Source organism: Salmo trutta, chromosome 36 (assembly GCF_901001165.1).
Source record: "Salmo trutta chromosome 36, fSalTru1.1, whole genome shotgun sequence".
Taxonomy (NCBI): Eukaryota; Metazoa; Chordata; class Actinopteri; order Salmoniformes; family Salmonidae; genus Salmo; species Salmo trutta.
The window spans coordinates 33,647,229-33,708,176 of NC_042992.1; the positions used below are offsets into that span (position 1 = coordinate 33,647,229).

Sequence of the window (60,948 nt, forward strand, 5' to 3'; positions counted from 1 at the left end):
GAAATAAGTAGTATAAACAATAACATCTCTATCTTCCTCCTTCCATCTCAGGCTACCTTTCCCATAGCCGCTTCCTGAGCGACAGTGAGATCCTCACTGCATCCGGTGACACCACTTGTTGCCTGTGGGATCTGGAGACTGGCAAGCAGAAGGTGGTCTACAAGAGCCACGTGGGTGACTGTATGTGCCTGGCCGTGTCTCCAGACCAGAACATTTTCATCTCAGGGGCGTGTGACTCCACCGCCAAGCTGTGGGACATAAGAGATGGTGGCTGCAAGCAGACCTTCATCGGCCACACGAGTGACATTAACGCCATTGCGGTGAGCACATGAGACACGCTCCAGGGTTTTTCCTGGTCAGAATGACTCTGAATGATCTATATATTGTAGTGACCTTAACCCAACAACTAGCGACCTCGTCAAGATGTTGGGTTGTAGGCACAAGATTCTGGGTTCGAGCTCCGGTTGAGACCTCCCCGTGACTTCAGTAGTCAGGGGGTAGTGTCGATCCAAAATCAAAACATAATTTAGCTTCGTAACACCAAATCTTTCCAAGGAGTCTGTACTCTGCTAACTCAGTCAACTCACCGGGCAAACTAACCTTCAAGCTCAATACATGTCAAAACAAAACAATACATACTGAAATGGCTTTCTTTTCTTTATGCCCCAGTTCTACCCTAGTGGCACTGCAGTTATCACAGGTTCCGATGACTGCACCCTCAAGATGTACGACCTCCGTGCCGACCAAGAGGTCAATGGCTACCAGGACGCTGCGTTGAATGCTGGCGTCACGTCAGTCTCCCTCTCCAGCTCAGGACGCCTCATCTTCGCCGGCTACGACAACTTCAACTGCAACATCTGGGATTCTCTGAAAGCTGAGAAAGTTGGTGAGTAAAAGTGTGAGGGAAACCAGTGAGAGAGAGGGGAGAGGACTGAGGGGGTGGGTGAAAAGGAGTGAGTATAGACAGAGACAAACAAAGAGAGGACAGTCAATGTAAAGAGAGGGAGGCAGAAGAGGAGATAGATGGCATGAGTGAAAAATCTGCCGATGTGCCCTTGAGCAAGGCATGTAACCCTAATTGCTCCTGTAAGTTGCTCTGGATAGGAGCATCTGCTAAATGACTCAAATGTAAATGTAAATAAGTGGGTGGTTTAAACAGAGGTAATGAAGGGGAGAAAGCGTATAGTCAAAGAAGTCGATGAGAGGCAGTCAATCAAAGAAACACGGGTAAAAAGGGAATAGAAACTAGAACTGCATCATTTGCATTAGTGTGGATGACTATCTTCTTCTTCTTCTTCTCTCATCCCTCTCTCTCTCTCTCTCTCTCTCTCTCTCTCTCTCTCTCTCTCTCTCTCTCGATCTCTCTCTCAGGTGTTCTGTCTGGCCATGACAACAGAGTGAGCTGCATTGGGGTGCCAGATGATGGATTGGGTATCTGCACAGGATCCTGGGATAGCTTCCTAAAGATTTGGAACTGAGCTGGTCCTCCAGAGGTGACATTGGGAAAGAGAGAGGGGGAGACAGGGAGAGGGGGGGGAGCTAGAGGAGGAGAGGAGAAGGGGTTAAACACAAGCCTGAGAAATAAGGAAGCTCATTTTGGGATTGGGGAGATATCAGGCGGAGGATGTTTGTCATACCAGTTCACATCATTTCTTCCCTTCTCTCTCTCCCTCCTTTTCATCTATGTATGCAATGTGAGAGGTGGTGAATGGGACTTCATAAAACATACTGTATAAATGACATCGGCAACAGAACAAGATGCAGCCACATTACATGTACACATGAGAGTTTGAAAGTTATTGTTAAGACTATGAATATCGAGACAATGACAAACATAAAAAAATGGGATTATTTGAAATAATAAATTAATTAATGAAGAAAATATGCTCTACTTGTATCTAAGGTGAGAGTGACAATTGCACATATAGATTTTTGACAATAAAACGTGAAATAAATACAGAAATATAATGAACATAAATAAGGATTTAGTATTACAGGTCTATTTTTATTGTTTTGACATCTTTGATGTATAAAGCCCACACTTATTAGCTGAAAGTTGATATGTACATTTATTTACATTTTGGTCATGTATTATTTATTGGAGTGCAGAGTTGATGTACAGTGCTGTTTGGTCACACAAATCCAATGTATGTGTGCCACAGGATTTGGCTGTTGCCATTTTGGCATTTTGGGCCTACGATGACTTTGGGCCTCTGACTTTGCCCCAAAATGGCTGCGGTCACGTATCAGCAACAAAATGAAACCATGTTCAATCACATACATCCGAGTTTGTCTATCCCTCTACTTTGAGTGTCCAGCATTCCTGAATCCTACTTCAGGAAAAAGGTTATTGAGGTGTTACATATCAGATACCAATATATTCCCTCCCAACTGCATTTTGTAGCACTTTTAAACATCTGCAGTATCTCTGTAAACATGCTATGTTTGTTGAAAAACCTTTCTAATAAACCTAGAATTCTGCATTAACATCATGTCTGTGTATGTGTGCTTTGACAGTCAACCACCAGTTTGACTAGGCTAATGTATACAGTTGTATTTCATATACAGACCTCTTTCTGGAGGACATTATTAAATGTTTTAGTTGTGTGTCTTTACTTCAGTTTTTTCTTTTCCCTTTTGTGAGGTTTTTGTTTCGCTTATTCATCTTGTGTTTGTCGTCTTACGTTAAAAAGAAGCTCACATGCTGTACTCCAATGCTTCATAATAAAACAGAATTCAAACAGAACATAAACATAACTACTCAACCTGTGGAAACATTGATAAGCGCCCACACGTTTTGGTTTAGTGGGGCTGTGAAAATGTAACCACCTTTCTAGATATAAGGACTGACAACTCATGACAACCACAAGATAATGTTAAACATATTTTGAAGCTATTACCAGATTTGATCCCAGTCCAATATTTTGTAGATTAAGACCACATTGTGGCGGGGGGGTTCGATTAATCTCGCCTGGGCGCCTGTGTAGGCGTGTTTTGCACTGGCTGAATGTTGAATTGGAACCAGGTTGCCTACGCGGTGTGAGCCAGATGCCCCCGCTCTGGCCGATGTTGAAGTCGGCTCAAAAGATATAAGGACTGAGAACTCATGACATCCACAAGATAGTTTTGTTTGACGTAGGTTAAGCACGTTGAGTAATGAGTAGGATTCTGTGTTTTGACATGCAAAAGTGATCGCTTTTGATAAAAACGCTTTATCTGAGTTCCCAATGAAAACTAGTTTAAAAATTCGAACATACACAACCGTTCAAAAGTTTGGGGTCACTTAGAAATGTCCTTGTTTTTGAAAGAAAAGCACATTTTTTGTCCATTAAAATAACATAAAATTGATCAGAAATACAGTGGAGACATTGTTAATGTTGTAAATGACTATTGTAGCTGGAAACGGCTGATTTTTTTAATGGAATATCTACCTAGGCGTACAGAGGCCCATTATCAGCAACCATCACTCCTGTGTTCCAATGGCACGTTGTGTTAGCTAATCCAAGTTTATAATTTTAAAAGGCTAATTGATCATTAGACAACCCTTTTGCAATTATGTTAGCACAGCTGAAAACTGTTGTTCTGAATAAAGAAGCAATAAAACTGGCCTTTAGACTAGTTAAGTATCTGGAGCATCAGCATTTGTGGGTTCGATTACAGGCTGAAAATGGCCAGAAACAAAGACCTTTCTTCTGAAACTCATCAGTCTATTCTTGTTCTGAGAAATGAAGGCTATTCCATGCGAGAAATTGCCAAGAAACTGAAGATCTCGTACAACGCTGTGTCCTACTCCCTTTACAGAACAGCGCAAACTGGCTCTATCCAGAATAGAAAGAGGAGTGGGAGGCCCGGGTGCACAACTGATCAAGAGGACAAGTACATTACAGTGTCTAGTTTGAGAAACAGATGCCTCACAAGTTCTCAACTGGCAGCTTCATTAAAAAGTACCTGCAAAACACAAGTCTCAACGTCAACAGTGAAGAGGTGACTCCGGGATGCTGGCCTTCTAGGCAGAGTTGCAAAGAAAAAGCCATATCTCAGACTGGCCAATAAAAAGTAAAGATTAAGATGGGCAAAAGAACATACACTGGACAGAGGAACTTTCTGTTTCTGAATGATTCACACCATGCTGCATTGCTGACAATATGACCAGGGGATGCAGATTACCGGTTGATTTGAGCATGGCACACCTCCCTCACTGGCTTCGCCCGGTCACGTAATGGGCCATAGTCCAGTTCAACCTGGGGCAGCTTGTATCCCCTCACTATTATTGTGTGGGAAATGGGAAAGGGAAAGTTGTACAACTGAATGCCTTCAACTGAAATGTGTCTTCTGCATTTAACCCAACCCCTCTGAATCAGAGAGGTGCAGGGGGCTGCCTTAATCGACATCCAGTGGATTAACTGCCTTGCTCAGGGACAGAACAACAGAGTTTTACCTTCGCAGCTCTGGGATTCGTTCCAGCAACCTTTCGATTACTGGCCCAATGCTCTAACCACTAGGCTACCTGCAATGGGGTGGTATATTAGACGTGTGTGTGTGTGAGTGTGTGAGTGTGTGTGTGTGTGTGTGTGTGTGTGTGTGTGTGTGTGTGTGTGTGTGTGTGTGTGTGTGTGTGTGTGTGTGTGTGTGTGTGTGTGTGTGTGTGTGTAAACTGCAGGGATGCCCATGTTGCTGGGGATCAGAAGTGTCTGGTGCGAGAGAGGCAGGTTGAGGTCGCCAGGGTCAAAGTTGTGGGGAAAAGGTGTCATATGCTGCGGCAGCGAAAAAATAGAGGAAGATGGGTCAATGGTGAGGGATCCTAAGAGGCTCCCGGTGAGTTGCAGGATTTTGCCTGTACAGAGTAATAGGCCTACAAATGAAATGTGCTTCAGTAAGGTTGTCTTTTTAGTGTTCATTGCTATGGTTATCAACTGTACAGCAGGTATGGAACGTAACAGGTGTTGTGGTGGCAGCTGCAGAGAAGTACTTGGGATTAGGAGATTTTAATGCAGAAGAGTTACAGGGGGTGTTGAATGGTCATTGGCCTGGTAAAGGATTATATAGGGTTAAATTAGTGGAACGGGGAGTGTCTTTTTATGAGTGTAGGGTTAATACAGTGGTTGGCAGTGTAATTATTATTTTTTTCTATCACAAAGTAGAACGGATTTGTTCTCCGGTCCAGTTGGTGGCGGTAATGTAACATTATATTGGTTGCCAACTTCCGTTAAACCCCACCGAAGAAGAAGAAGCTTAAAGAAAAACGGGGAGAAAACTGCTTCTGCTTATCCACTGTTTGTTGCGAGCGCATCATCTCCTATACCAGTGTCGTCGGTTTTCCGGTATCGTCTAACGCCCAGCCATCATGTCTTCTAGAACATTTTTCGTAGGAGGAAACTGGAAGATGAACGGTGACAAGAAGAGCCTGGGCGACCTTATAACGACCCTGAACACTGCAAGCCTCAACGATGAAACTGGTAACCGGCATTCGGTTTTTGTCTCAATCTCTTCAGTCTAGAATGTGCCCTATTACGTTGACATTCCATTCTTATTGATACCAATATAAATATATACATGTTAACATGAAACTAGTAAATGTGAATGTATTTTATTTTTTTAGCACTAAACAGAGGAATGATGCTGATCGCGTCAAACGACAGGAAAACAGCACGTGACATTGAAGTCACGTGACGTCTATCTTCTTACCGCTATGTGGAATCCTTGGGATGTCCTTTAAAACCTATACCTAACCTTACATTTTAATCCTTACCTCAACCATTTTAAATTTGAACTTCAATGGGGTAGGGACGTCCCAAGGATCCTATATATAGCACGGACCAGGGCTGTTAATGAGAGCTATGCTCATTGGACTCAGCATCGTTTCCCATAACATCTGCGTGCATTGATGAGACCTGGGCTTTAAATTCCCAATAATAAGCCTGCTTGTCCGTATTGCCTTGGGAGGGACTGGCTGAACACCGGTCCCAACTCGGCTTTCACACAGTCTTAATTCACTATCACTTACAAACAAACCTTATGGTGGGCCAGTGTGCTTATGGTGGGCCAGTGTGCTTATGGTGGGCCAGTGTGCTTATGGTGGGCCAGTGTGCTTATGGTGGGCCAGTGTGCTTATGGGATAGGCTATCACCACAGATAAAAGGGGAAGCCTTCCAATGCATGTCTACAAATAACATGTTGAGGGAGATGAAACCATGGCGCCACCTTAATTTCTAATGGCGGCAAGTGGACGGGAGGACAGTTAGACAATGCAAGCATGGGCGAGGGAGCATGGGGAAAGCTGAACTTTATCAGTGGTGTAAAAATACTTTAAAGTGCTAAAGTATTTTGGGGGGGGGGTATCTGTACTTTACTTATTTATATTTTTGGCAACTTCTACTTAACTACATTCCCAAAGAAAATGTACTTTTTACTCCATACATTTTCCCTGATGCTCAAAAGTACTTGTTACATTTTGACAGGAAAATGGTCAATTTCACACACTTATCAAGAGAACAACCCTGGTCATCTCTACTGCATCTTATCTGGCAGACTCACTAAACACATGCTTTGTTTGTAAATTATGTCTGAGTGTTGGAGTGTGCCTTTGACAGTTCCTCGGCTACGTTGAGGAACTGTCATTCTCAATGGATGTAAAAACAGACTTCGCTTACTTTTGGAGGCGAAGAAAAAAAAAAGAAGTTGAGAAGCTCCAGTGATGGTGAATTAAGACAATCTGAAATACTAGCTGATCCCCAAAATGGGCACATTTATAAGCCCATTTTGAGTGCAGGCCAGGTAGTCGAGGCTTAGTTATATGCGTAATCAGGTGTGTCCTTACTCAAGATTGACAATAGTGCTCCAAACAAAAGACTGATTATATTGACAACTCGTCTATTGAATGACATAAACAAACTTTTTCCTTGCAAGTTTAGCCTAGGTTGTGGACTCTGCAAACAACGCGTCCACTCCTACAATGGTAACAGTAATACTGCAGTAATATATTGAATGCATTAACAGAAATGACTGTAAACAAACATTGTAGATTAGAAATGATGGTCAATGAGCTACTAGTGTGACTTCTCAATGGATTAGTCCACTCAGATAGGTGTGAATCAGACAGGTCTCTTGTGCCATATCTATATTTGTTTTATATATTTGCCACTGCTCGACTAAAGTCTCGGTCTACCAACAGCCTATCCACCAGTCGACGGGGTGTAAACTTCCGACTTCGGCTTGCCTGGAGAAAAAATGTAGTGTGCACGAACAACTGAGAAAACCCTTGCCGAAGACCTAAATGTCCACCTAATATATACACAAACGGTTCTGAACTGTTTCAGATGGGAAGCATGAGGACGCTTTAAACTCCTCCCTCGTCTCCCCTCTCTCTCTCTCTACCTCCCTCTCTTACACTCACACAGAGGTGGTGTGTGGTGCTCCCACCGTCTACCTTGACTTTGCCCGCTCCAACCTGGATGCCAGGATCGGCGTCGCCGCACAGAACTGCTACAAAGTTGCCAAGGGGGCCTTCACTGGCGAGATCAGGTAAGGCTCCATATGACGACACGTCTTCCACCTTGAGACGGGATCTGTGAACTTGTTTAAGATGGCCTCCTTATTGGGTGATTTAGGAACTTTGGAGGATGGATGTTTAACATGCTTTTTTACATTTGTATCACAAACCATTTTGGGGGAAAAAACATGATGAAATTGGTCATTTTAGGCCCTTTTTAGACCTATGCCTCCTGTAAGTCCCTATGGTCTGTGAACTGTACATAATACAGACCTCTTGGTGTCATTATACTCTTTATAGTGTTCTCAAATATGTAGCATATCTAGATTCTGAAATAAATTGTGACTATCTCAAAACGACCCTTTTTACTTGGCTTATTTGTAGACATTGTTTAACAATATACCATTCAAACACGTCAAATGTCAATAGTGGGCTCTGATTTGACACATTTCATTCGTAGAAATGTAATATTAAAGGTCATAAACCATTCACAGCCCAGTGTTTTCCACTAGCGTCGGCTGAATTACACCAGATTGTTCAGGTTTTTGGTTGAGTTTGCTCAACTGCTACTAGCAAAGGAACGTCGGAGAATATCATCTCTCAGACATGTGAATCCCACCGTTGTTGAACGTGGTGTTCCTGAATGTGTGTATTCCTACATCTACAGGAACCCCTCTTTTATACTTCTATTGGTACATTTTTAAGTTGGCGGGGGCGCTCTAGTACAGTAGGTGGCGTTAATGCACAATAACGGTGGATGACAGCCGCCAATAAACCCCACAGAAGAGGGTGTGAACGGTAACTAGCTAGCCGTACACCGGTAGACAGCCCCTGCCTGTCGGACACTGTTTTCCCCAGTTCTGTTAACGACGGCAGGTGTTTGGCAGGCAGGAGCGAAGGACACTGTACTAGCTCAGCCAGCTAGTCCGGTACACGGGAGCGACCAGTAGACGTGTCCTAGCGCAGGAGGGGGCGACACTGTTCTAGCTGGAGAACTAGCTTGCTAGCACACTGTCGCTAACTAGCTTGCTAGCACACTGTCGCTAACTAGCTTGCTAGCACACTGTCGCTAACTAGCTTGCTAGCACACTGTCGCCCCCAGCCTCCTGCCTGCTGTTCCAGCGTTAGGCGGGGGCGACCGGTAGACCGTCCTTCGCCCAGCGGTCAGGCACTGTTTTATCCAGTACACAGCAGGCTTGAAGGAACCAGTGGGTTGCTCGAGGGGGATCATTCCTGACCCGAATTGCGGGCTGCGGGTGTACACTTGCACCCATGTGACTAAAATATTTGCGTGTAGATTTGTACTTTATTGAGCATTGAACATACTCCTACTGTTTTGTGTGCTGCTTATTGTGCTCCTTGTAAAAAATGTCAGCGTAGAGCCCTGAATTCGCATGTCCCATGTTTTAACTTAAGTTGTAACGATGAGTCAAAATCCACTTAGACTTTTGTTTTCTGGCACATTCATTAATTTTCTTTTGACTTTCATATAGTAGTCAACTTCGATTTATTTTTCCAAGCTGTGGGCGGGCTATTTTTTTCTGATTTAATAAAATGCGCAATTTGAACAAACGTTGTGGCAGTTCATATCTTGCAGTAAAACTGAATTACTTTAATCTCTAAAGAAGACGGGTTTAATTAATGTTCTTTCACTTAGAACATAGTCCTGATCTTAGTGTACAAAACATTAAGAACACCTTACTAATGTTGTCCCTCTTTTTGCCCTCAGAACAGCATCAATTTGTCCGGCATGAACTCTACAAGGTGTTGAAAGCGTTCCACAGGGATGCTGACCCGTGTTGACTCCAATGCTTCCCACAGTTGTCAAGTTGGCTGGATGTCCTTTGGTTGTTACACACGGGGAAACTGTTGTGTGGAAAAACCCAGCAACGTTGCAGTTCTTGACACAAACTGGTGCACCTGACCCTACCATATTCTGTTCAAAAGCACTTAAATCTTTTGTCTTGCCTATTCACCCTCTGAATGGCACAGAGTCTCAATTTTATCAAGGCTTAAAAATTCCTTATTTAACCGGTCTCCTCCCGTTGATCTACACTGATTTGAAGTGGATTTGACATTTGTTCATAATGTTTTATACACTCAGTGTAGGCCTAGAACTAGACGATATCCAAAACGACTAACAATACACTGAATTCTTCAAACATTTTCAGTCATTTAAATTGTAAAGTCATAATACCAAAAAACTCATTTTTACAATTTGGGAGGTAAATTTAATAAGTATTCAAATTGAATTATTCACCTGTGCTGAATACAACAGGTGTAGCCCTTACAGTGAAATGCTTACTTACGTGCCCCTAACCAACAATGCAGTTTCAAAAAATACAGGTAAGAATAAGCGATAAAAGTAACAAGTATTAAAGAGCAGCAGTAAAATAACAGCGAGACAATACGGGGGGTACTGATACAGAATCAATGTGCTGGGGCACCTGTTTGGGGTAGTATGTACATGTAGGTAGAGCTATTAAGGTGACTATGCATAGATAACAGAGAGTAGCAGTGGTGTAAAGAGAGGGTGAGGGGGCACTGCAAATAGTCTGGGTAGCCATTTGACTAGATGTTCAGGAGTCTTATGGCTTGGGGGTAGAAGCCTCTTGGACCTAGACTTGGCGCTCCGGTACTGCTTGCCATGCGGTAGCAGAGAGAACAGTCTATGGCTAGGGTGGCTGGAGTCTGACAATTTTTAGGGCCTTCCTCTGACACCGCCTGGTATAGAGGTCCTGGCAGGAAGCTTGGCCCCAGTGATGTACTGGGCCATTCGTGCTACTCTCTGTAGTGCCTTGTGGTCGGAGGCCGAGCACTTGCCATACCAGGCAGTGACGCAACCAGTCAGGATGCTGTTGATGGTGCAGCTGTAGAACCTTTTGAGGATCTGAGGACCCATGCCAAATATTTTCTATCTCCTGAGGGGGAATAGGTTTTGTCGTGCCCTCTTCATGACTGTCTTGGTGTGCTTGGACCATGTTAGTTTGTTGGTGATGTGGACACCAAGGAACTTCATGCTCTCAGCCTGCTCCACTGCAGGGGGTGAGCTAGGTCCTCTTTTTCCTGTAGTCAACAATCATCTCCTTTGTCTTGATCACGTTGAGGGAGAAGTTGTTGTCCTGGCACCACACGGCCAGGTCTCTGACTTCCTCCCTATAGGCTGTATCATCATTGTCGGTGATCAGGCCTACCACTGTTGTCATCTGCAAATGTAATGATGGTGTTGGAGTTGTGCCTGGCCGTGCAGTCATGGGTGAACGGGGAGTATAGGAGGGGACTGAGCACGCACTCCTGAGGGGCCCCTGTGTTGAGAATCAGCGTGGCGGATGTGTTGTTACCTACCTTACCACCTGGGGCGGCCCGTCAGGAAGTCCAGGATCCAGTTGCAGAGGGAGGTGTTTAGTCCCAGGGTCCTTAGCTTATTTATGAGCTTTGAGGGCACTATGGCATTGAATGCTGAGCTGTAGTCAATGAATAGCATTCTCACATAGGTGTTCCTTTTTGTCCAGGTGCGAAAGCGAAGTGTGGAGTGAAATGGAGAGTGCATTATCTGTGGATCTGTTGGTGTGGTATGCAAATTGGAGTGGGTCTAGGGTTTCTGGGATGATGGTGTGATGTGAGCCATGACCAGCCTTTCAAGGCACTTCATAGCTACGGGTTGGTAGTCGTTTAGGCAGGTTACCTTTAGTGTTCTTGGGCACAGGGACTATGGTGGTCTGCTTAAAACATGTTGGAATTACAGACTCGGAGAGGTTGAAAATGTCAGCGGAGACACTTGCCAGTTGGTCAGTGCATGCTCGCAGTACACGTCCTGATAATCGGTCTGGCCCTGCGTCCTTGTGACTGTTGACCTGTTTTAAAGGGCTTACTAACATCGGCTGCGGAGAGCGTGATCAGTCTTCCGTAACAGCTGGTGCTCTCATGCATGTTTTAGTGTTATTTGCCTTGACGCGAGCATAAAGTAGTTTAGCTTGTCTGGTAGGCTCGTGTCACTGGGCAGCTCTCGGCTGTGCTTCCCCTTGTAGTCTAATGGTTTGCAAGCCCTGCCACATCCGATGAGCGTCAGCCGGTGTAGTACTATTCAGTCTTAGTCCTGTGACGCTTTGCCCGTTTGATGGTTCATCAGAGGGCATAGCGGGATTTCTTATAAGCTTCCGGGTTAGAGTCCCGTTCCTTGAAAGCGGCAGCTCTAGCCTTTAGCTCAGTGCGGATGCTGCCTGTAATCCATAGCTTCTGGTTGGGGTATGTACGTACGGTCATAATTTTGCTGTGTATTTCAGGTGGAATCAAGACATTAGACTGTACCAGAGGCCACCGAAATATAGGTTGTGGCCGGGGAGGCCTGGCTGGCTACTTTCCTATTTGGCTGGTTATCCAGGTACTTGTGGGAAAACACTGATCACAGCCCTCCTTTAGGATTGTACATTCAGCAAGTCAGGAGTTCCCTTTGAATCCATTTTCCCATTCACTGAGTTGGTGGTGCTCATGAAATGTATCATACCTTCAGAATTAGCAGAGCCCACTCTGGAAGTTTGATACAAATGTAAAAAGGATTTTAAACATCTTTCCTCCCAATGAAGTTTCTATGTGAGAAATGACAGAATCTGAAATACAAAAAATATTTCAATTTTCAATTAAATCTATTATTTAGTGGATGTATTGCTAATCCCTTTCCCTCTTTCTCTCTCCCTCAGCCCTGTGATGATCAAGGACTGTGGCGTGGAGTGGGTGATTCTGGGCCACTCGGAGAGGCGCCACGTGTTCGGGGAGAGCGACGAGCTGATTGGTCAGAAGGTGGCCCACGCCCTGGAGAGTGGCCTGGGGGTGATCGCCTGCATCGGAGAGAAGCTGGAGGAGAGAGAGGCTGGAACCACAGAGGAGGTGGTGTACGCCCAGACCCAGGCCATCGCAGGTAACCGCTGGGTTTAACCCCCATGTTCGCTGTGTGTCACAGGAATGTATTAGTCAGCTTTTAGATGAGCATTCTCATCATGCAAGCGTTGAACCCTTGCGACACCAGGGTTGTGGGTTCGATTCCCACAGGGGACCAGTAGGGAAATGTATGCACCCACTACTGTAAGTTGCTTTGGATGAGAGTGTCTGCTAAATGACCAGTGTAAATGTTTAGATCCATTATTTTCTCTACTGAATAACTCTTTGGGAAATTTGACAAAATGTCCATGAAGTCTTAATTTTATATATTCTACCCGCTCTGTTGCACTCCTTCTAAAAATATATATTAGCCATTATTTTGGTTTAAGTTGAAAATGTTACTTTTCTTGTATTTTTTTTGTTGACAAAAACAATAGACAACTTAAGATTTACATACATTTCAACAAACAATAACATCACACTTTCTCTGAACCTTGCCTGAGACCTAAAACTAACTGTGGGGTCCTTTCCATTAGTCTACCTGCCACATGTTGTATTAGACATCTTAAGGCAGTTAGTGGTAGGCCAAACATAACTTCGCATGATCTACATACAGTGCTGTTCATTATATTGATAGAAAGTTGTTGTTGTTGTAGACAACGTGAAGGACTGGAGCAAAGTGGTGCTGGCTTACGAGCCGGTGTGGGCCATCGGTACTGGCAAGACAGCCTCACCCGAACAGGTACGACTCATCGCCATTTCATAACAATATTTACTTAGTTACCTACAACATGCATGTTTTACTATATTTTTGTAAGTTACACGCAGATCTGTGGGAAAAGGATATTGGTTTTCTTAATCACATGCATTTAAGTTAGCAAGAGTTGTCTGTACATGACTGCAGTGAGCAGGCTTCTGTTACGTGAAAGGCACCAGTTGGCTTCTCGGAATGGCCCACTTCCATCAATCTTTATAGACCACCTCATGTTTAGGCCTGCAGTACACTCACTAGAAACAAGCACTGTGCATGCTGGGCTAACAGTCCACTGCATTCACACATACGGTTATCATTGTTGTTAGGGAGATGATACAATGACTGAGGTTAAAGTGCAGACTGTCAGCTTTCGTTTGAGGGTATTTTCATCCATATCATGTGACCCGTTTAGAAATTATGGCACTTTTTGAGCTCCCCAGTTTTAGGGGAGCAAAACTACTGGGACAAATTCACTTGTGTATTATGAGTAAAAAAAATTTTTTTTTATTTAGTCCCATATTCCTAGCACACAATGATTTGCATCAAGCTTGTGACTCTAAACTTGTTGGATGTACACAAGTATGTGGACACCAGTGGAGGCTGTTGAGAGGACGGCTCATAATAATGTCTGGAACGGAGTCAAGGGCGTGGTATCAGATACATAAAACACGTGGTTTCCATGTGGTTGATACCACTCCATTCTAGCCATATATAATGAGCTGTCCTCCCCTCAGCAGCCTCCACTGGTGGACACGCCTTCAAATCAGTGGATTTGGCTATTTCCAGCCAGATGTTGCTGACAGGTGTATAAAATCGAGCACACAGCCAGCCATGCAATCTCACCATGCGTAATGCCAAGCATCGGCTGGAGCGGTGTAAAGCTCGCCGCCATTTGACTATGGAGCAGTGGGGGGGAATTCTATGTGAGAAAGTTAAACGCACAAATATCATATCCCCAAAATATGCTAACCTCTCACCATTCTAATAACAGGGGAGGTTAACATTTGTGCGTCTAACTTTCTCACTCATCATTCAAGATTTATTCAGGACTATACGTAGTCATGGTAGAATCCACATTAATGTACAAGTGTTTAGTAACATTCTATTCTTATTTACAATGAAAGTGACTCCAAAATGACACACTACATTATTTACCATTCATATCTATTGGGAACAAAATAATCTGAAACAGCAAATGCATCCAACAAATTTGTTGAGTCACAAGCTTGATGTAGTCAATGCATTCTATGAATATGGAACTAAATACTTAACTTCTGACTACTTTAATACACTTAAGTGAATTTGTCCCAATACTTTTGGTCCCCTAAAATGGGGCACCATGTACAAAAAGTGCTGTAATTTCTTAACGGTTTACCTGATATGGTTGAAATCACCCTCAAATTAAAGCTGACAGTCTGCACTAACTTCATAGCCATTGTTTGATTTCAAGTCCAAAGTCCTGGCGTACAGAGCCAAAACAACATGTCTGTGACAATAGTTTTGTAGCTCACTGTATGTTTTAAGTAAATCTTCAATGTTAGTTCCAATGTCTTAGTTTTTTTGTATTGTTAGAAACAGCTTAGTGGTTTATGCTAAATGTGGTTATATTAAGCACTAGTTTGTTTCTGCTGCAGGAGTGTATTTTCTGTTATTTATTTGAAGGCCCAGTGCAGTCAAATGTGATTATTTTTTTAAATTTGTTTATTTAAAAAAAAAAAAAAATCCTGTGTTTTTATATATTTCCAGATGGAGGTTGGAATAATACTGTGAAAATGATAATGCCCTTTTAGTGTAAGAATGGTTTGAAATTTCAGCCTGTTAAGATGGGATGGAGTTTTGGCCTGCCTGGTGATGTCACCAGGTGGTAAATTAGGTGATTTCCAAACCTCCCTGCCAATAACAGCTAGTTTTTGTCTCCCAGACAGTCCTAGCAAAATTATTGCTTGAGAAATTGCTCTTGCTAAGAAGCTATTTTTTTTAATTCAAATCAAACACATTTGACTAACTGGGGACATTTCTTTGGTCAAGTGTGATTTCTAGGGGGTTTAGGGTTAAGGTTAGAATTGGGGTGAGAATATGGGTTAGTGGAACTGAATTGTGTGTCCCCACAAAGTTGGCTGTACAAGACACTGTGTGAACTTGTCTCGCCCCAGGCCCAGGAGGTGCATGAGAAGCTGAGGGAGTGGATGAAGGCCAACGTCTCTGAGGCCGTGGCCGACTCTGTCCGCATTATCTATGGAGGTCAGTAGGGACCACACTGAACTCAGGCTGCTCATAGCAATGAGACAATCCCCAGAGCCACTGTTTCTAATGGAAATTGTAACATTATGTATTGGGCTGAATGGAGTTGGGGGGGGGGGGGGGTCAAAGACACATGTTACTGACAACAAATGGAGCTTACAGCATGAATAACATTACTTTGGTGTCTGTTTGAAGAATATGAATGTGTTCCTAAACCTTTAAAATTCTTGTATGTATTACATACGCACTTGAGTGTTTTTACCAAAGTCCCTCCCTTCTCCAGGCTCCGTGACGGGGGCCAACTGCAAAGAGCTGGGCTCCCAAAACGACGTGGATGGCTTCCTGGTGGGCGGAGCCTCCCTCAAGCCCGAGTTTGTTGACATCATCAATGCACGTGCCTAGAGTGCACAAGCAACCTAACCTGCTGCTAGTAGTGTCCTGTGACTGCATCTCTTCCCTGAGTTTCTGTGTGTCAACAAGGGACAATTTGACTCATTTTGAAATGCCCTGCCCTATAGTTTAGGGGCCGGCCACAGTAAAAGTCCCACATTGATAATACATGTCAGTCTCCATTGGTTGACATATTCTGTGTGAGGGTGGGACTTTTATTATGGAATGTCTCTTTGGATGTAAGTTCTTAACTACTATATACATTCTAAAATGTACATTCCTGATTATATTAATAAGCACTGCACTTAACGATGTCCCATATAGGATATGTGCTCACTCATTACTGTAAGGGGACCAGTACTTTGTGTATTGCTAGTGACTGCAAGTTCCATTGTCACTAGAAGCAGTCATGCACACGCTTGGTTTAGTCTTTTCTCTCCTATTGGTTGAATCACGTCTAACTGAAGACCACTTGAATAAATGGTTTAGTCTGCTGTGAACTTGCGTCTGTCTTCCCATTCTATTGCTTTCTGTTGTTGGTTCTAAAAGTCGGCAAGTCTCCAGTTACTGCATGACTCTAGCAGAAATATGTCTCCTTCCATCCACCCAAAGCAGGCTGGATAAAACTTTTCAAAATGATTGAAAAGGCTCAATGATTTAAAGACCTGTTTAAACTATTAACTTGATGTTGCAACCTTCATCAATGGCCTTCATCAGAACCTTTTCAAGTATCACTTATTGTATGCACCCTCCACTTCTTTCCATTATAAACATAATGGTTTCAGTGTTTTCCCTATTCATTTAGCAGCGACGCACAGTTTTTAAAATCAGTTACATAGTCAAGTTTGGACACACCTCCAAGGGTTTTCTTTATTACTATTTTCTATATTATAGAAGACATCAAAACTATATAACACATGGCATCATGTAGTAACATGTCATTCTCTCAACCAGCTTCATGAGGTAGTCACCTGAAATCCATTGCAATTGACAGGTGTGCCTTAAGTTCATTTGTGGAATTTCTTTCCTCAATCCATTTGAGCTTATCACGTGTGCTGTGACAAGGTAGAGGTGGTATACAGAAGATAGCCCTATTTGGTAAAAGACCAAGTCCATATTATGGCAAAAACAGCTCAAATAAGCAAAGAACAGTCCATTACTTTGACAAGAAGGGCAGTCAATCTGGAAGATTTAAGAACTTTGAAAATGTCTTCAAGGGCAGGTGCAAAAACCATTAAGTGCTATGATGAAACTGGCTCTCATGAGGACTGCCACAGGAAAGGAAGACCCTGCTGCAAAGGATAAGTTAATTAGAGTTACCAGCCTCAAATTGCAGACCAAATAAATGCTTCACAGAATTCAAGTAACAGACACATTTCAACATTTGTTCAGAGGAGACTGTGAATCAGGCCTTAATGGTTGAATTGCTGCAAAGAAACCACTACTAAAGGACACCAATAAGAAGAGACTTTATTGGGCCAAGAAACATGAGCGATGGACATTAGACCGAAGGAAATCTGTCCTTTGGTCTGATCAGTCCAAATTTGAGATCTTTGATTCCAACCACCGTGTCTTTGTGAGACGCAGAGTAGGTGAATGGATGATCTCCACATTTGTGGTTCCCATCGTGAAGCATAGAGGTGCTTTGTTGGTGACACTGATTTATTTAGAATTCAAGGCACACTTAACCAGCATGGCTACCATAGCATTCTGCAGAGATACACCATCCCATCTGGTTTGTACTTAGTGGGAGTATCATTTGTTTTTCAACAGGACAATGACCCAACACACCACCTCACACCTGTGTAAGGGCTATTTGACCAAGAAGGAGAGTGATGGAAAGATGCATCAGATGACCTGGCCTCCACAATCACCCGACCTCAACCCAATTGAGATGGTTTGGGATGAGTTGGATCGCAGAGTGAAGTAAAAGCAGCCAACAAGTGCTCAGCATATGTGGAAACTCCTTCAAGACTGTTGGAAAAGCATTAATTCCCATCTACCTACCTCTTCCCCATACTGTATTTATTTATCTTGCTCCTTTGCACCCCAGTATCTCTACTTGCACATTCATCTTCTGCACATCTACCATTCCAGTGTTTAATTGCTATATTGTAATTACTTCGCCACCATGGCCTATTTATTGCCTTAACTTACCTCATTTGCACTCACTGTATATAGACTTTTTGTTTTGTTCTACTGTATTATTGACTGTATGTTCTGTTTATTTCATGTGTAACTCTGTGTCGAATTGCTACGCTTTATCTTGGCCAGGTCGCAGTTGCAAATGAGAACTTGTTCTCAACTAGCCTACCTGGTTAAATAAAGGTGAAATAAAAAATGTAATTCCAGGTGAAGCTGGTTGAGAGAATGCAAAGAGTGCAAGTCTGATATTTTTTAACTAATTGATCTTTTGACCAATCAGATCAGCTCTGAAAAGGATATGGTGTGAAAAGATTTGATGGGGTTGCTCAAAAGACCAATTAGTGGAAAAATATAAAAATTGGGTTGCCTGTGTAAACACAGCTTAACTTCCTTCATACTGGACAGAGACATAACAATTGTATCCAGGAGTGTATCTGACTCTAGGGGAGTAGTCAGATACACTCATTGCCAAAATCCTGAAGTATACCTTCAATAGATACACTGACTGAACAAAACATTAAGAGCACCTTCCTAATATTGCATTGCACCCACCTTTTGCCCTCAGAACAGCCTCAATTCGTATGGACATGGACTGTACAAGGTGTCGAAAGCATTCCACAGGGATGCTGGACCATGTTGACTTGTCAAGTTGGCTGGATGTTCTTTAGGTGGTGGACCATTCTTAATACACATGGGAAAGCCCAGCAGCATTTGCAGTTGTTGACACAAACCGGTGCGCCTGGCAACTTTTACACTAACCCGTTTAAAGGCCCTTATCTTTTTTCTTCCCCATTCTCCCTCGGGAATTGCACACATACACAATCCATATCTCAAGGCGTAAAAATCCTTCTTTAACCTGTCTCCTCCCCTTTGTCTACACTGATTGAAGGGATCATAGCTTTTACTTGGATTCACCTTGTCAGTCTGTCATGGAAAGAGCAGGTATTCATAATGTTTTGACAGTCAGTGTATAATAATTGTTAACTAAGATACACTAGCTAAATCCTTTTTTTAGGTTAGTATAGAATTGTCTGGTGATCCCATTGAGATCAATGCCATTGAGATCAACAATTATACCTTTCCTCGAGTTTCAAAAGAGTAGAACGTATTAAAATATTCATGCATTTTGGAATCGAATGTCCTTAAAGAAAAAGTTACCTCAGTCTTTTTCGGGTTTTTTTGGTGTAGAAGTGACCTCACGGTCGTTAAACCACAAAAAATATCCCGGACTCTGCCACCGTCCGCTGCTGAAACTAAACATTGGATTTACAAGCAGTTAACAAAAATGTGATTTAATCAATTCACTTGCCAAACATAAAATAGTGTTACATAAGGTGTTTGTAATCTGCTGTGTATTTATTTGACTACTACATGGAAAGTTGTGTGTGACAGTGGGAGCATTCTGTTGCCCTCCAGTGCCTTACACTGAGAAATGCAAGTAGACAACAGCGATCATTGGATGTAGTACCAGAAAAGGTTTTATTGTTTCAGTCATTTACTTTAATTTTCTCACTATTCAAACCTTTCCATTTACATGATGTAGGAAGAAATTGCCCCCATATGCTGATCTAGGGTCATTTTTGTGTAACATTAAGATTAGGGGAGGGTAAACTGATCTAGATTTGTACAAGACTGATATTAATAAAATTTAAAAAAAGACACCAATATGGTTGAAACTGTAAATTACAATAATTTTATTTCACATATATATTTTTTTCATGACAGTAGTATTGTCTTTCAACAGCAATTATTTTGACAGAGGAATCAATGGAAAGTAGGGAAAGGGGAAATTGGGACTTCAAGCATGGAGGAACAGGCCCATTTCTGCAATCATAGCAACACCAGGAGAGGGAGTGTGGAGGTAACCAAGAAACAACAACAAGAACGAGGGACGACTGCAGAGCCAGAAAAGAGAGGGGGATGAAGGAGGGAGAGTTCAGTTTTGTGTCATCATGGGTGAAAAAGCAAACAACTGCAATACAATATGTATTCTTTTTTTTCCTCAGTCAGCCTAGTTAGCCTGTCCTTGTCGGCCATCGGTCAGTGTTTTTTGTTGTTGTATACAGCGGTGTGTATTTCATTTTTTCTTTACAAATTATTTGTGTGTATTTCATTTTCTCTTTTTTTTATCCTTTGACACTCATCTTAGTCTTGCTTAGGTGTGCTTCAGCTTAATTTCTACACTTGTGTGTCTCTATTTGCATGTTTGTGTCTGTCCGTCAGTCTCTTTAAATCTTTGTCTATCAGTCTATGTGTCTCAAAATCAGAGTAACTGTGCATATTTAATGTTACCCTGTAGTTCTTCTGTGCATGTAGTTTAGAGGCTCTGAGTATAGTTGGTGGTGATGTGTCGGTCTGTCTGTCTGTCTGTCTGTCTGGTCTCACAGGGCAGTGGGGTTTCTGAAGTTATAGCCTGCAAAGCGAGCTTGATCCCCCAACTCCTCCTCGATCCTAAAGAGACCAACAGAATGGACAAAGAGAGAACGAGAAAACAGTGATACAACAGGTAAATGCATCCGACATCCATATGCTCTAGGTAAAAGCCCAGGCAATCTGAATTTAGATCTGTGGTTAGGCTAGGGGGCGACTTCTACCTGCAGCTATTAACCCAGTGATCAGGGAAATATAGTAGCCATTATTGGTTAATGCAGCTGTAATTGGGCAATCAGATCCTAGATCTGGCGTTACATACAGTGCATTTGGAAAGCATTCAGACCCCTTGACTTTCCACATTTTGTTACATTACAGCCTTATAAAAAAAAATGGTTTTTAAACAATCCTCAATCTACACACAAGCCCAGGAAACAGAAATACCTTATTTACAGACCCTTTTCTATGAGACTCAAAATTGAGCTCAGGTGCATCCTGTTTCCATTGATCATCCTTGAGATGTTTCTACAACTTGACTGGAGTCCACCTGTGGTAAATTCAAATGATTGGACATGATTTGGAAAGGCACACACCTGTCTATATAAGGTCCCACAGTTGACAGTGCATGTCAGAGCAAAAACCAAGCCATGAGGTCGAAAGAATTGTCTGTGGAGCTTCGATACAGGATTGTGTCGGCACAGATCTGGGGAAGGATACCAAAAAATGTCTACAGCATTGGAGGTCCCCAAGAACACAATGGCTTCCCTCATTCTTAAATGGAAGAAGTTTGGAACCACCAAGACTCTTCCTAGAGCTGGCCGCCCGGCCAAACTGAGCAATTGGGGGAGAAGGGCTTTGGTCAGGGAGAACCTTCAAGAAGGACAACCATCTCTGCAGCACTCCACCAATCAGGCCTTTATGGTAGAGTGGCCAGACGGAAGCCACTCCTCAGTTAAAGACACATGACAGCCCACTTGGAGTTTGCCTAAAGGACTCTCAGACCATGAGAAACTAAATTATCTGGTCTGATGAAACCAAGATTGAACTCTTTGGCCTGAATGCCAAGCGCCACGTCTGGAGGAAACCTGGCACCATCCCTACGAAGCATGGTGATGCAGCATCATGCTGTGGGGATGTTTTTCAGCGGCAGGAACTGGGAGACTTGTCAGGATCGAGGGAAAGATGAACGGAGCAAAGTACAGAGAGATCCTTGATGAAAACCTGCTCCAGAGTACTCAGGACCTCAGACTGGGGCGAAGGTTCACCTTCCAACAGGACAATGACACTAAGCACACAGCCAAGACAACGCAGGAGTGGCTTCGGGACAAGTCTCTGAATGTCCTTGAATGGCCCAGCCAGAGCCCAGACTTGAACCCGATCGAACATCTCTGGAGAGACCTGAAAATAGCTCTGCAGCGACGCTCCCCATCCAACCTGACAGAGCTTGAGAGGATCTGCAGAGAAACATGGGAGAAACTCCCCAAATACAGGTGTGCCAAGCTTGTAGCGTCATATCCTAAGACTCGAGGCAGTTATCACTGCCAAAGGTGCTTCAACAAAATACTGAGTAAAGGGTCTGAATACTTATGTAAATGTGATATTTCAGTTAAAAAAAAAAAAAAAATTGCAAACATTTCTCAAAACCAGTTTTTGCTTTGTCATTATGGGATATTGTGTGTAGATTAAGTGAGGGGGAAAAAAACTATTTAATAAATGTTCTAATAAGGCTGTAGTGTAACAACGTGGAAAAAGTCAAGGGGTCTGAATGCACTGTACACCTCCACCTGCAACTATTAACCCAGTGATCATCAGGGAGCTGTTATTAGGAGTCATGCAATCGGATTCTAGATCTGTGCAACCTGTAACTTCTACCTGGACCATTAACCCAGTGATCAGGGTGTTATAGTGGCTGTTATCGGTTAATGCTGCTGTGATTGGGTAAGAGGCCCTCCCTGCCCTGCGAAGAGCCAATGGGATTACCCTGAGCTGATCCCAGGTGCTGTCCGCCCTCTGACTGGCTCTCAGGGGCAACGTGGTCCTACTCCTACTCTTACTTTTAGGGATGGTTGACCTGTAACAGCAGCTTGTTGGTCTCTACACAGTATATGTTAGTATATGCTTACATGCAATAATAGAAGCGTATTATTATTCCTTTGAGATGCAGTGTTTATTATGGAACTACACTGGAGTGTATAAAACATTAGGGACACCTTCCTAATATTGCGTTTCGCCCTCAGAACAGCCTCAATTCACTGGGGCATGAACTCTACAAGGTGTCGAACGCGTTCCACAGGGATGCTGGCCCATGTTGACTCCAACGCTTCCCACAGTTGTGTCAAGTTGGTTGGGGGTGGATCTCTACTCCGAATAGCTTGTTCTGTCTCATCCCACAGATGCTCAATTGGATTGAGATCTGGTGACTGGCAGGCCACTGCAGTAAGCTGAATTTACTGTCATGTTCTTGGAACCATTCCTAGACAATCCTAGCCTTGTGGCATGAAGCATTATCCTGCAGATTTTTTTTTTTTGCAGATGGATACACCATGAAGGGATGCACCTTATTGGCAATGATGTTCAGATATCCTGTGGCATTCAAACGTTGCTCTGCTTTTATCAAGGATGAAAACGCTTCACACCACCACCACCAGCATGCAATGTTGACACGTGGCATGATGGATGCATGTACTTATGTGGTTTTCGCCATACCCTAGTCCTGCCAGCAGGAACCGAGATTCATCAGACCAAGCAATGTTTTTCCCAGTTCCCCAACTGCAACCACAGTTTTCTTGTTTTTTGAGGAAAGAAGTTGAACTCTGTACATCGTTGGCTGCCATACCTCATTCGTGTCAAGGTACGACGAGTTGTGCATTATTTGATGGGTCTTTGGGCACCAACGTTGTACTGGACTGTCAGTTGACTAACTGTAGCCCGTCTGATATGCTGCACAATTCGTGTGTGTCCTTTGTCCTCTTTCATCAATGACCCGTTTTCGACCAGTCCTGCCGTTGGCCCGGATGTCCATTGGATGGTGGACCATTCTTGATACACACAGGAAACTGTTGAGCGTGAAAAAACCCAGCAGCTTGGCAGTTCTTGACACAGGAATACCGGTGCGCCTGGTACCTACTACCATACCCCGTTCAAAAGCACTTAAATATACTTAACTAAAATATAAACGCAACAATTTCAGTGATTTTACTGAGTTACAGTTCATATAAGGAAATCAGTCAATTTAAATAAATTCATTAGGCCCTAATCTATGGTTTTCACATGATTGGGGAGGGGTGCAGCCATGGGTAGGCTGGGAGGGCAGAGGGCCCACCCACTGTGGAGCCAGGCCCAGCCAATTAGAATGAGTTGAGTTTTTCCCCGCAAAAGGGCAGTATTACAGACAGAAATGAACATTCAATTCTCTGGAAACAGCTCTGGTGGGTATTCCTGCAGTCAACATGCCAAATGCACACTCTCCAAAAATCTGTGGCATTGTGTTGTGTGACACAACTGCACATTTTAAAGTGGCCCCAGTGCAAGGTGCACCTGTGTAATGATCCTCCTGCAACTTGATATGCCACACTTGTCAGGTGGATGGATTATTTTAGCGAAGGAGAAATGCTCACTAACAGAGATATAAACAAAATGTCAGAGAAATACGCTTTTTGTGCGTAAGAAACATTTCTGGGATTTTTTTATTTCAGTTTATGAAACATGGGACCAACACTTTACATGTTTCGTTCAGTGTATTTTGTCTTATCCATTCACCCTCTGAATGGCACAAATACACAATCTCATGTCTAAAGGCTTACAAATCCTTATTTAACCTGTAGATTTAACAGGTGACATCAATAAGGGATCATAGCATTCACCTGGTCAGCCTGTCATGGAAAGAGCCCGTGTTCTTAATGATTTGTACACACAGTGTATAATGATTTATGGTTTTGAGGTGCAAATTCCATCAAGAAGCAATATAAGCCACTGAATAGCATTTGGCAGGATAGCTAAAGATGATCATGTTTGACCACTGACCTCATGAGCTGGTTGTACTTGGCCAGCCTCTCAGATCTACACGGGGCTCCTGTCTTAATCTGAGAGAGAGCGAGAGAGAATTAGAACAGATTTAGTGAAAGCGATACAATTTTGTGGTCAGATTTGTATAATGATCAGGGACTTCTGTGTCTGTGTGGAATGCTCCGCATGTCTCTGTGAGTGAGTGAGTGTGTGTGTGTGTGTACCTGTCCAGTGCAGAGCCCCACCACCAGGTCAGCGATGAAAGTGTCCTCTGTCTCCCCCGAACGGTGACTGACCATCACTCCCCAGCCGTTGGCCTGGGCCAGTTTACACCTGAGAGGGAGAGAGAAGGCGTCAGGCAGATATATATAGAGAGATAGAGAAACAGAGTAAGCAAGAGACAAAGACATTTACATTTTAGTCATTTAGCAGACGCTCTTATCCAGAGCGACTTACAGTAGTGAATGCATACATTTTTTTCTCCGTACTGGTCCCCCGTGGGAATCGAACCCACAACCCTGGCGTTGCAAACACCATGCTCTACCAACTGAGCCACACGGGACCAAAGAGAGAGGGATCGAGAGAGATGGAGAGTAGAATAAGTGTGAGACAACGCGGATAGGTGGGGTGTGGGCGATAGACTATCAGAGAGGGTACCAAAAGGATAGTTAAATGAACGTAGGATTCTAAGTGATTTATGGCTATATTAATACATTTTAATTGAACAACTTTCAATGACCGTTGGCTGTACTTACGGTCAAGATTGATGACAACAGTTATAGATGATGGATAGCTGTAAAATGCCAATGATCGATGGCTATGAGTGTTGTAACATTTGACAGGTATATAGATGGAAGTATTGGCTATATAAATATGACTGATTGATGATCATGTGAATGTAAAAAAGCTCGTTATTTTCTTAATTAAATGATATTTTATTTGAGCAGGTAACCACCATTGACATCTCTTTCTCAAGGACTTCCAACCTGGCCAAGAGACAGACGTGATGATTGACGCTACATAAATGTGTATGAATGACATCACTTTACTTGAACCCTACCTACTAGAGGTATTTTGGACCCGTTCCTAAATGGACCTGGGGCTTTCCCACCCGGGCCCAATATGCATAAATAAGAATTGTAAATATAGAGACCCGTTCCGAACCGAACCGATGACAACTAGACCTGTTCTGTATAGACCTAGTCGGATCCAGACCCGGTCCGATCCAAGTGAGGGAAGCAGCAGTAAAGTCATTTTTTAAAGCTACTTTATTACCCTGAGCGAGTGACACATAGCTGCCAAATCTAGGTTATTTATCATCAAATAGGATTACGTTGTACCTGTCTTGACTGCATCAAACCGGGAGAAGCTAGTTAAGCTAGCTAACGTTAGCTGCATTGCATACACTTTATAATCCTACAGTTACAAATAACAACTCTATTCAGAATATTAAGTAGTAGCCTATCTGTTGGCTCTTGGTCATTGTAGTCTATCCTTCTCCTTTAACTTTTCATTCCGTCCATCTTCCATTGATTAGATGTCTAACTTTTGCTACAGAAAGAGCAAGGCTCTCAACTAGCTTCTTGCTCCTTTGCACCCCAGTATCTCTACTTGCACATTCATCTGCTGCACATCTACCATTCCAGTGTTTAATTGCTATATTGTAATTACTTTGCCACCATGGCCTATTTATCGCCTTAACTTACCTCATTTGCTCTCACTGTATATAGACTTTTTGTTTTCTTTTGTTCTACTGTATTATTGACTGTATGTTTTGTTTATTCCATGTGTAACTCTGTGTTGTTGTATGTGTCGAATTGCTTTGCTTTATCTTGGCCAGGTCGCAGTTGCAAATGAGAACTTGTTGTCAACTATCCTACCTGGTTAAATAAAGGTGAAATAAAAATAAAGAAAAAATATGACTGTAGACTATTGCCGCTTTGACGACTCATGATTGGCCAACAAGAGCAGCAGCATAATTTACAACATTTCTCTTTCTCACTCTACTGCAGCAGTCGCATTCGGATCTGTATGGGTCCTTCCGGACAAGTCAGTTAAAATTACACATAACCAAGACCCGTGACAATCATATCAGATCCGACCAAGACCGTGACATTTTATCAGAATGACCTACCTCAGCGGTCCCAAACTCTGGTCCTCCAGTACCCTCAACAGCACACATTTTGTTGTAGCCCTGAACAAACATACCTGATTCAACTCATTAAAGGACCTGATAATTAGTTGACAAGTTGAATCAGCTGCTTGTCCTGGGCTACAACAAAAATGCTACTGTTGGGGTTACTCAAGGACCAGAGTTAGGAACCACGGACCAAGTCATTAGAGCTACATAACCTTGTTATAGAGCATCATAGTGTTCCTCCTATATATTACTAGGTAATTCATCTCTTTTTCAAGGACAACCTAGCCTGGCCAAGTGACAGAGATTGACAGATTGGTATCTATATACAAGTATATCAACGTGATTGATTGACTGGTCATGTGACGTGGGGTCATGTGACATGGGGTCACTTACGCCTGGATGGCTTCAGTGACAGAGCCAATCTGGTTGACTTTGAGCAGTAGGCAGTTGCAGGCCCGCTCCTCGGCAGCCTTCTCTATCCTCTTGGGATTGGTCACCGTCAGGTCGTCCCCGACAACCTGGATGCCCACGGAAGCGGTTAGGCGGGACCAGGCGGCCCAGTCGTCCTGGTCAAATGGGTCCTCGATGGACACCACTACAAAGGGGACAAGGGTTTTGTGTTATCTCTGTCTAGTTAAAAAAAAATGATGCACAGTGTGTGTCTTTTTTTAACTCTCAAATAAAATCATGTTCGATTGAATTAAGAATCTAATAGGTGTCAGATAATTGTCTGCCTACCTGGGTAGTCGTTAACGAAGCTTTGGTAGATGTCTGACAGCTCCTCTCCGCTGATGTGTCTGTCAGCGTCCGGAGGAGACTTGAAGTCCAGGTCGTACTTCCCCTCGCGGTAAAACTCGGACGCCGCCACATCCATCCCGATCACCACCTTATCCGTGAAGCCCGCTTTCTCGATGGCTGTCTTTATCAGCTCCAATGCTGAAGGGAGAGACAGAACGAGGAAGGAGGGAAGGAAAGACAGAACGAGAGAGGAAGGGTGTAAGGGTAGACTCTACCTAGCCTCTGAACCACTCTGTTTCTGCTTTAGCCAACTTGTCTTGTCGTTTGTTTGGTGAGATGATGCTGCTGTGTTTTTGAAAGCAGAAATAGTCACGTATCCAAGCTGGGGTGGGGTTGAGAGCGAGGCAGAAAGGTTGCAAGAATACACGCCGATTCTGTTCTAGATGCTTGAGAGATACTACAGACCAAAATATATTCTAAGAGGCTACAGCTGACACTCCTTTAGGCTTTTCACACTTCTTTTTGATCTTGCCAGGGTTTTGACTTCCTGTCACACCTAGCTACTTATTCAATAGTGGGATAGCGGCATCATTCTTAGCCCAAGGCCCAGGGTTGTCACACACATACATACACACACCAATGCAAGCTCAAGTACAAGCTTAAGCGCTCACACACAGTTAGTCCAAAGATCATCTGATACCCATTGCCTTGGCTGTTGGGAAATGTGAGAACACATCGTGACAGTCATACAGATGGGCAGACACTGTCACAGAGGCAGGTTGTAAACTCATTACCACCTTAGGATTTATGATCTAATTTCTTCAGCATAGAGTAGTTTGTGGGTGAGAAGATTTTGTCTAGTGGTGTAAATGCACATACAGAATATTAACATTGGCACAGTCCACTATTTTCAAACTGCCCCCAAGAGAATGTATAATTTGAACTCTGGTCAAAGGGTTACCAGAGTCGTGTTCAGTGGAGCACATAGTAAAATGTTTTTAAACAGATTTGTACCGCGGATGTCTCGCTCGGGAATCTAACGTCTTAACCATTAACCTTTTTCAGGACCCTGTCTTTCAAAGATAATTCGTAAAAATCCAAATAACTTCACAGATCTTTATTGTAAAGGGTTTAAACACCGTTTCCCATGCTTGTTCAATGAACCATAAACAATTAATGAACATGCACCTGTGGAACGGTCGTTAAGACACTAACAGCTTACAGACGGTAGGGAATTAAGGTCACAGTTATGAAAACTTAAGACACTAAAGAGGCCTTTCTACTGACTCTGAAAAACACCAAAATAAAGATGCCCAGGGTCCCTGCTCATCTGCGTGAACGTGCCTTTGGCGTGCTGCAAGGAGGCATGAGGACTGCAGATGTGGCCGGGGCAATAAATTGCAATGTCCGTACAGTGAGACGCCTAAGACAGAGCTACAGGAGACAGGACGGACCGCTGATCGTCCTCGCAGTGGCAGACCACGTGTAACAACGCCTGCACAGGATCGGTACATCCGAACATCACACCTGCGGGACAGGTACAGGATGGCAACAACAACTGCCCGAGTTACACCAGGAATGCACAATCCCTCCATCAGTGCTCAGACTGTCCACAATAGGCTGAGAGAGGCTGGACTGAGGGCTTGTAGGCCTGTTGTAAGACAGGTCCTCACCAGACATCACCGGCAACAACGTTGCCTATGGGCACAAACCCACCGTCGCTGGACCAGACAGGACTTGCGAAAGGTGCTCTTCACTGACGAGTCGCGGTTTTGTCTCACCAGGGGTGATAGTCGGATTCGTGTTTATCGTCGAAGGAATAGGCGTTACACTGAGGCCTGTACTCTGGGGGATCGATTTGGAGGTGGAGGGTCCGTCATGGTCTGGGGCGGTGTGTCACAGCATCATCGGACTGAGCTTGTTGTCATTGCAGGCAATCTCAACGCTATGCATTACAAGGAAGACATCCTCCTCCCTCATGTGGTACCCTTCCTGCAGGCTCATCCTGACATGACCCTCCAGCATGACAATGCCACCAGCCATACTGCTCGTTCTGTGCGTGATTTCCTGCAAGACAGGAATGCCAGTGTTCTGCCATGGCCAGCGAAGAGCCTGGATCTCAATCCCATTGAGCAAGACTGGGACCTGTTGGATCGGAGGGTGAGGGCTAGGGCCATTCCCCCCAGAAATGTCAGGGAACTTGCAGGTGCCTTGGTGGAAGAGTGGGGTAACATCTCACAGCAAGAACTGGCAAATCTGGTGCAGTCCATGAGGAGGAGATGCACTGTAGTACTTAATGCAGCTGGTGGCCACACCAGATACTGACTGTTACTTTTGATTTTGACCCACCCCTTTGTTCAGGGACACATTATTCAATTTCTGTTAGTCACATGTCTGTGGAACTTGTTCTGTTTATGTCTCAGTTGTTGAATCTTGTTATGTTCATACAAATATTTACACATGTTACGTTTGCTGAAAATAAACACAGTTGGCAGTGAGAGGACGTTTCTTTTTTTGCTGAGTTTATCATTAAAATCCCTGTGGTCCGAGGGTGACAATATGGCTTATCGGTCTCAGGCAGGTTTGCCCCTCACAGGACTGTGATTCTCATAAATCAACTCTGCTACACTTACCCTCACTGTTCTCCAGGATATTGGGGGCGAACCCCCCTTCGTCGCCCACGTTGGTAGCATCCTGGCCGTACTTCTCCTGGATCACCCCCCTGAGTGTGTGGTACAGCTCCGAGCCCACCCGTAGCGCATCCCTGAAGGACTCCGCCCCGACAGGAAGTACCATGAACTCCTGCATGGCTAGCTTGTTGCCCGCGTGGGAGCCGCCGTTGATCACGTTAAATGCCTGGAAAGGAGATGTGAGGAGACAGAAGGGAATTAGCAGTTAGGCCAATACCCATGTTCAGCAGGTATGGTGCCGTACATTTCCCATATATTTTTTTCATATACGGTATATGTTACTTTTATCATACATACCATTATGTTTCAGTGTTAATTATTGTTATTATGCTACACCACCTCCTCCTCTGATATGACAGTTATATAAGTAGTGTCTCTCACTGGAACTGGCAGCACCAGCTCTGTGTTTCCCGCCAGGTCAGCGATGTGACGGTACAGGGGGACCTCTTTCTCTGCTGCACCAGCCTTGCAAATGGCCAGGGAGACTCCCAGGATAGCATTAGCACCAAACTGAGCTGTCGACGATGAAGGAAATGTGATCAATTCCAAAAGGGCTACCAAAATCTAGGTTCAGACAAAAGCCCATTCTCTCAGTTAATGGTGGACCTGAATTGATCAGGGGATACAGCTTGACACATTTGATCTGTTTCTCTAGTAGGAACCTGGAGACTCACACTTGTTCTCTGTGCCGTCCATTTCAATCATAGTGTTGTCCAGTTGTTCCTGCTCCACAACACTGATACCCTACGGGACACATATTTATAAGCATATTAAAACGTTATTTAAATTGGTATGTCATCGAGGACCAATTCTCTACTTCAACAAATGGACGGATAACCCGCAACATATGGCGACTGCACACAAGAAAGATCTCATATTTGCAGCCACCTTTGAACTATGCGCCAAACCCTCAAAAGTATTACCGGTACCTCTTGCACATATCATAGATATAACAGATTTGCTTGTGTAGAATCAGAGTACAACATCATTAAGTTGTAAGATGTTCATCTCATTTCTATATGCATTCTATACCGACATTCTATAAGTGCAGCACAATGGCAATGTGATTTTTGTGCGTTGCATCAATGCGTTTTTACTGGCTGACTGCATCCTAAGATTTATTTTCCACTCAAATCTGCCTCGGCATAAATCTCTCTCTCTGTCTGTGGCGCAGCTGTCTGAATCATAAATACACACACACAAACAATAAGACAGACACACACACACACACAGAACAATTACTCCATACTCTTAAATCACTCATACCAACACATCCCCATGCACATTTCACTGCACCTATCTGGTGTTTGTGACCATAAAAGACATTTTCTTTTTTTCTTCCACTGTCCTTGGTCCATCCTCACACATTCGTTTATCTACGCCTGTCTGGATAGGTCAATCACATCCACTCAGCTTCCTGAAAGTCCATCCGGAGGTGATGGTTATCTGCAGATCAATATATACTCACACTAAAACATGATCACTGTCACCTAGCTGGCAAAACACAGTCCCCAACTCACCGATGCTATGAGGGCAGGAGCCAGAGTGTCATTGATGTGGCCCACTGCCTTGAGTACCCCTAGAGCAGAGAAAGAAGGCAGATCGGAGAGAAGATGGTGAAGGAGGGACAAACATCGTTCTGTTTACTCAAGCATGAGATATACATGCACTCGCGAGCGCACGGACACAAACAAACCTTTGCCCTTGTAGCGGCTCTTGTCTCCATCCCTGAGTTCTAGAGCCTCATAGATACCTGTGGACGCTCCGCTGGGCACTGCAGCCCTGAAAAGACCTGAGAGAACGAGAACGAGAACGAGAGAGAGAGAGAGAGAGAGAGAGAGAGAGAGAGAGAGAGGAGGCGAGGGAGGTGTAAAAGATGGCGATTGAGAGAGTAACGTCGGAGGGGAATTATATAGAAAGAGAAAGAATAGGAGATCCTCTTAAGAATTTATCATAGCTTTGGCTCATCGTAGCTCTCTTTGTATGGTGTGACGCTCAGCTTTGCAGACAGGCATGAGAGAGGTCACCTTTCTCTGTGCACAGGTCCACCTCCACAGTGGGGTTTCCTCGGGAGTCCAGGATCTCCCTCGCAATGATGCTCACAATTGACATCCTGTGAAAGAGAGAGCGAAAGGAAGGAGAGAAAGAAAGAGAGAGAGGGTGGAAGATATCTATTATTACCATTGCATTTGCACATACAGTTAGGAAATGAATAATGAAAGTGCAAATGAAGTGTGCAGAGAGGGACATTACGATTGCTATAAACCCGTCATGATTTATGAGAGCATTCCAACATGTAAAGTTGCAAGACATCCAACAGAGGGAATTGAATTGATTTTACAATGTGTCGTGTACCAGAAGGTTAGACGGAGTCCATGATGCTAAAAAAACACTGCTCACTCAGACACTATTCCCCTATCAGACCTGAGAGTTGTGGAATCTGTGGTGAGTGACTCAAGCTAAATGACGACATCGTTCCTAGTCACCTGGCTCACGACTCCATGAGACACAGGGAATCCATCACTGCCATTGGTCAAGATTGGACTATCAGCGCCTAGCCCACCATGACAAGCATTATCCAGAAATCCACAGTTAAGAAGGTTTTGCCATTTTGTAACTCATTTCATGCAATTCTACTCATTTTGCCATGGGGCGGAGAGAAAAATATGCAGGGCCGGGCTCTGACTGGATGTGGGTACGGATGTGGGTACGCAGACCCGCGAGCCACTGCGGCCCCTCGTGATGAGCTCAGATTTTTTGGTGGCCTCCACCCCCATCAAAGTTGCCCATCCTTGCCCTATGGTGTCCCATATGATGTCATTATCATTTTCCTTATTAATAGTAATTAGCCCCTAATAGTAATTTATTTGGATTAACAAAATAACAAGGATCCCTACAGAACTGCACAGCTATGTAATCTCCTGTTTTCCCAAAAAGACTGAAATGTTGCAGCAGCTGAACATTGCTGTCTATAAACGTATGAACGCTGCTGTACGTTTTTCACTGACATTTTTGTGGTGGACAAATATATCATACATTCCTTTCAGCCCTATGTTTTCAGTCGCTATGAATGTATTTGACCATATTTTCGTCATGTAAATGCTTGTAATTTAATAGTGCCACAATATGCATAAATCCCTATCCACTTTCAGCCCATCATCAATCAGCCCCATTATTGAGACTCATGTGAATGCGGCCGTAAGTTATATAACCCCTCCCCCCAGCAGCTTGCCGTATGAGGACACCCATGTCCACACCGAACCTACTGTAGATTGCAGCACTCAGCACATATACCCAGAGAGAGCAAGATAGAGGGAGAAGGAGGAGGGAGAAGAGGTTGGGGCGATGGGGAGAACAATAGATAAATAATTCAATCCCTCCTTTTGGCTGAAGAACAGAGGAGATTCAGAGATGGAGGAGAGGGTTGGTTGGGTAAAAAGGAGAGCAGGGGGAGAGAGAGAAGCAGAAGGCTTATTTTCGCAGGATTGGCACCGATTGGACACACACTGACACAGACGCATGGAGAGCAGTCTAACGCACGGCACACACACACACACTTTTACAGACGCTGACACTATCCCTCTTCTTCTCTCTCACACATTCACTGTACACACACACACACACACACACACACACACACGCGCATCCGTACACATAGTGATACAGACATTCAAGGCTCTCTTCATCCCCTTCACTGTCTCTCAAAACACAAACACAAACACGCGCGCACGCACACACACACACACACACACAGAGACATGTAGAGCTCTCCCTTCCTCTACCTGCCTCATAGACACACATGCTATCTCAAACACAATCACAATTTCTCCACACACACAGAGAGGCACCGTCAAAGAACCCAGACACTACAAAAATGCTCTTATTTAAACTGACACACATGTATACACAGTAGACACACACACACACACACTCACAGTGAACCAATAAAATACCTAGAACTCAGAGCCAGGGCTGACACATTAGTTAGCATACACAACCGTAACACCTCACATACAGAACTAGGCAAACAGCAGCATCACCCCAACCCACTCCAACACAGCACATCTCTGCTACTGGGATGCAATCAATACCAGATGCAGGAATAAAACAGGGGATGACAGAAAGTCTGGAGAATGAAAATAGAGAGAGGAAGAGAAGAGAATGAGGATTTTCCGTCGTTACCTGACGTCTGTATGTTCCGCCTAATAGGGCTAGCCAGAAAATACTGGAGAGAGAGGGAGCGAGAAGGAGAGAAACAGAGAGGGGGGGGAGAAACGGAGAGAGAGAGGGAGAGCAAAGGAGGAAAACAGGGAGGGGGTAAAATGTGTGACAGAAGGGGGAGGGGATGACGGGATGACTCACAATAAGATGCTGAGAAAAGAGGAGAGAGAGGGAAGAGAGTGAGGAGGGGGAGGTCAAGGGGATTGACTAATTAGACGGAAAGAGGGACGGAGGAGAGGTGGATCGGAGAGAAAAAGACAGGGTACTGCATTTGGAACTGCAAATCAGCTGTAAAAATAGAGGGGGGAAGGAAGAAGTGTCTACCCCCTTCTCTCTCATCTCTCATCTAGCTTCATCTCTCTCTCATCTCTCTTTCCCTCATCTAGCTTCAGCTCTCATCTAGCTTCATCTCTCTCTCTCATCTCTTTTTTTCTCTCTCATCTAGCTTCATCTTACTCATCTCTCATCTAGCTTCATCTCTCTCTCATCTCTTTTTTTCTCTCTCATCTAGCTTCATCTTACTCATCTCTCATCTAGCTTCATCTCTCTCTCATCTCTTTTTTCCTCTCTCATCTAGCTTCATCTTACTCATCTCTCATCTAGCTTCATCTCTCTCTCATCTCTTTTTTTCTCTCTCATCTAGCTTCATCTTACTCATCTCTCATCTAGCTTCATCTCTCTCTCATCTCTTTTTTCCTCTCTCATCTAGCTTCATCTTACTCATCTCTCATCTAGCTTCATCTCTCTCGTATCTCTTTCTTTCCTCTCGCTTCATCTCTCTCACTCATCTCTCCACTCATCTCTCTGTCATCTCTTTCTTTCTTTCATGATCCTGCAAAGGCAGTGTAGTCGGTATATAAGGCACCGTCTATATACACTATTACATAATCTATACTAAACACAGGCACAGCAATGATGCACCTACAGTGTATACCATTTCTTATACACTCAGTGGCCAGTATATTACGTACACCAACCCGTTCACAAAAATGGATCGCTCCTACAGACATAAAAGCAGGCAGATGGGCATTGAGGCATTCAGTTACTGTTCGATTAAACGTTAGCATAGGCAAAACGAGTGACCTATGAGACTTTGAGCATGGTATGATCGCAGGTGCCAGGCGCGCCTCTTCCAGTATCTCAGAAACAGACGGGATTTTCACACACAACAGTGTGTTTACCAAGAATGGTGCGACAAACAAAAAACATCCAGTCAGCGGCAGCCCTGTGGGCAAAAACAGCTTGTTGTGGAGAGGTCAAATAACAATGGCAAGAATCATGTAAGCTAACAGGCAAATAACGGCGCATCTCGGATTCACATCTTGGAACGCACAACTCGTCGATCCTTGTCACGGATGGGATATGACCACACCAGGTTCCCCTCCTATCAGCTTAAAACAATAAGAAGCCGCTCCAGTGGCGACGCGATCATCAATACTGGACAATTGAGGAGTGGAAAAACATTGCCTGGTCCAACAAATCCCAGTTCCTGTTGCATCATGTGAAAATCAGGATTTGGCGTAAACAGCATGAGTCTATTGACTCATCCTGCCTGGTGTCAATGGTACAGGCTGGTGGCAGTGGTGTAATGGTGTGGGTATGTTTTCCTAGCACATGTTAGGCCCTTTGATACCAAGTGAGCAATGTTTCCATTCCCCAAATAATTCAGGGTGTTCTGGAGGCAAAGGGGGTCCAACCCAGTACTTGATGGGTGTACCTACTAAACTGGCCTCCGAGTGGATATGACTTACTGTGTTGGCACTAAGCACTGTGAACAGCATTGTTGCACTGTTAGAGCATCAAAGTGGATTTGGAAACATTGAATGTATGCCCCATTGAATAGAATACATCAAAATTACTACTATTATCTTGTTTGAAAAATATGTTTATAAGCTGTAAGAGAACAATTACACAGAAATACTAAAACATTTCAAATGTATTTTTGCTTTAACATTTGCTCATATGCAAAACCATCCACGAAATGTCATGCCCTTAAAAATGGCAAGTTGTTGATTACTGGAGGGGTTTAATGTTTTAGGACCGCTTGACGGTTATACAGATAGACAGGAGGTGAGGGTGAAATAGTGTGTGTGTGTGTGTGTGTGTATATGTGCGCGTTTGGGCACACACGTGTGTGCAAATTCCTGTGTGTGTATGTGCATTTGTGTGTGTGTGCCAGTGAAGTTTCATTCCTGAGCATGCATGTACGTGTGTGTGTGTGTGTGTTTCTGTGTGCGCATTCCTGTGGATGTATATGCACGCGTGTGTGTGTCAGGGATAGTGTACATTCCATGCGTGTTTGTGTTTAAAGGGGTATGCCTACACAGAGGAGAGTTAGAGATCTATAATTCTATAATTAAATGGCCCCGTTTAATGGGATTATCTTTGGAATACAACAACAATGTTCTTGACACCCATCTCAGAGAGAGAGAGAGAGAGAGAGAGAGAGAGAGAGAGATGTACAGGGAAAGTGCTTCTATCCAACTGCTATTTTAATCATGGTTGATTGACAGTTTGTCCGCCCTCTGGTCACACGTCTGGTTCTCCAACCTCTGTTACAGTCCACGCAGCTGCTGCTGGCCCATCCTCCTTCCTCTCATTTCCTCTTTTCCTTTTGGAATGTTTGTGTGTGTCTGTGTGTGTCTATGTTATTTGTGAGGACAGAGGGAGCCAGAGGAGGTGCAGATGTCAGGGGAGGCACAGTGGTTTATGAGAGGCCAGTGTACTGAGAGCCAGTGTGACAGCTAGGGGAGTCTGCATGGACTCCTCTCCTAGGGCAGTGTGCGTGTGTCCGTGTCAATGGATGGAGAGAGAAGGCAAAAAGGACATAGTGGCAAAGTAAATACAATATAGCAAGTAAAACACTGAAATGGTAGATCTGTAGTGGAAGAAAGTGCAAAGTAGAAATAGAAATAATGGGGTGCAAAGGAGCAAAATAAATAAATAAATAAATAAATAAATAAATACAGTAGGGGAAGAGGTAGTTGTTTGGCCTAAATTATAGATGGGCTATGTACAGGTGCAGTGATCTGTGAGCTGCTCTGACAGCTGGTGCTTAAAGCTAGTGAGGGAGATAAGTGTTTCCAGTTTCAGAGATTTTTGTAGTTCGTTCCAGTCATTGGCAGCAGAGAACTGGAAGGAGAGACGGCCAAAGGAGGAATTGGCTTTGAGGGTGACCAGAGAGATATACCTGCTGGAGCGCGTGCTACAGGTGGGTGCTGGTGACCAGTGAGCTGAGATAAGGGGGGACTTTACCTAGCAGGGTCTTGTAGATGACCTAGAGCCAGTGGGATTGGCGACGAGTATGATGATATAATGATAATAAATGATAATGATAGCATTAACACATCAGATGCCATTTACTGCTGTCGTGCCCTTTAGAAAATGGACAATAAAGATTTCTTATTTGTATCTATTTTTTGCACTTTTTACCCCTCTTTCTCCCCAGTTGGAAGTTAGTCTTTTCCCACCGCTGCAACTCCCGTACGGCTTTGGGAGAGGCGAAGATCAAGAGCTATGGGTCCTCCGAAACACGACCTTGTCAAGCCGCACTGCTTCTTGACACACTGCTTGCTTAACACGGAAGCCAGCCGCACCAATGTGTCAGAGGAAACGCCGTACAACTGGCGACCGAAGTCAGCGAGCATGCGCCCGGCCCGCCACAAAGAGTTGCTAGAGCACGATGGGACAAGGACATCCCAGCCGGCCAAACCCTCCCCTGATCCAGACGACGCTGGGCCAATTCTGCGCTGCCTCATGGGTCTCCCGGTCGCAGCCGGCTGCGAGACATCCTGGGATCGAACCCGGGTCTGTAGTGCTGCCTCTAGCACTGTGATGCAGTGCCTTAGACCGCTGTGCCACTCTGGAGGCCCATAAAGATCTATTCTATACTGCGATCTGCCATCAAAAAGTCTGAATGTTATGGTACGTACAGGACAAGTATCAGGCTTGTCATGTAGATGGAGGTTCATGCCACAGCCCTGCTATCCTCTAGCCTGACGACTCACACTAAATTCTTCCGCTGCTCTGTTGTTCGCTACATCCTTCAGTCGGAGACTGCCATCATTGAAGTTGTTTGTGGTGAGGAAGGGCACAAGGGGTGTTGTACAAAACAAAGTCATCAGAGATTGAATCATCTCTAACCACTCACAGTACCAAAGCCAATGACAAATTGTCAAACCTCCGCTTTACCCGGTTTTCACTAGATAGCACAGCCACAAAGTCTCAAAATGGGCTATATCCGAAATATTCATGGGGAAAAAATGCTTTTTGGTCTTAATTTAAGGTTGGGGTTAGGCAAAAGGTTAGCAGTGTGGTTAAGGTTAGGGTTAAGGTAAGGTTTAAAATCAAATTTTAAAGCTGCAATATGTAACTTTTTGGAATGGCCTGTCCAAATTCACATAGAAATGTGAGTTATAGATCTGTCATTCTCATTGAAAGCAAGTTTAAGAAGCGGGAGAGCTGTTCTTGTGCGCTATTTCTATGTTTCTAATTATTAAGTTTTGTTTTTGCGTCTTTTACACCAGCTAAAAATACAATATTTTTGGTTTCTAAAAATATATTTCACAGCGGTTTAGATGGTATAATGATTCTCCACACATTGCTTGTTTTTTCACATGAACTGAAATTTGGAGAACTATATTAGAATTTTTGCAACCAGGAAATGGCCGAGCGATTTCTGCATATTGCACCTTTAAGAAGAGAAATTGTAGAAATAGGCGTGGTTTATGACTTTGTGGCTGTGGTAACTAGTGATGACCACTTCACCCAGGTGTGTTCTGGCTGTGGTCCAAACCCATCTGTTTCTGGACCAATCAGACGGCCCCGAATGTGTTCATGTTCACTGAAGGCACAGATTATCCATTAAAATTGACTAGATGGCGGCTCTAACAATGAATTGAAATGTCTTCAAAACTGGAATGCAGTCGGGAGGAGGCAAGATCAGGTGGGACCATTCTAGCCAATGAGAGGGCAGATATGCAACTGAACAACAGGCACTCCGATATAAGGTGGGTTTTTCTCTCAAAATCTCTCTAGGACAAGGTGACTTTTATCAATATAGTCGGCTCTATTTACTCTTAGATTGGAAAATGCTAATTGGCATCAAAGTGGGCATGCAAGAATACAAATCCCTGCACCTCATCTCTAGCTGAAACCTTTGCTAACAGGTATTGTGTCAATTTAAAAGTTGCACAAGACAGTTCACAGAATTGTCAATTTAAAGAAATGTAGCCAACTTATTAATTACTAAATTTAGCTAACATTAGATAGTTCATCCAGAGATTCTTACCTTTGCCTCGATTCGGCAGTACAGGTGTATATATTGATAAGTCACCTTGTCCCAAAGAGATTTACACGGTTATCAAAATGTCACACCAGGGTAAGCCTACATGGAACAGACCTTATTTTAAGTGTTTCTAAAATCCCTATAGGAAAAATGAATGGTGGAAAAATGATTGGAACCATTTCCTTGTTTCACCGCTAGGTTTTATGGGTATTATGACTCATACTGTGGTACTCTAGTGCAGAGGAAACTAACATCTGTGAGCGTGGCGTAGCGTTTGGCAGGAGGAATGAGTCTGGGTAGCCAGGCAAGCTATCCTTATCTTAATTCACTATGCTCACAAAGTAGCCCACTGGTAAAAATGTGTTACTGCTAGAATAGCATGCAGTACCCACTTCACCTAACTCAACTCTCCTGTGGCATGCCTCACCACCAGGCAGGTCCAGTCTTGCTCTGAATTTAAACATGTACAGACTCACTGTGCACTGATCAGTAAAGCAATACTGCAGATTGATATTATTTTAGTGAAAAACGTGGTGTTACCAATGTCAACCCCTCTCCACTGAAGATCACCTGCCTGCTCTATTAAAAGCTATTCAAAGGTCTCACCACTTGCCAAGGACAATGTAGGTAGTCTTCATGGAGGATGTCTCTCTTATGCACTCTAGATTTTGTTACATAACTAAGAGGGAGGGTAGATTAAAAGGTAGTATATACTAACTACATGCCATTGTTCAGCCACAGCTGGATCAACATCAAGAATACTGAGGGCAGGGTTGTATTGCACGCCTCCTTTACAGTGAGCTCTCGCGAGCGAACCCCAGATCTAACAACGCCTGGTGGTGGACTGATAAGGTAGCTAATGTTAAGCTTTTGCAATCTTAAGTCTGTGATTCATATTACATAAATCGTGAAATGTATGGTATGTAGAAAGAGTACACATTTACGCTTTACATTAAGTTTTACATTTTGAAGAACAGTGTATGTATTTATTTTAAAACAAACCGCATTAGCAGTTGACAGCTAGCTAACCCTAGCAAGCTAACCCTAACTAGGTAGCTAGCTTTTGTTGTTTTTAACTAGCTGAGTGCTAAGAATGTCATAGCAGATTGGGGAAATTGTATTCGTTTTTGTTTTGTTTTCTTAGTTATATATAGAAAAAAATGACATGACACTGAAAAAATGATTGTGCCGAAATTATTTTACAGGCCGTGCCTGGAATTTAGCTAGCAAGGTAACGTTAGCCTAACGAGATATAGCCAAGATTTAAAACGCTATTTTTTGTCGGTTTGGCAAGCTCTAGTTGAAATTTGGTATGGTTAACTTTCCATGTGTTTTTTGTTTGTTGCCTTTTTACGTTAGCTTGCTACGGTCATTACCTCGCGCGTTGTATGCGGAAGTGACAGACAGTAGTTGGCTAACTAGTAAGGAACACTGTAGCAACTAGCAAGGTTTGAAAGTGCTAACAATTTAATTAGCTAACTACTTAGTTAGTTCTAATTGTGTCCATACAATTCATGCCGGTATGGTATAGTGAATAACAATTCTTAGGAAAAAATTGCTTCTTTTAGAGGTTGGCTAGCCTGTAATACTACTGTGATAGCGCTATTGTGTGATAAAATCCCTTATACTTTTTTGGGGAACAGGTCTCACACTCAGCACCTCAGCAAGCCAGAATGTGTTATGATTTTATTGAACAGCATTTCGAACTGGCATTGCTAATTACTTATCTTTGTCTTACTCCTATCCCAGCCCACAACCATAAAAAAAATCATAAGACCCTCATTGACGAAATTGTGATGTAAACCAGACATACTCTATAATGACTAGATGGTATTGTCTCTGCCCTAACAATGGGAGTCGTTGTCGAAACAAGGCTCCAAGCGGCCCGTCTTTCCGCGGTTATGACTCCAGAACTGACACACCCACAAATGTTAAGAATACAATTTTAAAAACATGCTGGTCGCGTAGTTCCCTAACGTAAAATAGGTGCACACATTTCCGGGGTGAACCATTAATAAAAAAAAATATAAAAATTGCATTAAATGGTAATATATTAAGAGGATACAATACTCTTAACATACTTGCTTTGTCCGGCAACGAGCCATTGTTTACAGACTTGTTGCGGAATCTTCGGTATCCTTGATCAAATCTAAACTATTTGGTTTCACCAAAATGAAGTTAAGTCAGAGGCATCCAATATCTCTAGGAGCAATGCTTACGATGTGGCCTTGCCTGTCAAATAAGCATTTAAAACAGATTTATATCCAGGGTCTCCCATTTCCGCCTGTATAAGTGGTAGATTACGTGATCTAGAATGTACTACAATGGCAGCCCACAGGCGGAAACCCCTAGATAAACGTTTTAAACTCATAATTGTTAGCGAAAGACACATTGAACCTGGTGAGTCGTAAGCATTGTTCCTCGAGATATTGGATATGCCAATGTTGACTGGAAATGTTATTTTGGTGAAACCGAATAGTTTAGATTTGGTTGATCAAGGACGCCAGGGTACGGAAGCTTCCGCAACAAGCCATCTATCTGTACACAATGGCTCGTTGCTGGGCGAACCAGAGTTGGAGGGCAAACAAACTACTCATCCCATACAGCATTACGGTCTGTATCGTCCAATCACAGAGCAAATAAAAGACGTGACCTCTGGAATCTTTCCTTGGAAATTTTGATGAACATGCCGGTTGTTGGTGTCCGCTCTGGATAAGAGTGTCTGCTAAATCACTCAAATGTAAATGTTGGTTGGGCGAGGTGTTGCGTTACCAATTTATGTTAGCTAGCTAAGCCACCATACACAGTACTAAAATAAACCTCGATCTGTTAGCGAACTCATGATAGCACTGTCCCAATTGCAAACTGAATTTGTTGGTTGTGTTCTCTTGTGGGCAGTTCGAGCATCTGACCAAATTATGCAAGATTTTACCTTTTGGTTAAACGAGATGAGTTGTGTTAGAACAGGTCCAGGATATGTTTCTGTGGCGGGAGAAACGCTAAGGCTCATGGTTAGTGTCGTTTTGTTGCTGTTTGAAACCAGGAACCGACGGTAAATTGTTTTTTTGTTGCTATCTCTGGAGAGAGAAAAAAACGTCCTAAATTGCACAGTAATATCGCTAATATTTCATATCACCACTGGTTACGAGGATTTCATAATCCACTTCCGGACCTCTCGTCGGTGCCCTATGTAGGCAGAAAGGCACTCGAGAGGAGACAAGATCAGTTGGGAACATTCTAGCCAATGAGAGGAAAGATATGCACGTAAACATCCAACACAACTCCGAAATTATAGTTTTTCCTCAAAGTTGCGTGGGCGTCCACTTATTTCAGTACATTCGTAACAACGAAAACTACTTACGAAACTATTACACTGAACAAAAATATAAACGCAACGTGTAAAGTGTTGGTCCCATGTTTCGTGAGCTAAAATAAAAGATTCCAGAAATGTTCCATATACAAAAAAGCTTATTGCTTTCAAATGTTGTGCACACATTTGTTTACATCCCTGGTGGTGAGCATTTTTTAATAATAATCCATCCACCTGACAGGTGTGGCATTTTTCTAAGCTGATTGAACAGCATGATCATTATGTAACAGTGTAGGTTCCGTCCCTCTCTTCGCCCCAACCCGGGCTCGAACCAGGGACCCTTGCACACATCAACAACTGACACCCCACGAAGCAACGTTACCCATCGCGCCACAAGAGCCACGGCCCTTGCAACGCAAGGGGAAACCCTACTTCAGGTCTCAGAGCGAGTGACGTCACCGATTGAAATGCTACTAGCGCACCACCGCTAACTAACTAGCCATTTCACATCGGTTACACTCACCCCCCCTTTGACCTCCTCCTTTTCCGCAGCAACCAATGATCCGGGTCAACAGCATCAATGTAGGTTCCGTCCCTCTCTTCGCCCCAACCCGGGCTCGAACCAGGGACCCTTGCACACATCAACAACTGACACCCACCGAAGCATCGTTACCCATCGCGCCACAAGAGCCACGGCCCTTGCAACGCAAGGGGAAACCCTACTTCAAGTCTCAGAGAGAGTGACGTCACCGATTGAAACGCTATTAGCGCGCACCACCGCTAACTAACTAGCCATTTCACATCGGTTACAATTACACAGGTGCAATTTGTGCTGGGGACAATAAAAGGCAGCTCTAAAATATGCAGTTTTGTCACACAACACAATGCCACAGATGTCTCACGTTTTGAGGGAGTGTGCAATTGGCATGCTGACTGCAGGAATGTCCACCAGAGCTGTTGCCAGAAAATGTAATGTTACTTTCTCTACCATAAGCCGCCTCCAATGTCATTTTAGATAATTTGGCAGTACGTACAACCGGCCTCAGAACCACAGACTACGTGTAACCATGCCAGCCCAGTACCTCCTCATCCGGCTTCTTCACTTGCTGGTTCATCTGAGACCAACCACCCAGACAGCTGATGAAACTGTGGGTTTGCAAAACTGAAGAATTTCTGCACAAACAAACTGTCAGAAAAGGTCTCAGGGAAGCCCATCTGCGTGCTCATCTTCCTCACCAGGGTTTTGACCTTACTGCAGTTCAGCGTAGCAAATGCTCACCTTCGATGGCCACTGGCACGTTGGAGAAGTGTGCTCTTCACAGATGAATTCCGGTTTCAACTGTAACCAGGCAGATTGCATTGTGTGGGTGAGCAGTTTGCTGATGTCAACGTTGTGAACAGAGTGCCCCAAGGTGGTGGTGGGGTTATGTTATCGGCAGGCATAAGCTACGGACAACGAACACAATTGCATTTTATCGATGGCGATTTGAATGCGCAGAGCTACCGTGACAAGATCCTGAGGCCCATTCATCTGTCACCATCACCTCATGTTTCAGCATGATAATGCACTGCCCCATGTCACAAGGTTCTGTATGCAATTCCTGGAAGCTGAACATTTCCCAGTTCTTTCATGGCCTGCATACTCACCAGACGTCACCCACTGAGCAGGTTAGGGATGCTCTGGATTGATGTGTACAACAGCTTGTTCCAGTTCCCGCAACTTGGCACAGCCATTGAAGACTAGTGTGACAACATTCCACAATCAACAGAATGATCAAATCCATGCAACAGAGATGTTGTGCTGTGTGAGGCAAATGCAGGTCGCACCAGATACTGACTAGTTTTCTGATCCAAACCCCTACCTTTTTTTTTCGTTGTAAGGTATCTGCTCAACAGATGCATATCTGTATTTCCAGTCATGTGAAATCCATAGATTAGGGCCTAATAAATGTTTTTTATTTTATAAGTTAAGTAGAGAACACACTCATTTACAGCAACGACCTGGGAAATAGTTACAGGGGAGAGGAAGGGGGGATGAATGAGCTAATTGTAAACTGGGGATGCTTAGGTGGCCATGATGGTATGAGGACCAGCTTGGTAATTTGGCCAGGACACCAGGGTTAACACCCCTACAGTTACGAGAAGTGCCATGGGACTACAGAGAGTCAGGACACCTGTTTAACGTCCCATCTGAAAGATGGCAATGTCCCCAATCACTTCTCTGGGGCGTTGGGATATTTTTTTAGACCAGAGAAAATAGTGCCTCCTATTGGCCCTCCAAAACCACTTGCAGCAGCATCTTGTCTCCCATCCAGTCACCAACCCTGCTTAACTTCAGAGGCAAGCCAGCAGTAGGGTGCAGGGTGGTATGCTCTTGGGTGGTATTTTCAATTGACTAATTTCCTTATATGAACTTTAACTCAGTAAAATCTTTGAAATTATTGCATGTTGTGTTTATATTTTTGTTTAGTGGAGATCAAATAAATCGCACTTAGCAAATTAGCAATAGATGTTTTGTTGACCGAATCTGACACTCTCATAAAGCAGGTTTCCATCCAACCTTTTTATGCAAGTAAAGTACATGTTGAATAAAAAATGCGTGATGGAAACAGCAAATTTATCGGTACACTTTTCAAATGTTGATAAAATACACTAGACAAGGTGGGATCTGTTTTGTGTTTTTTAAATTAGTAATGCGAGAAATGGCGTTGGAAGTCCGTTTTATGTGCAAATAATGATATAATAACCATCATATTGATTTAAACTTGGAGTCACACAATGATAAGTTGTGTGGTCCTCCCACTACGACTCGGGAAAGCATGCCGTTTATTAGGCTACAGATGAAATAAGTTATTTACATTCATATTTTTGTCATTGAGCAGACGCTCGTATCCAGAGCGACTTATGATAAACTTCACAGGGTGGCGAAAGTGCACGGGGATGAACTTGATGCTCCCCTCCAATAAATATCGAGGGTCTTATTCTGGTGACATGATGATCGATGCTTGGCTAGCGTTTGACATATTAAAAGAATCTCGCTCTTTTCCATAATAACCTTATCATGTAGGTAGCCTACCCTTACTGTAGCTGCGAGTTGTTGGCTAAAGCACGTGTGCCAGGACCAGAGTGGGCACATTCGCTATATATTGCAACATTTGTTGTGACAAAACCATCAGCAGAGTTGAAAATACGATGGAAACTCATTTAACTTGTGTTTTTTTTCTCTTCGGTACATGGGAATTTAACTGCAAAAGTTATTTTTATGTGCACTACGTCGTCACGCACAGCCTTTTATCTGTAACAAGTCAACTTGATAGAAACACATCTCTGGTGGGAAAATGCGCATATTTTTTCTTTTATTTACGGTACTTGGATATTCACAAATCTGTCGTCAATTGGATGGAAACCTAGCTACAGACCTCCAAACAAAAAGTCCCCACTTTGTCTGCTTATCGCTGTATCTCGTGTGGACAGATTTTGACTGGAGTGGAGCCACTCGCTTAGCCTCTTCCTGTCATTGCTATTGTCCTTTTTTTAAATTTACCAAATGAGCAGGTATGTGTATTGCTGAGCAACATACAGCACAAGGCCCTGTGAACAGTAAACAGTGTATTACACAGCCACCCGTGTTTGGACTGTCTGACCGCCTATTGTGTGCACTTGAGCTATTAAGATGTGTGGCATTCTTATCACTCGTTATTCACATACACACTGTCCGAGCTGTGGCCAAGGAGTCATACAATGGTGGTGTCTGCTCTCACTCTCGTGCCTACCCTCGTGTGTTTTAAAAAATAAAAAAAAATCTCTCCCTCTTAATATCTTTCATCCCTAGTGTGATAAACCGATGATGATCGACAAGAGGTGTCTAAGTTATGACGACAGCTGCCAAAAGATTGCAGATTCACTAGCGTCAGCATATTCAACCATGTTTCTGTCTGTCTGTCTGTCTCCTTCCCTCCAGATGCAGACCATAAAGTGTGTGGTGGTGGGTGACGGTGCGGTGGGAAAGACCTGCCTGTTGATCTCCTACACCACCAACAAGTTCCCTTCGGAATACGTCCCCACGGTGAGTGGCACTGGAGTGTTGTCGAGAAAGGTCTCGAGCGGGACTTGGCGGAGTGTCCGGGTTTGTCAAGTGGCTAGGCTAGGCTAGGCTAGGCTAGGCTAGGGGGTATGCAACAGGAGCTGCTGCACTTTGTGCCCTTTGTTCCAGACCATTTCTATCACATCTCTGATTCAACTCATCCATTTTAAACCACCATTGGTTGAATTAGGTGTGTTTTAGTGCTGGGCATGAGCAAAAGCCTCCACACACCATCTGGAATTCTTTATGGCTGGAGTTGCCAGTCATTGGCTTGTGTAGAATCTCAAATATAGAATGGGTTTTGAGAGAAGGTATTTGTTTTCGAACTGAAAAGAGGAAACCCTTGAGGAAGAGCCAAACTCGAATGGAAGTGGTTATGGACCAAAAAGCATGAGTCAGGCTACACACCGTTTCATACTATTTGCCAAATAGGGATGAAAACTGACAACTCAGTCCAACTTAAATAAATAAATACAGTTGGTAGACCAGGGAGGGGCAACTTTGATGGGGGTGGGGGCCATAAAAATGTGAACTCATCATGAGGGGCCGCATTTGATCACGGGTCTGCGTACACACTGCCATAGCATTTTATAGCTAATTTCCTGCAAGACTACACATTTTGCCTTAGGGTGGAGAGGAATGTTTACCGTTTTTAATATATCTGAGTGAAACTGACTAACAAAATCAATGCCCGCCACCGGACGGTAATACGACTATACTTTTTATTTAACTTTTATCTAACTAGGCAAGTCAGTTAAGAACAAATTCTTATTTACAATGATGGCCTGCCAAAAGGCCTCCTGCGGGGACAGGGGCTGGGATTAAAAATAATTATAAATAAAATTATAGGACAAAACACACATCACGACAAGAGACAACACTACATAGAGACCTAAGCCGACAACAACAGCAGGGCAGCGACACATGACAACACAGCATAGCAGCAACACAACATGGTAGCAGCACAAAACATGGTACAAACATTATTGGGCACAGACAACATCACAAAGGGAAGAAGGTAGAGACAACAATACATCACGCAAAGCAGCCACAACTGTCAGTAAGAGGGTCCATGAATGAGTCTTTGAATGAAGAGATTGAGAAAACTCGTTGCAGCTCGTTCCAGTCGCTAGCTGCAGCAAACTGAAAAGACAAGCGACCCAGGGATGTGTGTGCTTTGGGGACTTTTAACAGAATGTGACTGGCAGAACGGGTGTTGTATGTGGAGGATGAGGGCTGCAGTAGATATCAGATAGGGGGGAGTGAGGCCTAAGAAATGTTATAAATAAGCATCAACCAGTGGGTCTTGCGACGGGTATACAGGGATGACCAGTTTACAGAGGAGTATAAAGTGCAGCGATGTGTCCTCTAAGGAGCATTGGTGGCAAATCTGATGGCCAAATGGTAAAGAACGTCTAGCCGCTTGAGAGCACCCTTACCTGCCGATCTATAAATTACGTCTCCATAATCTAGCATGGGTAGGATGGTCATCTGAATCAGGGTTAGTTTGGCAGCTGGGGTAAAAGAGGAAACTTAGTCTAGATTTAACTTTAGCCTGCAGCTTTGATATGTGCTGAGAGAAGGACAGTGTACCGTCTAGTCATACTACCAAGTACTTGTATGAGGTGACTACCTCAAGCTCGAAACCCTCAGAGGTAGTAATCACACCTGTGGGGAGAGGGACATTCTTACCAAACCACATGACCTTTGTTTTGGAGGTGTTCAGAACAAGGTTAAGGGCAGAGAAAGCTTGTTGGACACTAAGAAAGCTTTGTTGTAGAGCGTTTAACACAAGATCCGGGGAGGTGCCAATCCAGGGGAGTATAAGACTGTATCATCTGCATATAAATGGATGAGATAAATGGATGCTAACAAGTTTAGGTAGTTTAGCGGCCAGCTAACTTAGCAATCTAAAAATGTTTAGCTGACATAGGCTAATTAACTGACATAACAGGAGAAAAACTGCTGAAGCACAACCACATTTAGAAATTGCACCTTGTGTATTCTACCAAGTTGAGACCCTGACTGAGTTCCCCCCCGGGGGGAAGGGGGGGGGGTTTATCCAGTTGCACATCCCTGAGGTAGCATTGGGACTCAGCACAGTAATAGGGTGCTGCGGATAGTGTGTGATGAGTAGCTGTTTCTATCAGACCTGTCTCTCTCTCTCTGGCAGTAATCAGCACAGTGCTGTACCAGAGGCTGGCAGAGAGAGTGTGTCGACTCAGCCCTCTCTGTCCTCTGCCCAGTCAGGCCCAACTGGGTGTGTTCATGTTGTTGGCCCATAAAAATAGACCCAACTTTCTCCATGACGTTTCTCTGTCTGTCTGTGCAGTTCAACAGTGCACTCTTCTCATAAGAATCACGTGGCAATTGTAAGATTTTAGATTCTAAGCAGATTACTCTCAAAATCCTCAAAAGCCATGCTACTGGTTGATTTGGTGGGTATTGAAATACTCTTACACGTCATACAAGTACAGAAGTAGGCTGAGAACAACAGCCTAGTGTATTCTTATATTAGATGTATGTAGTGCATTCTTATAACATTTAATTCATTGGGGAATACGCTCCTTGTACTACTGCATTTGGGAGGTGAAACATCTGAATATTGGTGTAGTGTGTACAGTCACAATTGTAGAGGCAGGTTTTTTTTTTTACCCACCATTCTCTGTGGTATTAGGCCTAGCTCTGTCCAAACACATTATTGTCATGACGGTCAGAGATGTGTTTTTTTTTTTTTACTTTGCTTGGTTGCTCTTCAATGTGTTCGGTCTGCCGTGCCTCGCCTTTCCGCTACGTGCCCCAACGCCTCACTCTTTTTATGTCTGAACTTGAAGTGCCCTAAGAAGCCCTGCCTCCCATGGTTTCTCAACCCAATAGACAGACTGTTCTCCCTCTGGATCAGATAACAGATTAGCTGCCCAAGGGTGTGTACAAGACTGAAGTGCATGGCTGCATCTTAATAGTTGAAAGTGTCTACCTCGTCTCCTCGCTTTCATCTTTCTGCACTGATGTGTAAACACGTATGAGAGATGAAAGAACTAGGCCTATGATAGGCAGACTACCTCCTGGGAAATAGCTATCACCTCTGCAGTTCTTTCATATTCAGGCTGTGATCAGTAGTGTTGGCAATGATTCTATGGTTTTTGGTGAATGGTGACAATAAGCTTTGAAATCAGCATATTTTGCTTTATGGTTTGTGTATTATCACAAACAAAATGCTAGGGTTGTGAATTGATGTTAGCTTCAGCTGTAAACTAGCAAGGAACGTTAGCCTACAAAGCTGGAAGCTATCGGTAGCTTCTTGCATTGTAAAGTGTTCTAGCCTGTAATGGACATTGTTTCACAAACAGTAATTAACAGTTTCAACATTTCTACATGCCATGTTGCATTATTCAAGTGTGTTAACTTCTGTGCAGCGTGAGTGGGGAGCTAACATGATACAGCCCAGACTCAGTGAGTACAGTGGTTTCTCAGGACAGGCTAGCGCTAGCAATGAGTAAGTGGGGCAGGCACAGTGCTCGCGCCAAAAGGGGAAATCTGCTTCGTTGATAGACGGGCTTGATCGTCTCTCAATCAGTAGACGACGTGAGACACATTTGATATTGATAAAAGGACCGAAAGTAACACCTTCTAGTACCAAAATGTTTTTCATGTTCTAGAATCAAAAAAGTACCAGGTAACACTAGTATTCAATAATACGCAGTGCAGTTAAAGGAAAGGTGACAAGGAGAGGAAGACATTTTAGACCATTGAGATGCACCCCAACTCTAGCAGTCATGACTTGTGGGTGCATCTCAAGAGTCTGAAATGGCTTCCTCACCTTGTCGTCCGGTGAGATCCCTTACAAAAAAGATTGCAGTCGACTCAAACTAAAGTGTAAGAATGGACTCGGATGAGGCCTGAGATGAAACAGGTAGTAGACAGCCAGGGAAGAAGGTAAATTGGTGGTTTAGTGACTGCACAAGGCTGGAATATTGTCCGGAATCTCCCACCCAAATTGAAGGAATGTCCCTCATGTTCCATATTACAAAGACAAACATGTCCACTAAAGTAATAGAAGTTAACACTGTTACTCATTTCCAGGTGACAGCGATAAGACTCCTTTTTAAATAGAATACCTAGTGTTTAACGCTAATCAACATTTCCGAAGCAACGTCGAGAACTGGATACACCAGTTTCAGTCACTTGTTCGCACCCCACCTAAGTAAAATTTTTTAATTTTTTTATTGATTTAACCTTTATTTAACTAGGCAAGTCAGTTAAGAACAAATTCTTATTTACAATGACGGCCTACACCGGCCAAACCCGGACGACTCCGGTCCAATTGTGCGCCGCCCTATGGGACTCCCAATTACAGCCGGTTGTGGTACAGCCTGGATTCAAACCAGGGTGTCTGTAGGGTTGTATCAAGCACTGAGATGCAGTGCCTTAGACCGCCGCACCACTCGGGAGCCGTAATGGTGGGAGAAACACTGGTTGGGCTAAAGAGAGTGTGTTTGGAGCACAGGATTAGAATTTTCCTTAAGTTTGCTGACCTAAAGATAAGCTTGGAAATTATACTGCCCATGGACCTGCCCTATGAGAGTCACTGTCTACGCAGAATTGTGCGACGGAGACGGAACATGAGAAATGGCGATGCCATTCAGCAGCATTTGGGATAAGGCCTAGTGGTTTCTTCAGCACATATAAATGAGCTGAGTCAGACTGTTTCTCGTTCTTACTGAACAGTTGGTTGTTTCATTGCCTCTAGCGGGAGGCACCTTAAAGAGGAACAAGAACACTGTGAAACATTCGGTCTCCGACCTAAACGATACCCTACGTACACAACACAAGAACTTGTGTCAAGTTATAAATGGCGGGGCTCCACACGTCTATAGTGTCCCTACGCAATAGTAGCTACTTGTACATATGTTTTAAATCAACGCTTACTTAGTTGATAACATGGATCCCTTTGACCAACTACCACTCTGTGTCAGACTGTTCTGTGGAGGGAACCCAAAAAATTGGGATTTCCATGTGTTCGATATGATGGGATATCGGCCTAGGTTATGAAACTGAACCACAGCATGACCCATATTCCTGTATCCATACGTGTACCAGGTATGATGTAGGCCAACTGTAAACTCGCTCTGTGGAAAGACTCCAAAAGAGTCCAGTTCATTTCAATTGTTCTAAAACCATTATTTGGCCAACAGTAATAGCCTACGCATTATTTTGATTCCTGCTATGAAAGTATCTGCCTTTCCCTGTTTCACTGTCGGGTGCTGACTCTTATTCCCTCTCCCCACTGTGCGCACGGAGGAGAGAGCGACGCATTCTGACAAGCACAAGCATATGAAAGTTGTAATAAAAAAAATATACTATTGCGGGGAAAAGACAGTTTTCAAAGCAACTACTGTTGTTCTAGTTCCATAGAGGAGAGTCACAGATATCTGAGAGTACATCATGTATTTTTCACCTCTTAATATTGGGTTCATGGCACCACTTTACAACCTGAGTAGGCTATAGTTAGATTCGATTTGCCCGTGGAGTGTGAAATTTGCAATGAATAGGCTAGCCTAGCGCTGGGAAGTTTTTGTAGGACATTAGCCTACATTTACTGATAGCCATGTAGGCTAATTGATTAATCAATCTAGCAACAATATCATATTTATAGTTGGCAATCTAGCGAAGAGTGTCCACTTCCTCAGGTGGTGAATAATAAAGCTTATAGGCCAATGTGCACAAAGATGCCGGCAAATTCTCAGAATAGCCCACAATACATCTGATAATTCTGCCAGGTTGCACATCAAAATAAAAGTGACGCATTTCCTGGATATGTTGGATGAAACAGCTTGAATCATAGGCTACCCTCTCAGTTGTCTTACTTGGCACTGGAAAACAATTGTTTAAAGCCCTGCTTGCTAATGTAAAGTATCTGTCCCTCAAAAAAAAAAAGTGTATTTGTTGTTATCGAGCAAAATAGTTCCCGATATCGATTTTTGGCCATATCGCGCAGCTCTACTGTATAGTACAAGACTTTCTGTTGCAGGGATCATCAACTAGATTCATCCGCTGGCTGTTTTTTAAAATTATTATAATTTTTTTCTTCTGGGGGCCGGAACATAATTACTGCAAATTCAACGCAAGAATCCCAAAACATAATCATTTCAAACCTTGCTTACATTTGTGTATATATAATATAGTGTGGGAATACTTTGGAACAGATTTCTCAAATTAGAATAACTTGGAGCTGATATTCTGGTTTCTTATGTCCAACAATAAAAATACAAAAAAAGATTGCTCCGAAAACCTGTGGGACCAAATAAAATCACGGCCCTCTGGCCGCCAGTTGGGGAACCCTGTTCTACTGTATAGTACTTTCCAGAGGTTTGGAATGAGGCAACCTGTCACTCACTCATCTGATATCTAGTAGTGAAAGAGGACACTTAACACAGTATAGGAACATCAAAGTATTGAGTAGCTTTTGACTTTTAAGCACTGCCTCCATGTTCATCAGACAGTTCCATGGTTGCCATGGCACTGTGAGGTAGCCTAGGCAGAGAGTTCTGTAAATATTGGTTGAGTTCGTAAATTCACTCTTGCCATCTACTCCCGATTTCAGCGCACACTCATCTGAGGATGCGTTCGTAAATTCACTCTGGCTATCACTCAAATTTCAGAGCACTCTCATCGGAGTGTGCCAGAGCGCAGAATAACTGAGAAATTTCCGAACGCGCAACACCTATTGAATATGACCGGTGTCAGTATACGTCGGCAAAAACATTTAATTCAATTCTTGCCAGCAGCACAGTTAGTCACCAATGCGCTAGATCAGGTATTCCCAAACTGGGGTATGCGCACCCCCAGAGGTACGCACAATGCTGTCGGGGGTACACCAAATAAAAATGTGATTCACATTTAAGAAATGTTTTATAATTTTTGTCTAAAAAAATAAACACATTTTCAAACAGTACGTTTATATTTTCCAACAGGGCTATACATTTGGGTGAGGTTTTATTCTCCCCTGAGTAGCCTCATTTCACTGCCAAAAATAAAATTAAACCTTCTAGTGTTCTGCGAAATAGCAACACAATGTCAAATACTGGTAGCCTAGTCAAATTAACATCCAATCGCATTAACATTTACTCTCTCGCGGGAAACCTTCACTCTTGCGCAGACATTTAGAAATGAAACATGACAATTTGAAAAATAAGCCGCAGGAGTTTTTTGAGTGAGAATAAAGACAACTTTCGAGTAGTAAGACATGTAGAAAAGCAACAGGTACCATTAATAAGAAGGGGCTAGAAGCGTCTTATATGGTGAGCTACCGAGTGGCTAGGACAGGCAAGCCTCATACTATTGTGGAGGACTTAATTGTTCCTGCTGCTGCGGATAGGCCTTCCCTGTGGCTCAGTTGGTAGAGCATGGTGTTTGCAACGCCAGCATGGTGTGTGCAACGCCAGGGTTGTGGGTTCGATTCCCACGGGGGGCCAGTACAAAAAAACGCATGAAATGAACTGTATGAAATGTATGCATTCACTACTGTAAGTCGCTCTGGATAAGAGCGTCTGCTAAATGACTAAAATGTAAATGTAAAATGGATATGGGTGGGACAATGCTGGGGGAAAAGTCCAAAAAAACTATACAGACAATGCCTTCATCAAACAACACTGTTTCATGACGCATCAGTGACATGGCAGGAGTTGTTTTGAAACAATTACTGCTTCGCATATAAGCCAGTGAATTATATGCGTTACAGCTGGAGTCAACAGACGTGGGGGCCTGGCACAGCTCCTGGTATATGTCCGTTATGCGTATGGGGGGTCAATTAAGGAAGACATCCTCTTCTGGAAACCAGGATATCATGAGATGATTTTTGTAAAGTACTGGACAGCTTTGTGACATCAAATGGACTTTGGTGGTCAACATGTGTTGGTATCTGTACTGATGGCGCAAAAGCCATGACAGGGAGACATAGTGGAGTGGTAACGCGCGTGCAAGCAGTTGCTCCCGACGCCACTTTGGTACACTGCAGCATCCACCGAGAGGCTCTTGCTGCCAAGGGAATGCCTGACAGCTTGAAAGACGTTTTGGACACTACAGTGAAAATGGTTAACTTTGTTAAAGCAAGGCCCCTGAACTCTCGAGTATTTTCTACATTATGCGATGATATGGGCAGCGACCATGTAACACTTTTACAACATACAGAAGTGCTCTGGTTATCAAAGTATTGACACCTTTTTTTGAATTGAGAGACGAGCTTAAAGTTTTCTTTACTGACCATAATTTTCACTTGTCTGACCGCTTGCATGATGACGAGTTTCTCACACGACTGGCCTATCTAGGTGATGTTTTTTCTCACCTGAATGATCTGATTCTACAATTACAGGGACTCTCCTCAACTATATTCAATGTGCGGGACAGAATTGAGGCTATGATTAAGAAGTTGGAGCTCTTTTCTGTCTGCATTACCAAGAACAACACACAGGTCTTTCCATCAATGTATGATTTATTGTATGCAAATGAACTCAAGCTTACGGACAATGTCAAATGTGATATAGCGAAGCACCTGAGTGAGCTGGCTGCGCAATTACGCAGGTACTTTCCAGAAACGGACGACAGAAACAACTGGATTCGTTATCCCTTTCATGCCCTGCCTCCAGTCCACTTACCGATATCTGAACAAGAGAGCCTCATCGAAATTGCAACAAGCGGTTCTGTGAAATTTGTATTTAATCATAAGCCACTGACAGATTTCTGGATAGGGCTGCGCTCAGTTTCTTGCCTTGGCAAATCGCGCTGTTGACTTCTTATGGATCATTGGGACGCTAGCGTCTCACCCCGACAACATCCGGTGAAATTGCAGAGCGCGAAATTCAAATGACAGAAATCGTAATATTAAACATTCATGAAAATACAAGTGTCATACATCATTTAAAAGCTTAACTTCTTGTTAATCCAGCCAAGTTGTCAGATTTCAAAAAGGCTTTACGGCGAAAGCACACCATGCGATTATCTGAGGACAGCGCCCCGCATACAAAAGCATTACATACATTTTCCAACCAAGCCACGAAAGGCAGAAATAGAGATAAAATAAATCACTTACCTTTGAAGATCTTCATCTGGTTGCAATCACAAGGGTCCCAGCTACATAACAAAAGGTATTTTTGTTTGATAAAGTCCTTCTTTATATCCCAAAAAAGTCAGTTTCATTGGTGCGCTAGACTCAATAATCCACCGGTTTCCCTCGTTCAAAACTCGCATACAAATGAATCCCGTAAGTTACCAATAAACTTCTTCCAAACATAGCAAACAATATTCCTAATCAATCCTCCGGTACCCTAATATGTAAATAAACAATAACATTTAAGACGGAGTATACCGGAGACCATTACCGGAGATAAATAACGAAGTACGCACACTCACTGGAACACGCAACAAACACTACAGCCAAAATGGGAGCCACTTACTAAAACTACAAATTCTAGCTAATTTTTCAAAAAACAAGCCTGAAACTCTTTCTAAAGACTGTTGACATCTAGTGGAAGCCCTAGGAACTGCAATCGGGGAGGTATTCCTTTTATATTCCCATTGACAGCTATAGTAATCAAGGGTGAGCTGAAAAAAAAGAATTCTGGATGGATTGTCCTCGGGTGTTCACCTGCCATATCAGTTCTGTTATACTCACAGACATTATTCTAACAGTTTTAGAGTCTTTAGAGTGTTTTCTATCCAATACTACCAATTATATGCATATCCAAGCTTCTGGGCCTGAGTAACAGGCAGTTTACTTTGGGTACCTCATTCATCCAAACTTCCGAATACTGCCCCCTAGCCCGAAGAAGTTAAGACACTGATGCCACGTACCTATGTGAGAGTGGATTCTCTGCCCTCATTAGCACGAAGACTAAATACAGGCACAGACTGTGTGGAAAATTATTTAAGACTGAGACTCTCCAATACAACCCAATATTGCAGAGTTATGTGCATCCTTTCAAGCACACTCTTCTCATTAACCTGTGGTGAGTTATTCACAATTTTTGATGAACAAACAAGGTTTTATATGTAAAATGGCCAAATAAAGAGCAAAATTATTGATTATTGTTATTTGTGACCTGGTTCTATAAGAGCTCTTTGTCACTTCCCACGAGCCGGGTTGTGACAAACTCACACTCATTCTTATGTTTAATAAGTGTGTGTGTGTGTTGATGGCAAAAAACAACATTTGAGTGTGTGCTGACCCTGGTACTAGAGGGGGTACGCAGCTGGACGTTGAATGTTTGAAGGGGTACGGGACTACAAAAAGTTTGGGAACCACTGCTCTAGATAACATGAAAACAGCCTAACCAGCTCTGCTAGGACGAGTAAAATGGCCAGAGTGAGGTGTTCTCTCATTTGTGTCTGGAAGTAGCTAGCAAGCTAGCCAACTTTAGCCAGTTAGCTTGGGTGCTTGACTGCCATTGGACGCTCTGGCCAAGGAGCACAGTGTGCGCTCTGAATGCTCCGTGAGTGAAACGCTTAGAATTTGCGAACGGACAATATGACGCCCAGAGTGCACTGTGGCACTCCAGAGTGAATTTACAAACACACCCATTGTATGTGTCATGTCCGGGGATGGCAGTGAAGGCTAAGGGACTGCTTCCTAACCACTCTCGACGTGTGGTGGTTTTTGAACGCTTTTTCAGCAGCCATGGCATCACACAGGTGGGTGCCACATTTTCATCAATGGACGACCAATACCTGCTGGGGAGCAGCTTCTGAGGCGGAACTGAAAGTCAGAAACAGATGTGCTGGCCTGTTCGTCAGACTGCATTTGTTTCTCCCTGGCTGTATCATCAATGCCCCCTCCACTCAAGCTATACTGCCTTTCCAGCCCACTGCCTCAACTCCCTTCCCATCATCTGGAACCTTCTACTAGAGACTTTTCAATCACTTTTTTGGGGGGGAGGGGCTATATTAGAAATATGTCTCTTTTTTGTGGGAATGTTTTTTTTATTTTTTATTATTAAGTAACTGTCAAATAAAATCAATCAAAACTCAACATTTTACATTGAAATCCCTAATGATTTATTCTATTTCTCTCCTATCGGTCTCTTTCTCAGGTGTTTGATAACTATGCGGTGACCGTGATGATCGGAGGGGAGCCCTATACTCTGGGGCTGTTCGATACAGCAGGTAAAACAAAATGGCCGCTCTTCTTAACTAAATGAGCTCTTCTTAATTAACTTGTCTTGAGCATCGACTTGCAATACCTTCTTCTCACTCACCATGGTCTGCCTGTATTATTTTCACATGGTGCTTACATTGGGGTTATGGATTGTGTTTCTTTCCAGCCATCTAAGCGTTTGAACATTGCATGGGTAACTCACCTTGTGCACTAGTCTATGTAGTGATAGGATTTACCATGGTGTCTAAACGTGTGTGTGAGTTAGTCTACTGGTGTGTTAGTCCACTGAGCTCAGTTATTCACTAGATAATGTAGAGTCCATTGTGTAGTTGTCTTATTTAGGCTTGTTCTTGAATATGAAAGGTAGCCTTGATGTAAACTCCTCAAATGTTTGCTGTCTCTCTCTGTCGCCCTCCCCAGGTCAGGAGGACTACGACAGACTGCGACCACTCAGCTACCCCCAGACAGATGTCTTCCTTGTGTGTTTCTCTGTCGTATCGCCCTCCTCCTTTGAGAACGTCCGCGAGAAGGTGTGTGTGGAATATAACTTTAGTGTCCATTGGTTAGAACGTATGAGTCATCTGCCTTTCACAACACCCCCAGACACACGCACACACGTGGGACTAGTGTTTTCTAGCCCATGTCTTCGGTTTGTGTGTTTCGTGAGTTGGGGTTAGTGTTCTTTCTCTCCCCTCCCTCTTTCTCTCTCTCCATTACTCACACCTGCATAAAATGATTTACAACATGAAACCCTCCCATACGCTATGGACATAATATACTGCAGGATCAGAACCTAATATGCCCCCCCTCCTCTCCCACAGTGGGTCCCAGAGATCTCCCACCATTGTCCGCGTACACCCTTCCTGCTGGTGGGAACCCAGATGGACCTGAGGGACGACAGCAACACAGTGGAGAAGCTGGCTAAGAACAAGCAGCGGCCCCTGGCCCCCGAGAGTGGAGACAAGCTGGCCCGGGACCTCCGGGCCGTCAAATATGTGGAGTGCTCCGCCCTCACCCAGGTGCGTGTCTGTGTGTGTGAGAGACACAATCTCTATCTCCTAAGTCTGGCCCTCATTCAGGGAAACAGGAAATGGAAGTGGCTTGTGTGGTTTCTGAAAAGTAACTTCCTCTCACTCTGTTCTCCTTTGTGTTGATAGATGTCATACTTACTCACTTCAAACTACTACCGGATGATGGCTACTGTTGACAGCATTTCATAGTGCCATCTTGTGCAACTGTGGCCATTGTGAAACTAGGCTAGTGGGTCAATAAGTAAATTGACTTACTTATTCCTCTCTTTTTCCCTCTCTCTCTCTCTCAGCGAGGTCTGAAGAATGTGTTTGACGAGGCCATCCTGGCCGCGCTGGAGCCGCCAGAGACCAAGCCCAAGAAACGCTGTGCACTCTTATAAAACATTTTTAAATGGGGCCAAAGAGCCAGGGGAAAGACCGAATTTAAAAGACAGACAGGCGGACACAGGAACAGACAGGGAGGGGTGTAACGCTGGGGAGGGGTGTAGAGGGAGGGAGCAAGAGAGGACAAGTGAGACATTAGTTTAACAGTGCCTTCAGCGATAGAGGTGGGGATGGGCGATGTTGGGTGGATAGGTAACAAACAGACAGAAATAAATCACAATGTGTAATAGAATGTATATCTATGGTTCTGGTAATAAGCTGATCAATTCTCTTCCTAACCAGTATAGTCCTTCTTAAAAGGAGACCGACTGAGCAATATAGGGAAGAGACAAGGTTTTGAAACCTCTATTGCCTTATAGTTACAGGACAAATGAAATGGGTTTGACAAAAAGAGGTAGACTGTGTGGAGTTTATTTTGTATTTGATGATACTAAAAACTGACTGGAAAAATTTGCTTAAGCCGCGCAATCTTGACGTTCACACACGCCTGCTTTACTCCCTTCGACCCAAAAACGGCTTCTCTCTTTCAAACTGCCCGCCATAGTTTTGAAAATCCTGCGTCTTCAAACATGAACTATTCTGCTTCACTCGCTATCTGCCGTCACCGCTCCAATGGGAACTACAAGCGTGTCTTACTTCCTCTTGGTTTTCACTGCTCCCTAAAGGCAATAACATGAACTGAATTCCCACTCGCTTTTTTTTTGGTGCCATTTATTGTTTTAGAGATGATGGTGTATTATTGATGATAATAAGAGTATTATATATTTTTTGGCTCTTTATTTCTGGGGTACCCCTAGTGGTTAATGGTTTGGACTCTTTTTTTTATATATATTTTTATTATTAACTTGATGGTTGTGTGCCAATGTGTTGAGTGTCACTGGTTTCATTTGACATAACAATCATAACATGCCTCTAATGACTACGTAGCTGGATGTGATGTCAGTAGTAATAACAGCAAAAAGCAATAATGGTTATGAGTAACAATAATAGCTCTTTTGAAGCATCCTCATCTGGTTGTTTGAAATAAATAAAAATACTTGAACTTGAAAACTAGTCAATTTCCCCATTTATTTTTATTTAACCTTTATTTAACTAGGCAAGTCAGTTAAGAACAAATTGTTATCTGGAATGGCGGCCAAACCCGGACGACGCTGGGCCAATTGTGCGCCGCCATATGGGACTGGGATACAGCCTGGATTCGAACCAGGGTGTCTGTAGTGATGCCTCTAGCACTGAGATGCAGTGTCTTAGAACGCAGTGCCATTCGGGAGCACTTTGTGGGACTATCATTTGTTTTTCAACAGAACAATGACCCAACACACCTCCAGGCTGTGTAAGGACTATTTGACCAAGAAGGAGAGCGATGGAATGCTGCATCAGATGACTTGGCTCTACAATCACCTGACCTCAACCCAAATGAGATGGTTTGGGATGAGTTGGACCGCAGAGTGAAGGAAAAGCAGCCAGCATTTGTGGGAACGCCTTCAAGACTGTTGGAAAAGCATTCCAGGTGAAGCTGGTTGAGAGAATGCCAAGTGTGTGCAAAGCTGTCATCAAGGCAAAGGGTCTCTACTTTGAAGAATCTAGAATATATTTTGATTTGTTTAACACTTTTTTTTTGGTTACTACATGATTCCATGTGTTA

At 43.5% G+C, this 60,948-nt stretch overlaps 4 protein-coding genes across 6 annotated transcripts in view; 3 read left to right on the forward strand and 1 right to left on the reverse strand.

Moving 5' to 3' along the window:
* LOC115175948 (guanine nucleotide-binding protein G(I)/G(S)/G(T) subunit beta-3-like) overlaps nucleotides 1–1,539 on the forward strand; it is a 6,252-nt gene extending 4,713 nt beyond the window's left edge. For both annotated transcript variants that reach the window (XM_029735615.1, XM_029735616.1), the window contains exons 6-8: nucleotides 52–320; nucleotides 670–886; nucleotides 1,372–1,539. In XM_029735615.1, the coding sequence (XP_029591475.1) occupies nucleotides 52–320; nucleotides 670–886; nucleotides 1,372–1,478 (593 nt within the window). In that variant the 3' untranslated portion in view covers nucleotides 1,479–1,539. The remainder of the gene's footprint in view (nucleotides 1–51; nucleotides 321–669; nucleotides 887–1,371) is intronic.
* Nucleotides 1,540–5,206: 3,667 nt separating this feature from the next.
* tpi1a (triosephosphate isomerase 1a) lies at nucleotides 5,207–16,249 on the forward strand. Its single transcript, XM_029735617.1, has 6 exons — nucleotides 5,207–5,456; nucleotides 7,398–7,521; nucleotides 12,187–12,404; nucleotides 13,021–13,106; nucleotides 15,272–15,359; nucleotides 15,643–16,249. The coding sequence occupies exons 1-6, from the start codon at nucleotides 5,345–5,347 to the stop codon at nucleotides 15,759–15,761; spliced, it is 747 nt and encodes a 248-aa protein (XP_029591477.1). The 5' UTR covers nucleotides 5,207–5,344; the 3' UTR covers nucleotides 15,762–16,249.
* Nucleotides 16,250–19,561: 3,312 nt separating this feature from the next.
* Nucleotides 19,562–34,131, reverse strand: LOC115175950 (gamma-enolase). The gene is made up of 12 exons (XM_029735618.1): nucleotides 34,020–34,131; nucleotides 31,865–31,950; nucleotides 31,534–31,629; nucleotides 31,358–31,416; nucleotides 30,512–30,581; nucleotides 30,219–30,352; nucleotides 29,781–30,003; nucleotides 27,148–27,345; nucleotides 26,803–27,004; nucleotides 24,494–24,602; nucleotides 24,288–24,346; nucleotides 19,562–20,345 (listed from the first exon to the last, which is right to left on the reverse strand). Exons 2-12 carry the CDS (start codon nucleotides 31,947–31,949, stop codon nucleotides 20,276–20,278), a joined length of 1,305 nt encoding a protein of 434 aa, XP_029591478.1. The 5' UTR covers nucleotide 31,950; nucleotides 34,020–34,131; the 3' UTR covers nucleotides 19,562–20,275.
* Nucleotides 34,132–39,883: 5,752 nt separating this feature from the next.
* LOC115175951 (cell division control protein 42 homolog) lies at nucleotides 39,884–60,353 on the forward strand. 2 transcript variants are annotated; one of them, XM_029735620.1, is made up of 6 exons: nucleotides 39,884–39,968; nucleotides 46,617–46,721; nucleotides 57,824–57,896; nucleotides 58,309–58,418; nucleotides 58,710–58,907; nucleotides 59,210–60,353. In XM_029735620.1, the coding sequence occupies exons 2-6, from the start codon at nucleotides 46,617–46,619 to the stop codon at nucleotides 59,297–59,299; spliced, it is 576 nt and encodes a 191-aa protein (XP_029591480.1). In that variant the 5' UTR covers nucleotides 39,884–39,968; the 3' UTR covers nucleotides 59,300–60,353. The 2 variants fall into 2 exon arrangements, with proteins under 2 accessions (XP_029591480.1, XP_029591479.1); XM_029735619.1 differs by lacking the exon at nucleotides 39,884–39,968 and adding an exon at nucleotides 40,085–40,197.
* The last annotated feature ends 595 nt before the right edge of the window (nucleotides 60,354–60,948 follow it).

Excerpts from the sequence above, each read along its gene's own strand:
- LOC115175951 (XM_029735620.1), top strand. The coding sequence starts at position 46,617 with ATGCAGACCATAAAGTGTGTGGTGGTGGGTGACGGTGCGGTGGGAAAG. Across the intron at positions 57,897-58,308 it reads GGGGCTGTTCGATACAGCAG|GTCAGGAGGACTACGACAGA; the intron begins GTAAAACAAAAT and ends CGCCCTCCCCAG. Across the intron at positions 58,908-59,209 it reads AGTGCTCCGCCCTCACCCAG|CGAGGTCTGAAGAATGTGTT; the intron begins GTGCGTGTCTGT and ends TCTCTCTCTCAG.
- LOC115175950 (XM_029735618.1), bottom strand. The coding sequence starts at position 31,949 with ATGTCAATTGTGAGCATCATTGCGAGGGAGATCCTGGACTCCCGAGGA. Across the intron at positions 30,004-30,218 it reads AGCTGGTGCTGCCAGTTCCA|GCATTTAACGTGATCAACGG; the intron begins GTGAGAGACACT and ends TCTCCTTTCCAG. Across the intron at positions 20,346-24,287 it reads AAGTACAACCAGCTCATGAG|GATCGAGGAGGAGTTGGGGG; the intron begins GTCAGTGGTCAA and ends TGGTCTCTTTAG.
- tpi1a (XM_029735617.1), top strand. The coding sequence starts at position 5,345 with ATGTCTTCTAGAACATTTTTCGTAGGAGGAAACTGGAAGATGAACGGT. Across the intron at positions 7,522-12,186 it reads GCCTTCACTGGCGAGATCAG|CCCTGTGATGATCAAGGACT; the intron begins GTAAGGCTCCAT and ends TCTCTCCCTCAG. Across the intron at positions 13,107-15,271 it reads AGACAGCCTCACCCGAACAG|GCCCAGGAGGTGCATGAGAA; the intron begins GTACGACTCATC and ends GTCTCGCCCCAG.